General features: G+C 48.3%; 3 protein-coding genes across 10 annotated transcripts; 1 reads left to right on the top strand and 2 right to left on the bottom strand.

Moving 5' to 3' along the window:
* Positions 1-12,382: 12,382 nt before the first annotated feature.
* On the bottom strand, positions 12,383-28,995 carry CBX3 (chromobox 3). 4 transcript variants are annotated; one of them, XM_062178117.1, is made up of 6 exons: positions 28,196-28,292; positions 27,174-27,225; positions 23,387-23,529; positions 19,965-20,127; positions 17,692-17,786; positions 12,383-12,659 (listed from the first exon to the last, which is right to left on the bottom strand). In XM_062178117.1, exons 2-6 carry the CDS (start codon positions 27,195-27,197, stop codon positions 12,632-12,634), a joined length of 453 nt encoding a protein of 150 aa, XP_062034101.1. In that variant the 5' UTR covers positions 27,198-27,225; positions 28,196-28,292; the 3' UTR covers positions 12,383-12,631. The 4 variants fall into 4 exon arrangements, with proteins under 4 accessions (XP_062034101.1, XP_062034099.1, XP_062034100.1 ...); XM_062178115.1 differs by lacking the exons at positions 12,383-12,659; positions 28,196-28,292 and adding exons at positions 15,643-16,845; positions 28,893-28,995; XM_062178116.1 differs by lacking the exons at positions 12,383-12,659; positions 28,196-28,292 and adding exons at positions 15,643-16,845; positions 28,415-28,520.
* A 177-nt stretch (positions 28,996-29,172) lies between these two features.
* Positions 29,173-39,351, top strand: HNRNPA2B1 (heterogeneous nuclear ribonucleoprotein A2/B1). Of its 5 annotated transcripts, XR_009864565.1 has the most exons (13): positions 29,173-29,367; positions 31,970-32,005; positions 32,104-32,214; positions 32,381-32,527; positions 33,249-33,459; positions 33,598-33,699; positions 33,774-33,851; positions 34,293-34,355; positions 35,622-35,741; positions 35,986-36,108; positions 36,666-36,747; positions 38,123-38,258; positions 38,808-39,351. XR_009864565.1 is itself a non-coding variant. In XM_062178111.1 (12 exons), the coding sequence occupies exons 1-11, from the start codon at positions 29,362-29,364 to the stop codon at positions 36,725-36,727; spliced, it is 1,059 nt and encodes a 352-aa protein (XP_062034095.1). In that variant the 5' UTR covers positions 29,173-29,361; the 3' UTR covers positions 36,728-36,747; positions 38,808-39,351. The 5 variants fall into 5 exon arrangements, 4 of the variants coding, with proteins under 4 accessions (XP_062034095.1, XP_062034094.1, XP_062034097.1 ...); XM_062178111.1 differs by lacking the exon at positions 38,123-38,258; XM_062178110.1 differs by lacking the exons at positions 38,123-38,258; positions 38,808-39,351 and adding an exon at positions 36,904-38,116.
* A 2,681-nt stretch (positions 39,352-42,032) lies between these two features.
* On the bottom strand, positions 42,033-67,531 carry NFE2L3 (NFE2 like bZIP transcription factor 3). Its single transcript, XM_062178108.1, has 5 exons — positions 66,950-67,531; positions 49,672-49,848; positions 43,824-43,907; positions 42,758-43,262; positions 42,033-42,724 (listed from the first exon to the last, which is right to left on the bottom strand). Exons 1-5 carry the CDS (start codon positions 67,529-67,531, stop codon positions 42,042-42,044), a joined length of 2,031 nt encoding a protein of 676 aa, XP_062034092.1. The 3' UTR covers positions 42,033-42,041.
* Between the last annotated feature and the right edge of the window lie 1,934 nt (positions 67,532-69,465).

The raw sequence follows: 69,465 nt of genomic DNA, 5'->3' as shown, positions 1-69,465 counted from the left end.
TGTGCCTGGTTAGCCGTGTAGGCATCAAGTATGGAGGTCTCCCGGGTAGCAAGCCATTGTCATTATAGAAACAAGGCCTCAAGGCCCCTCTGAGCCTGGTGGGCCATGTCCTGCATGGAGACACCGAACAGCCTGAGCAGAAAGGACCCCCTGGCTGCCGGGCCTCAGCAGTCTGGTTTGGGACCTGCTGAGACCAGGAGAGGCCTGGGGATGCCAGGATGCCAGGGGACCCCACCCAGGACCACAGCCTGGGACTTGGGAGGTGCAGGAGTGAGTCCTGGGGGCCCAGGCAGCTGGGCTGGCTGCTGCCCTGGTTCCCAAAAAATGGAATCCCTGGCCCCTTTGGGTTCCTTTTCATTCTCTCTTAGTCCCTGCCCCACAGACCTCAGGGAGCCCAGAGAAGCCCACTCAAGGGAGCCCAGGCACAGGCAGTGTCTCGAGGGAGTGCTTAAGCTCTCTATGTAGAGCAGGGAGAAGGGGGCAGAGAGCGAGATGCTGGGCCCCAGGAGGGGCTCCTTCCATGGCAGGGAGGACAGAGGGTGCAGGTGGGGCCAACTGGTGCTGCCGTGAGTCCCTGGTGTGTCCTGCCCCCGGAAGGTGGGGAGGGTGGGAGGCATTTGCTTGAGGGTGGGGGCACTAGTCAGTGTGTCAGGGTGGCCAATGTGGGATCAGAGCAGTGGAGAGAGGTGGCACACAGCCCTGAGCCCTGCGGTCCTCCTGGGGATGCATGAGCCAGGGGTTGAACCAGCCCCGTCACCGTGACCCCACACTGTATCCAGGAAGGGCACTGTCCAGGAAGATCCTAGCACTGAGAAAGAGATGTCCCTGCGGTGTCACTGCAGAGATGACCTCCGACTGAGCTCCAAGGGTGGTATGGTAGGGGTCTTTCCAGGAGCCTCTGCCTTCGGGAACTGCAGTGACCCCAGCTCCTGTCCGTGAAGCTGTGAACTTGGCTGTCCTGAGTGTTGACCTCTCCACTCTGGCGTCCTCCCACCTGTCACTTGCAGCCCGAGTTGGTGCTGGGGTGCAGAGTCACCTGGGGCTCCTCCCTCCCAAGGCAGCCAAACTGCACTACACCTGGGTTCCCCTGGTCAGGTGCACCCACCCCACCCACTCCCTCCAGGTGGACTGCACCCGGGGCTCCAACTGACAAGTGCCCAGGGTGGGTCTGGTGGTGTCTGGGGCATTTTCCAGATGGGGGCTCTCCTGTGGATGGTGACATCTCTGGGTCTGATCCAGGCCATTCCCAGGAACATACCTGACAGCTTCCCAGCACCCTGGCTTCCTCCTCACAGCCCAGCCCCAGCCCAGTGGAAGAGCTGAGTAGCCTATTAAGAAAATCCCTGGGGCCGGCGCCGTGGCTCACTAGGCTAATTCTCGCCTGCGGCGCCGGCATCCCAGGTTCTAGTCCCGGTTGGGGCGCCGGATTCTGTGCCAGTTGCTCCTCTTCCAGGCCAGCTCTCTGCTGTGGCCCGGGAAGGCAGTGGAGGATGGCCCAAGTCCTTGGGCCCTGCACCCGCATGGGATACCAGGAGAAGCACCTGGCTCCTGGCTTCGGATCCGTGCTGCACGCCGGCAGCAGCATGCCTGCCATAGCAGCCATTTGTGGGGTGAACCAACGGAAGGAAGATCTTTCTCTCTCTCTCTCTCTCTCACTGTCTAACTCTGCCTGTGAAAAAAACAAAAGGAAGAAAATCCCTGAGGCTGTAGCCTCTCAGAGAAGCTCACACCCTTCCTGCCCCCTCTCACCCTGCTGCAGTGCACTCTGGCCTCCGTGTTTGCTCTCAGGTTCATGGCTCCCCTGCCCACCACAGTTGAGGCTCAGCATGGGAGGGGAGGCCGCACCTTGGCGCCACCACAGTCAAGACCTAGGCAGGGGCTTCCCTCTCAGAGCTGTTCCCCATCTACAAACCCAGGGTGACAGCAGTGGCTTTCCCATGGGTAACACGTGGTGCCCAGGGCCTGGCCTGGGCCCTGCACATCCCAGGAGGTCAGAGATGGGACTGGTCACTGTCGTTGGGGTTGTCCAGGATCGCCCTGCACAGCGGGCTCTCTGGGATCACATGGGGTCATGGACCCAGCCCACTTCCGGTCCTGTGCTGTGGCCATCAGGGCTCCCACGGTTGGGTGAATCCCTGCTGTGCTTCTGCCAGCCTCCCCCTGTTGAGCACAGGAACAGGGACTGTGCTGGCTCTTGTGTGCACATGGCCCCCGACCCGAGGCTCTGCCCTCAGGGGGAGAAAGCCCCCACCCCTGCTTCCTTGTTCCCACTGCGCACTCCTCATGCCGGGAGCTGGGGGCTCCCAGTGTGTGCAGGGAGGGGCAGGCCGTCCCAGTCCCTGTCCCTGTGATGTCTGGGGGCGGGGCTCCATCCCATTTCACAGATGAGGACACTGAGGCTGCCATGGGCAGTCCCACCGCAGGTCAGTTCCATCTGACCTCAGTGCCCACGTCCCTGACCATGAGGAGGCGCTGCCCCAGCCATGACAGTGTCTCCCTGCTGGTTGTCTGGCTCGGCCTTCCCAGCAGTCACTGCTCCCAGTCCATCTTGGACAGCAGTGTCTGAGCCCCGTGGATGTGTCAGTATCCCTTCCAGAGGATCCCAGTCCTTGGCGTTGGCCCCGTTCTGCAGAGAGCTGGGTGGGGAGGGCCCGGCCCGGGAGATCACAGGTACGGAGTTGTCCCCGGTCCCCTGCCTTTCTCAGCCGTCCCAGCAGTGGTTCCCTGTCTGACAGTGCCGCTCTCACTGTGCCCCCGGTGTTACCAGTGTCCCCCCGTGTGCCCACCTCCCGGCTGGGGCCCATTCTGCAGAGAGCTGGGAGGGGAGGCCCGGCCCGGGAGCTGGCGCTGCACTGACCGCACACTCGGCACTCGGCAGCAGGCTACTTTTTATTGAGGAGCGCAGTAAACATGGAGCAGAACATCAGGAAAACGGGAATGAGTACGGAATAGTAAAGGATCATGGGGGAGGGGAGGGACAGGTCTTGCACTGGGGGTGGAGCAGGGGGGACTTCAGGAGCTGGGGCTGGGGGCGGGGCCAGAGCTGCCCCTGCTGCCCCTGCAGCGTCCCTGGCGGCAGCTGGGGACACGCTGGGCTCCGGCTCAGCTGCCCCACACACCCATGGCTCCAGGGCCTCCTTTGCAGCATCCTCTCCGGCCAGGGCCACCACTGGAAGCCTCTCGGTGACCGGGGGTGTGGCTGTGCCCAGGGCCTGCTCGACCACCTCCAGCGGGGCTTCTGCGGGCAGGTCAGGGCTCTGCAGTGCCCCAGCTCCGAGGTCTGGGGCCAGGGCTGGCTCTGGTCTTGTCTCAGCTCTGGCACAGGCAGAGCCATCGGGCCCCACCGCCCCCACTGGGAGGTGGGCCTCTGGGGGCCCCCCAGCCTCCACCTGTGCCGTCACCAGCACTGAGGGACTGAGCGCCACCTCAGGAGGTTTGTGTGCGCTGGGGAACGCCCCTGACGGGGGCTCCTGGGCTGTGGACAAGGTTGTCCACTGCTCCACCACACACAGGTAATCCGGCGTGGGCGGCCGGTGCATGTGCAGGATGCTGGCAATCCCCAGCCCGCTGTGCTGTGCCAGGGCTGGGGCTAACTTGTCCTGGCCCTAGGAGACAAGAACAGGGACCCTTTACACGTGGCAGGAAAGACACCGTCCCGGAGACCCCTCCACACCCTCCCGGCCTGGGCCTCAGGCTCCCCCCACCGCCTCCCCAGCTCTCGACCTCATGTTCCCCCATCTTCCAAACCCCACCTCCTCCCCATCAGGGTGAAGTGGCCCCCTGATTCTCCCCCAACTCCTAGGGGGCTGTGGGCTCGCCAGGTGGGGTCCGAGGGTGGCCTGGCCCACAGAGCCCTGCCCTGGCTGCCAGGCTCACCCTGGCCTTGCTCTGGTGAGAGCAGGTACGTCGGGGGTGAGGGCTGGCCCCGCGTCCCCTCCACTGGGCAAGGCGCCCACAGCAGGGGTTCCTGGGGCCTGGGCCTCGGCGTCGCGGGATACAGCAGAGGAACATCTTCCTGAGCAAGTCTCCACCAAGTGTACTGGCTCAGACCCAGCTCTGGAATGTGGGGGCTGGTTGCCAGGGGCTCCCAGTACTGTGAGGTCATCAGAGACGTGATGTCACTTCCTGAAGCCCCTGTACCGAGCCCCCTCCTCACACAATACCTCCCCCAAAGGCTTTGTGCTTCTCTGTACCCCCAGGCCTTGTGCCCCACTGTCCACAGTTGCACCAGCATAACGCACACCTGCCCCAGTGCAGGGCTGGGGGCAGCCAGTGCCATAGCTGGGAGGAGACAGAGCTGGGCTCACACCTGCACCCTCCTCCTTGGCACAAGTGTGACCATGCACAGGCCACTGTCCCTCTCAGGACATCCCAGCCTCCCCTCTGGTCCCTGGACCATTGGCCAGTAAGGCTGGTGCCCTCCCCTGTCCTGAGGTGGAAGCTGAGGAGTGGGAGCCCCCATCACACCCTGGAACAGGGAGCCCCTGCTCTCTACATGTGCACAAGGGTGAGCCCACCGCCCACCCCGAGGGCCAGCTGCACCCACCCGTACCTGGAGAGTGGTTCCACTTAGAGCCCAAAGCTGAGATGAGCTGCCAGGCTCAGGGGCCCGTGTGCACCTGGGGCTGTCTGCTCTGTGTGGCTGATGGTGGCTGACACCCGAGTGCCCGTGTCACAGCTCTGATGTGCACTCCGGAGGAAGCCCTGGGGTGGCCCTGGTGGTCCTGCAGGATCCAGTGCTTGACCAGTGCGGATCGGCCACTGAGCCACACCGGGCTCCCTTGGGAGCTGGGGACAGGGCCGTGCTCTCTGAGGTCAGTGAGCAGCCTGGAGTCTCCCCATTGGGCACTGACTTGTCTGCTCCTTGCTGTTGTTGACTGTTCCTCAGCCTCCTGGTGCCCCAGGTACACCACTGAGCTGAGCCCCTCATGCCGCAGGCCTCGTCATTCAGCCCTTGGTAGTATTGGGGTGACACGCAGAGGAGACAGGGACGGGATTCACTGACGAGTCCTTGGGGCACTCTGGCGCCTCCTTGTCTGCTTGTCCTGCTCAGTGTCCCAGGTCACCCTTTATGAAGTTCTCCTGGCTTCACCAGGTTGTAATAGGAGCAGGAGTTAGCTGGGTATTCGTTTGGGGTTAACCCATGGTGAAGAGGTAGCTCAGGATGTAGGGCCCAGAGATGGCAATGCTCTCAGGACACCGGTGCGCTAAGAAGGGAGAGCAGTGGCAGTAGCAGTGGGGTTGCAGGGGCCGCACTGTAGGGGTTGGGGTGGCATCTGTTTTGCTCAGCAGGGAAAGCCAAGTTCCCAGGGTGTTTTCTCAGCCTGACCTGAGGGAAGGGCAGAGGTGTGCGTCCCTTGTTAACTGAGGTAGACCTGGCCATCCTGCACCTGTGGGTTTACATCCTTGACTCTGCCCCAGAGTGCACGGTGGGGTGAGCCTTAGCAGGACAGCCTGAAATCTAACCAACAGGCAGCTCCAGGGCCCGTGGCGGCAGGCCAAGCAGCTTTACCAGTGTCACCCCCGCCAGGAACCCAGCAGGGTGGCCTACTGGTTAAGGGTCAGCGGTCTTTAGAAAAAGCTGCCAGGTTCCCACCTCTGGGCTAGAGCCCACCCTCTTGTCCTCACACCAACTCCCCATGGCTCCCCCTATCCGGAGCCTGGACTTCCCTGGGGGAAGACCCTGGGAAAGTAGCCAGGGTCACTCTGTTGCCCGCTGGCCTGTGGCACCGCCCACGGAGAACCAGGAGGAGGCCGGGGTTCCCTGCCCTGCAGACCCCCAGGGAGTCCACCCAAGGCAGCTCAGGGGCCGGCAGAGTCCTTTGTGTCCGGTCAGTGAGGAGAGGGCCAGAGAGGGAGGCACTGGACCCACGAGGGGCTCCTTCCACCCCAGGCAGGACAGAGGGTGCATGTGGGGCCACTTTAGGGTTGTGGATCCCAAGCACCCCTGCCCTAAGTAGGGGGAGACTCACTGAGGCCAGGAAGCAGCTGCTTCAGCGTGGGGGCACCCATCAGTGTGGGGGTGCTCAGGGTGATGTCAGAGCAGTGCGGGGTGGTGACTCTTCCCACAGGCTGCCACATCACTCCTTGCCCATGTGTGACAGGTGACAGGGTGACTCCAGGTTAAGCTGCCACCTGCAGTGCTGGCCTACAGTATGGGCACCAGTTGAAGATGTGGCTGCTCCACTTCTGATCCAGCTCTCTGCTATGGCCTGGGAAAGCAGCAGAAGACGGCCAAGTCTTTAGGCTCCTGCACCCATGTGAGAGACCCAGATGAAACTTCAGGCTCTTGGCTCTGGCACAGCCTTGGCCGTTGCAGCCATTTGGGAAATGAACCAGCAGATGGAAGATCTGTGTGTGTGTGTGTGTCTATCTGTGTGTCTTCCTCTGTGTAACTCTTTCAAATAAATAAAAATAAATCTTTAGTAAAAAAAAAAAAAAAAAAAAAAAGGAAAGAAAGAAAAACAAAAATTATAAAAATTGGCTTCTTGTGGAGCCCTTCCGGGAATTGCAAAATTATTCATGGTTTGCAAGCCCTGTGTGGTTTGTGGAGGTACGTGTTTTGGGGAGTGGTGATTTCTTTGCTGTCTTGGTGCTATTTAACTGGAATTTTGCTATGTTTTCTGTCCTAATGTGCTCCTAGTATTAGTTACTTCATTACAGGTTTTTATTTCCCCTTTGAGCAACTCATTTAAAATAAAGTTATATCACATCTCTATTTACAAGATTACTGGTGGTTTTTAATATCAAATGCTTTTTTTCCCAAGAGTCTCCAACTTAGATTAATAATTATGAGCGGAGGTGCTGTGGCATAGTGGGCAAAGCCACCACCTGCAGTGTCAGCATCCCATATGGGTGCCAGTTTATATCCCTGCTGCTCCACTTCTGATCCAGCTCTCTGCTATGGCCTGGGAAAGCAGTGGAGGATTGCCCAAGTCCTTGGGCCCCTGCACCCACATGGGAGACCTGGAAGAAGCTCCTAGTTCCCAGCTTCAGATCGGCTCAGCTTCAGCCATTGTGGCCAACTGGGGAGTGAACCAGAGGATGGAAGATCTCTCTCTCTCTCTCTTCCTCTCCTTCTCTCTCTATGTAACTCTGACTTTCAAATTAATAAATAAACCTTTTTTTTTAAAGATTTATTTTATTTATTTGAAAGAGAGTTACAGAGAGATGTAGAGACAGAGATGTCTTCCATCTGCTGGTTCACTCCCCAGATGGCCACAATGACCAGAGCTGCGCGTATCTGAAGCCAGGAGCCAGGAGCTTCTTCTGGATCTCCCACACAGGTGCAGGGGCCCAAGGACTTGGGCCATCCTCTACTGCTTTCCCAGGCCATAGCAGAGTGCTGGATCGGAAGGGGAGCAGCTGGCATACAAACCAGCACCCATATGGGATGCCGGCGCTTTAGGCCAGGGCTTTAACCCACTGTGCCACAGTGCCAACCCCAATAAACCTTTAAGAAAATAATAATAATTATGTGAGACTGGCGCTGCTGCATAGCGGGTAAAGCCTAACCCGCAGTGCCGGCATCCCAAGTGGGCACTGGTTTGAGTACCTGCTGCTGCACTTCCGATCCAGCTCTCTGCTATGGCCTGGGAAAGCAGTAGAGGATGGCCCAAGTCCTTGGGCCCCTGAACCCACATGGGAGACCCAGAAGAAGCTCTTGGCTCCTGGTTTCAGGTCAGTGCTGCTTTGGCCATTGCAGCCATCTGGGGAGTGAACCAGCAGATGGAAGACCTCTCTCTCTCTCTCTGCCTTTGCCCCTCTGTAACTCAGAGTTACAGAGTCAGAGTTAGGCACAGAGAGAGTTCTGGTTCACTCCCCAGATGGCTGCAGCGGCCAGGCCTGCAATACAGGATGCTGGTGTAGGTTCCCCACGCTGCACTCCAAAGCCTGCCCGCCCTCAGCGTTTCCTCTGTGGTCCCCTTTCCACTCTCTCCATTCGTATGGACAGCGCCATCGCCCTGCACTGCCCAGTGTCCAGGAGGGCACGCCCACTGGGCCTCCCATCTGTCCCCTCAGCTCCCCACATCCAGTCCTCAGCCAGCCCACGCAGCTGTACCCTCTTTGTCTCCAACGGAGTCTAAACCGCCTCTTCCTCTCCTCTCCCCACAGATGCCCCTGGGATTCAGTGACCTGCAATCCATGCTGTTAGGACGTCATGGCTGCCGCAGGTCCCGCCAGTCTTCGTGCCACCGCGGGGCGCATGCCCTCACTTAAGACGGCCCCTGTTACTGCATGTCCTCTGTCAGGGACCAAACTGAAGTCTCTTCACATTGAGAAACGTCAGAGGAATGGCAGTGGCTGGGGAGCGCTGCAAACAGTTTATGTGCACTATGATGTTTAACGAGGGGAGCCCACCAGGGGAGATCTGGCTAGGTCTGGAGGTGGGGAGGCCAGGGGTGCTGCTACACACCCTGCAACACACAGGACAGCTCCTACAGCCAAGAATTACCAGGTTCAAAGTGTCAGCAGGGCCACTGTGGAGGAAGGCTGGTCTCACCACGGTGGACCTCCTTTCTCAGGTTCGAAGGCAGCTAGTCCTCCTCTGTTTCCAGGAAACTGAGACTGGGAAAAGTAACTCACCCTTTTGGAACTAGAATTTGCACTCAAAGCTCTATGCCTAGCATTTGGGCTCTTCCCACCCCCCTGCCACGTGCAGAGGCCTCTAAGAGCTGACAGGCGGAAATGTGCAGCACTGGGGTTGCTGCAGGCTCTGTTTGGGAATCAGTGGTGGGCTGGGACCAGCAAAAGCCCAACAGCAGCAGCAACAATCATCAAAGACTAAAAGTCTAGAAAATGCGTCAGGGTATTGTTTAGTGAACCTTTAGTTACAGCTATGTTTGGGGGGGTGATGGTGTATGCTGTTTCCTAATGTGGAATTTATTTCTTATTAAGACCTGCCATCTCACTGTGGCATAGCAGGTAAAGCCGCCGCCTGCAGAACTGCCATCCCATATGGGCGCCAGTTCAAGTCCCAGCTGCTGTACTTCTAATCCAGCTCTCTGCTATGGCCTGGGAAAACAGTACAAGATGGTCCAAGTCCTTGGGCCCCTGTACCCGCGTGGGAGATCTGGAAGAAGCTCCTGGCTCCTGGCTTCAGATCGGTGCAGCTCCGGCTATTGCAGCCAACTGGGGAGTGAACCAACAGGTGGAAGATATATCTCTCTTTCTACCTCTCCTTCTCTCTGTGTAACTCTGACTTTCAAATAAATAAATAAATCTTTTTTTTTTTAAAAAAAAAGATCTTAAAAAAAAAAGATCTGCCATCAAAATATTTGAGACTTGCTCTGCACAGTTGCTGAGTTGAGGGTATAATCCATTACGGAAGCCTTGGCCATCATCCCTGGGGAGAGATGATTTTGTGCACTGTGAAGCCACTTTGATTCAACCCATGGGAGACAGGAAGAAGAGGTGAAATGGGGTTAATTATGGACTGCAGACACTATCTCCCCAGTAATCTTCTGCTCATCAAATATTTACCAGGCATCTGCTCTACCTGGGTCTATTCTAGGCACTAAACCACACAGGAGACCAACTCAGTGCAGCTCTAATGGACCCCCAGCCTGGCAGGGACAGGCACGCAAGTAGGCCAGCAGATGCAGAGCAGGAATTATCAGCCTAATGGAGACCCTGTTCAGGGCTACGGCCTGCGGGGGCAACCCCCCCAGCCCCCCCCCCCCCCCGCCAGCATCTCAGTCTGTCCTCCCACACACATTCCTATTCCAACGCAAACCTCCCTCCAGAATCAACACAAAGATCAACCTCAGCCCCTGCAGAATTTAAACAAAGGAAAAAAAAAAAAAAGAGTGATTGGAACTCTACTATTTATCAGTTTTAAAATACCATTAAGGGGGCCGGCGCTGTGGTTTAATGGGCACCCCATATGGGTGCCGGATTAAGTCCCAGCTGCTCCCTTTCTGATCCAGCTCCCTGCTAGTGCACCTGGGAAAGCGGTGGAAGACGGCCCAAGTGCTTGGGCCCCTGCACCGACGTGGGAGACCCAGATGAAGCTCCTGGCTTCGGTCTGGTACAGCCCTGTTGTGGCCACTTGGGAGGTGAACCAGCAAATGGAAGATCGATCTCTCTCTCTCTCACCCTACCTTTCAAATAAATAAATCTTTTAATCAAACAAATAAATAAATCTTTTAAACAAACACTGCTAAGATGCTCCAGAACTGTTGTGGAAAATAACGGTTCATGGAGATCTCACCCCTCTGGTTGAAGAGTGTAGATTCAGTTTATCTATCCTCTCAATTTGTTTTATCAAAGAATGGATTTGTTTTTCTTGTCTTTTGGGAGTCCCTCCCATGTTTATAGATGATGAGTCTTCCTTAACAATAGATTCTGTATGTAGGAGCAAAGGGCTATGAATTATTGATAAGGAATCAATAAATAATCAGACTAGTGCCTCTTCTGTTGCTATGATACAGCAGCACAGTATGATACGGATGAAGTACCATAATAGGAATATTTAGAATTTCACAAGATGTCAATACATACATGAACTGCAATCTAACAGGGGCTGGCAGCGTCTAGCTTGGGGAAGTGAGAATTCTTGGCCAGTGGCAGGTCAAGACATTACAAAGAATGAAGCTGTGAATTGAGGTGGAAATAGCCTGTAGGCTCAAGGAGCTCCTGGAGGTGTGTGGTGCTTGGCAGAGACTGGCTAACTTTTCATTCATAGTTTCATCAAATGGTTACTCTGAATCAGCTGTGGTAAAGCAGTGAAAAACAGTCCCAGCTACCCAGGATCTTGTCAGGGGAAGATGGGCAAATTAGCTAGCAATTGTAATACCATGAGGTAAGAGGCAAGATGGAGTAGACAAGCTCATGGGAGAGGCTGGCATTGTGGCATAACAGGTTAAGCCACTGCCTGCAATGCTGGCATCCCACATAAGCATCAGTTCAAACCCTAGCTGCTCCACTTCCAATCCAGCTCCCTGCTAATGTGCTGGGGAAAGCAGCAGCAGATGGCCCAAGTGCTTGGGCTCCTACACCCACATGGGGTAGGGAGACCCGGAAGAAATGTCTGGCTTTTGGCTTCAGCCTGGCCCAGCTCCAGCCTTTGTGGCCATTTGGGGAGTGAGCCAGCGGATAGATCTCTCGCTCTCTGTGTGTCTCTATCTCCCTAATTCTGTCTTTTAAATAAATAAACATAAATCTTAAAAAAAAAAAAAGCAGCTCATGGGAAGCCTAATCCATAAGTTTATTTGGGGGGGAGGCGGACTGTAAATAGTGGGTAGCAGGTGCATGAAAGCAGAGGGAAGTGGGCAAGAAACGAAGGAGGCAAGTAGAGGAGAGTAGAGAAGGCAAGGCACGAGCATTGAGGGCCAGCGTGAGAACTCCAGCCAGTAGGGTGAAGGTGAAACTGTGTTTTAGTCTCATTGTTAGGGTTCTGTTAGAGTGCACACATATTAAAAGGATGGGAAAGGAGACCAAAGTGGTTCCTTAGCTTACCGACTTCTTCACCTCGCAAAGCAGAATCCATGGTTCTTGCCAGTGAAAAAGAGGACAGCAGTTTCCAACCAGCTTTTGTTCATGAATTAACACTTTGAGATTATGTTGCAAATATGGACCAGCTCCCCAGAAACACACCCTCCCCACCATCCAAAGTCTCACAATAAATCATGGAGCCTCTGGCATCAAAGGCCTCCTTGTTTGCAGCCAAGGGGTTGAGCTGCCCTTGGCAGCTATGGTGAAGTCAGGGGGGAAGGAAATTTCTGGAAGAGAGGAGGAATTAAAAAAAAAAAAAAATCTATTTCCCAAACCTTGGGTGTGGAAGGTAATGGATAATGCAAAGCTGACAATGTAAGCTAAAGATTCCTAACCATTCTTGCAGAAGAAAGGCTTACTAACACACCTTAGCCCTGTAGGCTAGGGACTGACAAACTAGTCTTCCCACCAAATCCAGCCCTCTGGCTGTTTTTATACAACCAGCTACCTGCTTATGTGTGACCTGAAAGCTAAGGCTAGTTTTCAGAGTTTTAAATGGTTGAAAAAATATATCAAAAACAAAATATTTCACGATGTGAAATTTACATGGAATTCCAATTTCAGTATTAATAAAGTTTTATTGGAACACAGCTATGCTCATTCACCTGACCACTTTCATAAACTACGCCAGTTAATCAGTGCAACAGAAACTATATATACGACCCACAAAAGCCTAAAATATGTGCCATGTGCCCCTTACAGAAGAATTTTGACAGCCTCTGCTTTAGAATAAAGGCAGTAGGCACTAACACCTAAGCGAAAATGTGTTATTTGGGCCTAATATAAATACAATAATTACATTCATAAAAACAGAACGCTGAATCTCTAACTACACATCAGCTGGATGAGAATTTTTTTTTTTTTAAGATTTATTTGTTTATTTGAAAGTTACACAGAGAGAGGAGAGGCAGAGAGAGAGGTCTTCCATCCGTTGATTCACTCCCCAACTGGCCGCAACAGGTGGAGCTGCGCTGATCTGAAGCCAAGAGCCAGGAGCTTCTTCCAGGTCTCCCACATGGGTGCACGAGCCCAAAGACTTGGGCCATCTTCTACTGTTTTCCCAGGTCACAGTAGAGAGCTGGATCGGAAGAGCAGCTGGGACTAGAACCGGATGCCAGCGCTTCAGGCCAGGGCTTTAACCCTCTGTGCCACGGCGCTGGCCCCTGGATGAGAATTTTTAAAACAACTTACTTATTCTAAACGTATTAATATTTAGGAAAGTATCATCAAACGTGAGACAATTTAAAATATGTAGTGGGGGTCGGCACTGTGGCACAATGGGTTAAAGCCTTGGCCTGAAGCGCTGGCATCCCATATGGGCCGTAGTTCTAGTCCCAGCTGCTCTACTTCTGATCCAGCTCTCAGCTATGGCCTGGGAAAACAGTACAAGATGGCCCAAGTGCTTGGGCCCTGCACCTGCGTGGGAGACCTAGAAGGAGCTCCTGGCTCTTGGCTGTGGATTGGCGCAGTTCTGGCCATCTGGAGAGCCAACCAGCAGATGGAAGACCTTTCTGTCTCTACCTTTCTCTGTAACTCTTTCAAATAAATAAAAATAAATCTTAAAAAAATATGTAGTAAGTCCACATATAAACGATTAATCTAGGGTGGTATTTATTTACTTAAGATTTATTTGCAAGGCAGAGTGACAGGAAAACAGAGACCTTCCATACATGGGTTCACTCCTCAAATGCCTGCAATAGCCATGGTTGGCTATGCTGAAGCCAGGAACCAAGAACCCTAGCCAGGTCTTTCACATGGGTGTCAGGAACCCAAGTACTTGGGCCACTGTCTGCTGCTTTCCCAGGATGCATTAACAGGGAGCTGGATCAGAAGCAGGAAAGCAGGGACTTGAACCAGGCACTCTAATATGGGATGTGGGCTTCCCAAGCAGAGGCTTAACCTGCTGCACCACAATGCCAACCTCATGATGTGTTATTTAATGTATACGGAGAAAGTAAGGGGTACAGAAATTAAGGTATCATTGTACCTTAACCCACCTTTCCTTAACCCTCCTTCCTAACTAGAATTATCTGTTCACTTGCTGGATGTAGCAGAGTACTTCAGAAAGTTTTTGGAAAAAAAAAAGTGGAATAAAAAGATTATATCTGTGTAAAAAATTTTTGAAACCTCTGCACTTATTCATAATAGGTACTTTTGTAACTTCTTTAAGATCCCTGTAGGCATTTCAAATTTTCCTGCACCATCATAAACCTACCTTGTAATTCCATTTTCCATTAACTTTTTTTTTTGAAGTACCCTCACATAGTCACTCTGCTAAATTTGCAGATGCAACTTGCGGTTGTATTTATTTTAGTATCGTCTATCCTACAAATCAGAGACTGTGACAACTACACTTTTTTTTTTTTCCATTTAAGATTTAGTTTGCTACTATAGTACAATATAGTCTGTTCTCTGAGCATGTGAGGCCTCTTGAGAAAATTTCTGGAGTCTGCAATGTGGTCACTTGTTTCCAATTAGCTCCCTGCTAATGCACCTGGGGAAGTGACGAAGATGGCCCCAAGCACTTGGGTCCCTGCTACCCAAGTGGGAGACTAGGATGGAGTGCCTAGCTCCTGGCTTCAGCCTGGCCCAGCCCTGGCTGTTGTGGCCATTTGGGGTGTCAATCAGTGGATGGAAGACCGCTCTAACTCTTTCAAATAAATAAATCTTTAAAAAAAAAAAAAACCACAAACACTGCGAGAAAATGTACAACACCAAAGACTCGTACAGTATCTTTGGTACAAAAGAATCTTTCCTATGAAACATTCAGGGTCACTAACCATGGAAAGAAATGTTCTACAGAAATGTTCTATCAGAGTGGCTAACAATTAGTAAGATCAATGTTGAATCATTATTCTAGTGAGGATAAAGGGTAATGGCTATCAGAGTAAACTGGTACAAGGTGAATCCATCTGCATCACTCAGTACCACTATAAACAGTAGCGCTGCCATCAACAACAAAAGCTACTAACAGCCCAGTATTCAGCAACTGAGTAGTCTCCAGAGAATCTGTGATGGCCCTATCACAGGCACTGTTCTAAATGTCTCAAAACTTGCTGTAACGTTTCATCATTACAGCGGCCCACGAAGAATGTTTTATAGATGAGGAAATTGAGGCACAGGGGAAAACTGTTCAACACTGAAGAGCACTCTGACCCAGGCAATGTCTGCAGTGGTTAGAGGCAGAGCTGAAATAGGTAGATTTTAATGTGTTCACCAGGTGAGATGGCCTAAGACGGACAAGACTTCAGTGAAAAATCCAACATCACTACTTGTTTCTGTTAAACAGTATTTAAATGTTTAAAGTATAAAAACGGATAAAGAACTGTACTTTGGGATGGAGGTGGGAGGGACAGATGAATGAGGTAGGTTTTACAAGTTTATTTTTGTTATACAATTATAGACCAGGATAGTAAAGATATAAATAGGTTTCATGGATGATTTGGGAATTGGAGAATTTTTAAGAACAGTTTAACTTCATCTTTCCACCACACATCCAAGGTAGACATGAGATGGAAGATGCTACAGTGACTGCCAGTTCTGAAGATGGAGGGGGCCAGGAGCCAAAGGATGCAGTTGGACCCTATAAATGGAAAGAAGACAAGAAACCAAATCTGCCATGGGAGCCTCCATAAGACATGCTGAACTGTAAAGTCACCGATGAGTCTGAAGCCATTATAGTCGTTTGTTTACAGTACCAATAGAAATTAATCAGAGTATCTGAGACAATATACAAGGACAACACTTTCCAGAAAAGCCCTTCAGAAAATTCCACATAGGGCTACCAACTGCTATGAACAGAAGCTCTGTATTCTCTCCTGTGACTCCGCTGCTGAAAGCAGAGCTGGATCTGTCAGGAGACACAACATGCAGGGATGGGACTGCACTTCTGAACTAGTCCCTTCACAGAGCAAGATTCTAAGTACCCAATTTTCACTTCAATGAGGAATTACTTTTAGGGACCACATGAACCTGATTTTATCTTCCCGCTTTTAGTTTCTGTGGAAAGTCTAAACTTCACAAGCTCAAAGATCTGGGTTATGTACTCTAATGCTCTAGTGGTTTCATCCAATTCATAAAAATGAAATAATAAGTGTATGTAGCTGTTTCTATGCCCACTTGAAAGTACTCAGATAAAGAGAAAAATCACATAAAGGAATATAAAACTATTTATTGACCACTGTTCACCAGTATTTACAATAAAGTAAACAATATACAGTTGGATAACATTCTGATTACTACAAAGTTATTTTTCCTGGCATCTGCTGAACCAGTAACCCAAATACCGCGAAGATTGAGCCTACATGTAAGGAATGAGACGGGACAAAGACAAAACATGCAGGTCAATAATTTAGATTACAACCACTTGTTGACCCACTTATGCCAGCAGGTCCTAATAACAATCTGATCAGGTTTTCAGGAGCCAAGTCTTAGTCATTCCATGAATCATGGCCTTTTAGTCGATACAGCACAGCGATTTTGGTGTTTGTAAAGTAATGGCTCGCTAGAACAAATATTCAAATGTCCATTTACCTTGCTTAGTTTATTACAGCACACCAGGAGGTCTATTTTCTGATCTTGGGAGGGATGACTACTAGTACCAATACAATTTTTATAAGCCATTGCATTTATGACTATAGATTTAGATACAGGTTCTGATATGGCTTCTTTTAAATTATCTAATTTAACTTGTCCAAATGACTTACAAACTAATTAATTTAAAAGGTTATGGCTTCATGAAAATCTTCAGTTTAACTTGAAGGGACTTATTTCTTAGGTTGCTCAGAATGATGGAACCTCAGAAACATGGGTCTTCCCATGGTTTTTCTTTTGGTAAAATTTAAAAGCAAAAACAAAAAAAGAAAACCATTTATAAAAGTATACACATACAACAACCCAGAATGGTCCTTTAGTATTAGTTAAAATCAAGTCCTGATTGAAGAACTGACTATGACAACTTTCCTCAATATTCAGAAAAGCAAATGTTCTTTTCTGATAAAGGAAGCAACTACAGAAAGCTTTTATCTGTTAGAAGTAACCAGTGCTATCGATGCAAAAAAAATAAAAAAATTCACAACTCCCCCAATACTACTTTCAAAACCAATGTATCAAACTTGATTTTCATTAGAATGTAGTTATTTCTTCACACTAGTAAATCAAAAACCAAGACCCAGATTTTATATATATATATATAAATATATATAAAAAAACAATGCAAACAATTACTGAGCTTCGTCTTCTGGACAAGAATGCCAAGTTAATCTCTCTTCATAAAAAGCAATCACAATCTGAGGACATTTCATATTTGCCTCTTTTGCCAGCACCAAGTCAGCCTCATCTGAATCTTTCCTGTTGTAAGGAAAAAAATTCAGTTAAAAGCTCATATTTTAACTATTCATTTAAGAAATAGTTCAATAGTTATTCAAAAGGTATTTAAGAGCTTCAGAAGGATACTTGGAATAGTTCATGGAAAATGGAATCAGAAGATAAATTTAGGGGGCGGGCATTCCCAATCCACTTATCTAGTGCCCGGATTCAAGTCTCAGCTCAGCTCCTGATTCCAGCTTCCTGTTACTGTGCACCTTGGCCCAACCCAAGCTCTTTTGGGCATTAAAGGAGTGAATCAGCAGATGGGTGATGCCACTCTGCCTTTCAATAAACATAAACATTTTTTAAAAAGATTTTATTTATTTGAAAGGTGGAGTTACAGAGAGACAGAGACAGAGTCCTCTATCCGCTGGTTCACTCCCCGGATGGCCGTAATGGCCGGAGCTGCGCTGATACAAAGCCAGGAACCAGGTGCTTCTTCCAGGTCTCCCATGTGGATGCAGGGGTCCAAGGACTTGGGCCATCTTCCACTGCTTTCCCAGGCCATAGCAGAGAGCTGGATCGGAAGAGGAGCAGCTGGGACTTGAACCGGCGCCCATATGGGATGCTGGCACTTCAGGCCTGGGCTTTAATCCGCTGCACCACAGTGCCAGCCCCGACATAAACATTTTTAAAAGAAGTTTTTTTGTCACAAAAGAAATTTTTGCCAAAATAATTTTTGTTAGCAAAAACAACTAGAATCACCCTTTCAAAAAAATGATCAATGAGAGAAACTATAAAACCTTCCTCAGATATAGTTTCACAAACTTTTAAAAAACATGCTCACTTACCCCGACTTTAAAATTTAGCAATCACCTGTACACTTACCATTTCATGAGAAACATCAATTCTCCACTGCTGTCTGTGGCACCAATTATTCGTTCAGGATCAAGACCTCTGGCAAAGCCTCTTGGTTTGTCAGCCTGTTTGGAAGAGGTTAAATGATTACTCACATAAATGTTTCCTCAGAGCAAACTAAGAATATCAACTTCTAACTTGTCTTCCTGATAATGTAACTGTTAAATAATCACCTTCCAGTATGGGCATTTGGCACAGCAGTTAAGACTCCACTTGGTCTGCCCACATTCCCTATGAGAGTGCCTATCACACTCCTTATTGAGTCCAGCCCTTGTTTTCTGCGAATGAGCACCCTGGAAGCAGCAGTTGATGGCTGACATACTTGGGTCTCTATAACCCACCTGGGATACTCTGAGTTCCAGGCTCCAGCTGTGACCTAGCCCAGCCCTGGCAGTTGCAGCCATTTGGAGAGCAAACAAGTACATGAAAGATCTCTCTCTCCTTGCTTTTCAAATATATATATAGAAAATTTAAATTTCTAAAAACCATTCTGAATCAAGTCAAGAAAACACTTTTCTTCATGCAAAGACATCAGGGAGGAGTGCACATTATGGTGCAAAGAGTTAAACTGCCACTTGGGGTACCCCCCACCCTACGCTGGGGTACAGTGGCTACTCTGTTTTCAATTCAGCTCTCTGCTAACCTGCCTAGAAAGTCCAAATAGGTACCTAAGTTCCTGCCACCCACATGGGAGGTCTGGAGGAGTTCCTGATTCCTGCCTTCAGTCTGGCCCAGCCCTATCTATTGCGGGCATATGGGGAGTGCACCAGCAGACGGAAGATATCTCTCTGCCATCATTAAAAAAAAAGAAAGACATCCAGGGCAGACTGTGTAGAAGTAAAGCGAAAAACTAATTCTTTTATTTGTGGTAATAATAAGAATTATATACACATGTAAGTCAACATTTTAAATCACTTCCAGGAATCCTCAGAAATACCACTCTAGTCAATTTTGCTGTGGAAGTTATTTTTCATATTAAGTTTAAAATGCAACTGGCATTTATTATTCTTAAAAAATATTTTAAGATTTGTTTTAATTTCTAATAAATACTTGAGCTATATATAAATTATTTGGGATCCCCTGTAATTTTCTATAGTGTAAAGGGCTCCTCACTGCCCAAAGTTTGAGAACTGATGACACTAATAAATCTTTTATTCCTACCACTTTTCATAACAAAGTCCCAGACTCTGGGGTTAGGCTGCTTACATTAGAATGATGGCTCTACCCCCATATACTATGTGACCTTGGGCAAACTAACTAGCCTTTTTGTGATACAGATATTTTAGACACTTTCACTATATAAAATGCAAACTGAACTATTTAGAACACTGCTTGGCACATGTTAAGAGCTCAATACAGGCTAAGTATTATTAAACTATGCTTCTCTTGAGCATGACATTTTCAGAACCCAATTTGTACCCAACCTCTTGCTTCTGATCTGTAAAACAGGCTAATACCTATAACCTTACTAGGTCTGCCATTTAATTTGTCTGATGTTCTTGCCATCTAATATCTGCACGATCTAATTCCAAATCCAAAGTCCCTTTACCAATTTAATCTGTACTATACACTTAGTACCTGAGCCTAGAAATTAACTAGGTGCTCAGATCTTTCCTCCAAGTGCCATGCTAGGCCACTAGGCAGGGCAAGAATAATGTTTTCGAGTCAAGTGTAGAAGTGGTTTCTTGATGTGGCCAAAGTCAGAGACATCAGTGAAAGAAGACTGGATCAAATCACATGTATAGTTATTCAAGTCAATGTCTAAATCCACACCAGTAAAACATGAAGCAATGTTTATTATCAAAGACTATGTATTTCTAAATAAAAGGACTGCTTTGCAACACAAAGACCATATCCAAAATATGTTCTGGTGGTTGATGCCACCAATGGACTACAGCTACTAGATATGCTATCTGGACTGTTGCCACTGCAGTGGGAAGACTTCCAGTGATCCAACTTACTACTCTTATAATTTAATATTGCCGGCCTTAGATCAGGGATCAGATCCTTGAGTCCACCAAAAACAGTACTAGCATAACATCTTAAGTGGCATAAGCACTGACTGCAAATTTGTACAACGTAGGTTCAACAATGCCTATCCTTTTTTTGTTCTAAGTATTAAGCATTTATGTCTTCTTAATGGCATTTCAAAAGTATCTTGAGCTTTAAAGAAAGAGTATTTAAAAGTCAAGCCATCAACCTTCTAAAAAAAGCCAATCTGGTGGGCCACGTTTTATACTTACAGCATCTCTCTTCTTCTTTGATTTGCTATCATCAGATTCACTGTCAGATAAAGATTTTCTTTTTGTACCATCTTTTTCTTTACCAGCTTTTTGAGAATTAAGAAATGCTTCAATTAACTCTGGACAATCTAAATTTTCTTCAGGTTCCCAAGTATTGTCAGCACTGTGTTCAGTAAAAAAATGTTGATTCAATTAAACATGGTTCATCACCATCATCTGGATCCACTTAATAGATATCTGCAAAAAAAAGTCCTCTGTACTGCAGATACTAATCATTCCTGCCCTACTGCCTACATTCTTGAGAGTATCTGCCTAGATCTCCTTGTATCTGCTTTCACAGCCCTAAGTGAGCCATCTATTTCACCTCTGCTTAAGTGAACCTGATTCCAGTACCATAAGGGAGCATAACACATAGGGTCTTCAAAAGTTCATGGAAAATGAATATTACAAAAAAAAAAAAAAAAAAAAAAAAAACAAACTATGCATGGACTTAAAAAAAAACCTTTCAATTCTGTTTTTTAACAAACTTTTTTTCTATTAAATTTTTATTTGCGAGGCAGAGAATGAGAGAGACGGAGAGCTGCCATCTGTTGGTTCACTCTCAAATATCCACAAGAGCCTAGGCGTTTGTTACTGGAGCCAAAGACAAGAGCTGGGAACTCAACCTCGGTCTCCCACTTGGGTAATAGGAACGCAATTACTTGAGCCATTATTGGTTTTCAGGGTCTGCATTAGTAGGAGGTAGGAAAGAACCCAGGTACTGTAATGTGGGATGCCAATATCCTAACTGCTAGGCTAAACGCCTGCTCCCATGAATAAACTTTGCAAAGAAATCCCTATATTTCTCTAAGTTTCACAGACAAGCTACATCAGAATTTTTCTATAAGGGCTTTCAAAAACTGTATATTCCAGAGTGGATGTTTGGCTAAGTGGGTAAGATACCCATGTCCCACACTTGAGTGTCTGGGTTCAATTCCTGCCTCTGGCTTCTAACTCCAACTTCCTGCCAACGCAAATCCTAGAAAGCAGCAGTGATGGCTCATGTAGTTGGGTTCCTGCTGCCCCCTTGGGAGAACTAGTGAGTACCCCCAGATATTGGCTTTACCCCACTCTCCCACCCATTGCCAGCATCTGGTGAGTGAAATCAGCAATGGGAGCTCTTCTCTCTGCCGCTCAAATGGGTAATGAAATGAAATGGCAGACTTCCAACTCCTGTAAGTAGCGAAACAAAATGGCAGACTCTCAATTCCCACCCCAATTATGTCTGGGATTGGAATCTCCAGTACTCCAATACAAGAGTGTTTCTAAAGTTCATGGGAAAGCGGCCAGCATTGTGGCGCAGCAGGTTAAGCCACCACCTGGCATCCCAGATGGGCGCTGGTTTGAGTCTCTGCTAATGTGTGTTGGAAAACAGTGGAAGATGGCCCAAGTCTTTGGGCCCCCAAACCCATGTGGGAGACCCAGAAGAAGCTCCTGGTTCCTGGCTTCAGTCTGGCTCAGCCCTGGCTTTTGGGGCCATTTGGGGAGTGAACCAGCAGACTGAAGACCTCTCTAACTCTACCTTTCAAATAAATAAAATAAATATTTTTAAAAAAAAGTTCACAGGAAAATACAATTGAAAAGTTTATTTTGGGGTAAAAGAAAAATTGAAATCCATGCACAATATCCATTTCCCATTAACTTTTTGAAGATCCCTACTGTATTTTAAAATTCTGAGGCATTCTCAAATGTGAGACTATTCTTTGAATTTCTGCTGGGACTCAAACTGGGAAATATAAAGCAGGAAATGACAAACCAAGTCAATTCCAGCCTTTTGTATGGAATGTCTTTTAGTTTTTCAAATGGTTGGGGGAAAATTTACATAACATTTGAATTTCAGGATCCATAAACAAAGTGTTTTTGGAATTCAGTCATGCTCATTTGCTTAATATATTATCTTTTGCTGCTTCTGTACTACCTCCCAGAGATGTTAGAGAGACCTGCAGTGCTCACTTTATGACGCTTTAGGGTTAAAGAATCCCAATTCATAATTTAACATAAAGCTGAGATGACCATTTCTATATAATTTTCACAATGGCTGTGAAGAAAGAGTATCAATTAACAAAGGTAAAAGTCAGATCATCCTACACTAGCGATAGGCTTGCTAGCTTTTTGTGCTCTGGTTCACAAAGCCCCACAGGAACTAGAGGGAATGAAATTAATCTTACAATTGATAAGAAAGATGCTATTGGCCTCTGGCACTTAGTAACTTGCTCTGTTGATATCCTGATGCTCCAAAATTAGCACACAGGTTGACTAAGAAGTCTCCATTTTGTAGTGTTATTTTCACCATAAACTTCTACATTACCTATATACTGCACATGCAGGTTTTCAATCATACTGTGACCTCAGGTTTGGGAAGAAAAAGAGGGAGGGATCCATTCATTTTCTAATGTTTTGATGGGTAAAACATGGGAGAATCACATTAATGTCTAATGTGATTCCAAGAAAAACTGTCCATCTTGTGAAAGTAATCAACTCTAGCAAACTGGCTAAATCCAATTTTAAGTTCACAGACTTGTTTTGTTTGGTTCTGGTTTCTGATGTGCAGGAAATATTTTTAGTGAAAATCTGGATTTGTGATATATACTTAGGCTCACCTAAGCATACTGAATAGCCAAACAGGGAAGCCTAAATCTTCCATTCAACTCCTAATTCCCAACTGCTATGGAGGCAGCTTTACACGTGGGCAGTGGAAGAAAGTGTAGTGAGAATTACTGAGGCCTAACCATCTGACTATCATGTCCCCATCTCCACCATGCTCAGGAAATTATTGCTTTCCACCTATCTACCTTTTTTACCTGTCACTGCCCATGGAGCTTTAGCTTGTTTCTGTCGTCTAAGGCAGAAGAATCCATGTAGGTTAGTACAATAAACATGTGTGAAGAGTGTCATTTCTGCATGTTTACGTTATTCAGAAAGCAGCTCACAAAGTGATTATGAGAGCAATTCCTAACAAGGAACACAGGCTCTAGCTCTTAGAGATTAGGACACAGTAAACTTCAGTCCTGATACAAATCCTGAGAATCAGTCTGTACCAAACAGCTTCAAGAATTTTTAGTACCCTTTGTTTGAAAGGAGTAGATATGCTAGTCAATACAATATCTTACTACAATAAAATGAATTACATAGTAAACTACACTCTGATTTTATAAATTTGACTCTCCAGGGTAATAAACCAGTCTCCACCCGATCTGCCGAGTTTCAACAGTAGGCTAAGGACTCTTTCTAAGCAGACTTCAAATAAGAGACCCTAGAATTAAGGTGTCTTTAAGTTTAAAGAGACCTATGGAAAAATTGGTAACAGACTCAGGCTAAAAATAAAATTTAAAGCCACTTAAGTGCAATTAAATGCACAATAAAGAAGCACTAAGATTTCTTACTCTGTAAATCCCTTCCACTTCAGGAAATACTCCACCTTCCCATTCACTACACGTCGATCCAATACTTTCTCCACCACAAATTCTTCAGGCTCTGCCTCTTCGACCTTTTTACTCTTTCCATTCTGTTTCTTTCCCATTTTTTGCTAAAACAAAGCAAAAGGGAAGTTAAGATTCTCTTGAGTATGCTTTAAAGGCTTAATTGCTTATATTGACCCACCATCCTGCAAATGACACAATCAAAACCCCCAGTTCTATCTCTAGGTAGCCTATAAGACTCGATTTAATTAGAATTTCCACTCATTTTAACCACAAAACAGCAACAATCGACTAGGAAGTATTCAGGATGATAAAGACAACAGACTAAGTAGTAGAGAGAGCTTAACTAACCCAAACAGCAACACTGAAAGTGTCAGTGACACTTAGAATGCTGCCACTTCAAGAGGCCAAAATGTCAGATGGTTTTAATTCTCTAAAATGATAAACCTTTATGGTTTCTTTGAAATCCAAACTGGTGGCCAACCAAATTTAAAGAGGGAGGTTAAAAAAATCCACAATATTTAAAACTGCAATAGTAAATAGTAAGATGCTAAGGGGGAATATCCATAATGTAATGTGCATTTTAAAACCAACCCATCTTGGTCAGGTGCTGTAGTGCAGGTTAAGCCACCACTGAGAATGCCCATGTCTCACATTCTAGCCACTCAGCTTCTCATCCAGCTTCCTGCTAATGCACTTGGGAAGGCTGCATATGACAGCCCAAGTATTCAGATATGCCACCAACATGGAAGGTCTGTACAGAGTTCCTGATTCTGGCCTGACCCAGCCCTGGCTGCTGCACGCATTTTGGGAGTGAATCCAGTGGACTGAAGGTCTGTTTCAGATAAATAAAAAAAGTTACAGCAGGGGCTGTAGTTGTGGCCCAGCAAATGCTGCTGGTTCAAGTCCTGATTGGGCCATTTCTGATCCAGCTCCCTGCTAATGTGCCAGGAAGACAATGTTAAATGGCCCAAGTACCTGGGCCCCTGCCACCCATGTGGGAGACCCAGGAGTTCCTGGTTCCTGGCTTTGGTCCGGCCCAACCCTGGAACAATGAATAAGCAGATGGGAAGATGTCTCTCTCTCTCTCCCTCTTTATCTACTTATGTGTCTTTCAAATAAATAAATAATCTTAAAAACTGCAAGTGGAGAATTAAAGCTATGCAGATACGGGGATGTACAACCCAACTACCCAAGAATTAAAAAAATAAATGCCTCAAAACTGCAAAAGGACAACTAAAGCCCCACAAGCATATGGGGCACACACACAGAAATGAGGGTATTTCAAGAAGGTCACAGAAGATGTGCATTCTGAAAAACTATGTATGGATTCCATGTATTTTTGTATCAAAATAAACTTGTAATTCCACTTTCCCCTACAAACTTCTTGAAGTACCCTCCTATATATAAGAAAGATAAACTGGGGCTGGCAGTGCGGCAGGTAAAGCTCCTGCCTGTGACAACATTCCATATGGGTGCTGGGTCATGTCCGGGCTGCTTCACTTCTGAGCCAGTTCCCTGGTAACGTGCCTGGGAAAATCGGCAGAAGACAGACCAACTGGTTGGGAAACTGGGATGGGGTTCCTGGCTTCGGCCTGGCCCAGCCCCAGTCGTTGCTATATCTGGGGACTGAACCAGAGGATGGAAGACTGGAATATCTCTAAATCTTTCTGCAACTTGATTTAAAACATTTGACTTTGTTGGACGCCTTTTCCAGACAGGCTTCACTATTGTCATTAAACAAGATACATTAAGTGCTGGGCCTACTCAAATAGCTTTCTGCCTCTATACAGTATAAAGGAGGTAAGAATGACGATAGGAGGAAAAGAGAAACTGAAACAGACATGGGTTTATAGGAAACTAACTCTAAATGAAAATCTAAACAGCTACTTCGCATGAAGTGAGCAGGCCAACAAGAGGATCTCAGAAACTCAGAAATGTTAAAGGAACACATTATGATTAAAGACATACCCCCCTCCCCCCCAAAGCATATTTATTACTCTGGCTTTCATAAGAATGAATTCAAGTGCTCCTTTCTTGTTTAAAAGGCTGGTCCAAGTCACCAGTTTTCTATGTATGAGGTAAATTTTCTAGCCCCCAAAAAATTTCTCATTATTTAAAAGAAATCCACCCAGCTTCCCACTTAAACTTCATTATGTGTTATCTTAGAACACTAACTAAATTATTTTAAAATGAAGTTCAGTAACTTCCAAGGTAGTCAATGTGTGATCCTGTACAAGAGGAGGAAATACTTAAATGCCAATAAATTCTAGACACTGCCCCAAAGCAATTTCAGTTATTGAGAACATCAACTTGTCTGCCCTCCGCCTCTATATTCATCCCCAAAGCTTCATAGATAGCTTTTCTCCCCCCAGCCAATAAGCGAAGGACAAGGGTAAGGCTAATTCCTTTATGCTTTGTGTTTACTGGTTACGGAATTTCAGGGTCAGCTGAATCCTGAGAAACAGAAGATGCCGCCTGCTTTTATTACTGATGCCTTGTAACCCGTATATGGGAACTACTTACATTAGAGACAGTCTACATTTTGTATATAAATGTATTGCGAGGTACACGACAATGTACAATCTAATGATGGCACAAGTTATAAGTCAACTCGGCCTTTTTAAGTGTGAAACTCAAGGGCATCAAAATCAAAATACTCAAGTGCTAACACGCAGGGCTGGGGTTGTGGCGTAACAGGTAAAGCAGCAGCCTGCAATGCTGGCATCCCATTAAGGGCACTGGTTCATGTCGGGCCTGCTCCACTTCCTATCCTAGTCCCCTGCTAATGCACCTGGGAAAGCAGCAGGGGATAGCCAAAATGCTTGGCTGCACCTACATGGGAGACTGGGAAGCACCTGGCTTTGGCCTGGCCCAGCCCCAGCCATTGCAGCCATTTGGGGAGTGAACCAGTGGATGGAAGACCTCTTTCTCCGTCTCTCCCTGTAACTCTGCCTTTCAAATAAATAAAAAAATAGATCTTTAAAAAAAGTTCAGCACTCATCTTCATATGCTTATCATTAACAATTAACACACCGTGCTAGAATTAAATTCTATGGGAACCAAAACTTTGAATTTTGTATGATTTTAATGTGAATATTGCAATGTTCTCTTTTCTCAAACTTCATATTTTGTATAGCTCAATATGAATCCCAAGAATGCAAACCTTGCATTTAAGGCTGCTAGAGAGAAAATACTGCTCAGAAGATAGAGAAAATCTACTTCTTGGATGTACTTGATTTTGTTCATTTTGTGTCAAGACAGTTCAAGGAGTTAAGGTTTCGTATTTTACAGTAAGAAGTTCAAAACAAAACAGAGGACGAAAGTAATTCGGAAGATCCAGTGACTTTTGTTCTTCTCTAGGTACACAAAGTACCTGTTCTTCAGGCTGGGCATTCTTAACAGAAATCTAGAATTCAGTAGACGTAAGGAATATGCGGACCAACAATGCCTTTACTGCTTCTCTACACACGTTACATATTTTTTTTCTCATCTTTGCTTCAAGACAAAAACACTCAACAAAATTCACATGGTGCTGTCCTAAGATTGGGTGTCTTTTTAAAGAATTCAGGCACTATTAAGACAAGTCAGCGAACAAACACCTCGATGAGCCAATTTCGTTTTTCTCCCACACTGGGACAGCTGGGAAATGAGGACGTCAATTGCTCAACCACAGAACTGCAAAGTTACAACTCTGGGGGGGGGAAACACGAGTTAGTTCCTTACATACTGTAGGTTTTCGTTAACTTACCAATGTAGTTTTATTGGAGGCCATTGTTTACTGCAGACTTGAAGAGCTATTACTAGAAAAATGCATGACAGTTAAAGTTTGCACGACGAAGGGCACCTAAACACAACTTTGGCTTGGATTTCAACCCCCACGGAGTGGTACCCATTTCGGAGCAGCGGATCCGAGCGCCTGCCTCGCCCATTAGTGACGCATGCTTGAGTCTAGCAGTATTCTACCCGGCGGAGGCCAGGGACACCTCGCCGAGCCACCCCGGCACCCGCTCCCCGCTCCAAGTCCCACTCGTCCCTCCACGTTCGGCTTTTTAAAGGACGAACCGCTCGGCTCACGCCCGGGTACAATGACACAAACACCTAACGCGAAGCGACCACGAATTTCTCCCGTCCACACCTCCGCCCGCAGCCCCGCTCAGGGACCCTCCCCCTTGCCTCAGACGCTCCACGAGCGAGAGGAAAGCCCCCGGCGGCCGCGGCCCCGCGCCGTGACGCTCCGAGGGCGAAACCACGCCGCAGGCCCCCGCCCCCACCCGGGAGCGCGGGCCTCGTGGTCAGCGCATCCGCGGGGAGAAACAAAGGCCGCGGCGCGGGGGGCTCCAGGGCACTGCACCTCAGGCCCACGCCGGGCCCGCGGGCGGCGGCCACGTAACGGGGCGCCCGCAGCAGCCCGCGGGCCGCGCGCGCCGCCAGGCCTCGCGGATGCGGGGGAATGCACCGCCCTCCCCCGAGGCCCCGCTCCCCGAGCCCGCCGCGTGGGGGAGGGGACAAGCACGCTTTGTCTGCAAACCAGGCGCCCGTCGCCCCCACGCGCCACCCTCGCCGGGTCCGGCGCTGCCCCTACTGCCTAAAGGCGCGGGCCCAGGGTCGGGCCCGCCGCGGGGCCTCCGCTCGCCTCGCACTGCTCCCGGCAGCTACGGACGCGGGGTCCGGCGGGCAGGGAGCCGGGGAACTACGGGGTCCCCGGGGTGCAGGGGGGCACCCTAAAGCACCGCCACCCAGTGAGCGTGAAAGAGAAAGAAAGCCACCGACTTCACCGCTCCGAGCTGCTCCGGGTCGCTGGGCTGCAGCGTCTCCGGCCCTGCGCGCCTCAAGCTCCAGCCACATCCGAGGGGGAGGGGGCGGGGGAGCGGCGCGCGGGGCCGCGCGGGGGGGGGGGTGGCCCCGCCCACGCCGGGCGGCCGTGAGGGCGGAGCTGCGAGGCGCGCGCCGGCAGAGGGGCCGCCGGGAGCGCGGGGCAGCGGCGCTCACCGTTCGTGCCGCGGCGCTTCTCGGTCCCTGAGGGGAGGCGCGGGGAGGAGGGGCTAGGACGGGTCACTGGACTGGGCTCGGCGGAAGCGTTTCTGCCTCGCGGCTGCACCGACTGGCGCCAAAACGAGGCTCCGCCCACTTCCGTTCCCCTAGGGGTGCGTGCCTCCGCGCTCGGCGGAGGGGGCGCCGGAGAGCCGAGGACCCCCGTCCGGAAAGCTCGCTGCTGAGGTCCGGGCGCGATGTTGGCCAGGACTGGGCGGGCACAGCGTCCACAGTAATTTGCCGAGTAGCCGTCACGGCAGGTGTTTCCGGAAGAGGCTCAGCCAGTCCTCCGAGCCGGGAAAGGGGCTGGGGGACACGAAGGGCCCAAGGCGGCCGCAGGGGGATGGCAGGGTCGGAAGCGTAGCCGCAGGCAGCGCCGCCGCGGGGTAGGCTCCGCCCGGCAGCCTTCATTTCAAACTGCGCGACCGTTTCTCACCTGCCCTGCGCTAAGGCGAGGGCTGGCCCCGATCCGGAGAGGGCGTAACGCGCAGGCCTCCAGCCTCCCGCCATTCCCGGAGCCCGTCTACGCCGCTGGCGTCGGGCACGGCCGCTGGCGGCAAGGGCGGGGACTGCGCACTTGGCGTGACAGGGGCGGAGAGCCTTCCCGCCATTGGCGCCAGTTAGGGCGTTTACGCAGCGGCCTGACGTAGAGAAAGACGCGTTCGTCGGGGGAAGGTTCTAGAAAAGCGGCGGCAGCGGCTCCAGCGGCAGCAGCAGCAGCGGCAGCAGTAGCAGCGGCGGCAGCAGCGCCGGGCCCGGGCGGAGGTGCTCGCAGGCGGTGTTGTTTCTCGAGCTGCGGCAGTGCTCAGCCCGGCGCCAGGACGAGTCCGGCTCGCGTTCGTCCGCGGAGATCTCTCTCATCTCGCTCGGCTGCGGGAAATCGGGCTGAGGCGACTGAGTCCGCGATGGAGGTAACGGGTTTGAAATCAATGAGTTGTTGGCAAGGGCATGGCCAGGCGATCGGCTCCTTCGGCGGCGGTCGACCCGCTGCGTGCGCGGGAGAGCGGCGGGGCGCGGGGCGGCGGCGTGGGGGTACGGGCGGTCGGGAGCGGGGTGCGCGGCGGCCCGGGTGCGCGAGCGCCTCCTCCGCGCCAGCCTCCCGGCGCCATTTCCCTGGGCCGTGGGTGGGGGATGGGCGCGCCCGCGGGCGGACGCCGCCCCGCTTCGGCGAAGGTGGGCGCCGGGGCGGGCATTGGCGCCCACGTCGGGGGAGCACGCGGATGGGGTGGGGGGCGGCGGCCACGCGTCGTCGCGTTTCGGCGGGCCCTCGTGATCGCGGTTGCGGAGCCTCCCCTCCCCCTCTCCCGGGAACCGGATTTGGCGGCCGCCATTTTCGTGGTTCTCTTTCCTCGCGGCGTTGTTTTTCGTTTAAAACCCCCCCGGTCCGCGCGGCGCGGGTCCCCCCTGGAAAGCGCATCCGGGCTTGAGCCCCTGGGCTCTGCCCTCGCGCCGGGTGGCCGTCGTCTCGAAGCGGGTGGCGAGTGTCTTGTGAGCTTGGCTCTTGCAGGTCCTGCGCACTTGATTACAGGCTCCGTGCCTTGCCCTCGCTGAAATGGCGCCACGGCGTCCCGGAGCCGCGGAGCAGGGGGGTGGCTCTGCGGGGCCGGCGGGCGCCGCTCCGGGGAGGCGCAGGCCCCCAGCCCTGGGCCGGTTTTCACAAGAGCCGGCTCGCCTCTTAAGAAGCTCTGGCGCCTTCCAGCCTCGTTTCTTGGAGTAACGGCCTCCTCGGGGTCTGCGGGGATGGACAAGGCCGTGGAATTGCAGGGAACTAGGAGGAGAGCAGACGGGAGCCGCGTACGAGCGTGGCAGCGCGGACGGTGGCGGCTGCGGGAGGGGCAGAGGAAGGAGTGTCGCGCGGGGCGGTTTGAAAGGCGTTTTCAATGCTTTTCCTGGGAAGTGTATCCTCTCCCGGGCTAGACCACGCTTCGTCCCTTACCAGGGCGAAGGCAGAAGCTGGGAGGCCAGTGAGCTGGAAAGGACTTGATGCGTAGCTGTGCTTTGGTTAAAAACATGACTCAGTCCCCCAGCGCGTGCTCTGCCATATTCACCGCCTGGGCCGCGGGGTATTTGAACTTTGTCACTTGCCTTTCTCATTTATGTTTGCAATCGTGGTTGATGATTACATTGATAAGCGTAAGGGCTCGAGCGAAGGGGTTCTGCCTGGTTTTTTGTTTGGCCCTAAGCACGTTTGTACAATAACTTTGTTTATAATCGATAGTGCACGTCAGGTAAGTTGGAAAAAACTATGAGGTAAGTAATGAGTTTTTGCTTTTCTATAGTGATTGGTAAGGATTGTTGTAGATATATATCTCGTAGAGAAGCCTTTTTTGCTGGATATTTAGAGTAAAATTAGCTGGAAAATGCAACTACCGATCTTGCTAGATACTTATTTGAATGGCTCCTAGGAGTAGTTTGATAATTTCAAGAGTTTTCCCCTCCCAGTTTGGGCAGAATCCAGGGAGCTCTTAACTGTGTAGGGAGAAAAATCTGAGTTGGCTTTCACGTCTGTTCTCTTTGAGTGCGTTGACAGAGCCTCAAAACTGGGATTGAGATCATAATGCAGCTTGCTAAGAACAAGGCTTTTTATGCCGTTCAAAATTACGGTCTAATTTGTGGATATTTTAAAATACAGTTACTTGTAAAAAACCAGGTTTAATGAACCATTCTGATAACTGCTAAGATAAAGGGCTGCTTAATACAACACATTTCTTTGCTAGTTTGCAGATGGTAGGAGTTAAGCTCAGATTTTTTCTTTCTGCCCTGTAAAATTTGTGATTTAATGTGTTTTACTTATCTAATAGGCCACCAAGTTCAATAAGCTGAGCTTTTGCTATTTTCAATGGATTGTTGGGGAATAAAGGGTAGTGTTAGAGTATGTATATAACTAAAATGTGCAACTATTGCAGTTGAATGCTTTTTATGTATAGATGGTTGTTAGCTGAGATTTTCAGATGAAAATATGAAATAGTGCTGCCAACCAAAAATTGTTTTTAAACTTGTAAGGTTTACATGCTGCTCAAAAATGATGTGCCATGTTACAGCATAGATTAGTTTTCGAGTTCCTTTTATGCATATTTTGAATGTGTAAGTTTTTTCTAAATTGAGAATTGTAATGTCTGGAAATTTGAATCATCTTGTAGTGTTTTTGGTGGAGATACTTAGAATCACCATGGTGGGGGTGAGGGGCAGCTTATGGAAATTGGGTCTTAAGTAAAGAACCAGAAGTTTTGTTATATAAACTGAGTAAATAACTTGTAGGTTTAAGTTACGTAACTTGTGGAAATTTGATAAGAAACCTTTAGTAATCCTTCAGGGACCACAGAAAAGATTTGTTCCTTTCTCAATGTTTTTAAAAAGTAATATTGTTTGTTTTTAAGTTAATTTAATATTGTGTGCATTTAGATTAAGTGTTAATGATTTTGAAGCAAATAGGCAGTTTTTTGGTATAACACAACTAATATGCAGTTTAACATATGGTTTAAATTTGATGTAAGTTTTTTTTTTCCCCCCCAGAAAACTTTAGAAACTGTTCCTTTGGAGAGGAAAAAGGTACTCTGCCAGCAGGTCACCTCATATTTAAGAATTTAATTTCCTGCATACAAAGAGGAAAATGTAAATAAAAATTGAAATGATGTTTTCCTTTACAGAGAGAAAAGGAACAGTTCCGTAAACTCTTTATTGGGGGCTTAAGCTTTGAAACCACAGAAGAAAGTTTGAGGAACTACTACGAGCAATGGGGAAAACTTACAGATTGTGTGGTACGTTGGCTGGATGTCTGACTTCAGACGCCCAGTGTTCTGTTCAAAATGTTAAGTGAATCACGCAGACAATAGTTTGTCAGTGTTGTGAAGCTTAAAAATATTACAATATGGTATTTAATAAAAAATGAGATTTAATGCAAATATTTCCCCTTTGGTTTTCAAGGTAATGAGGGATCCTGCAAGCAAAAGATCAAGAGGATTTGGTTTTGTAACTTTCTCATCCATGGCTGAGGTTGATGCTGCCATGGCTGCAAGACCTCACTCAATTGATGGGAGAGTGGTTGAGCCAAAGCGTGCGGTAGCAAGAGAAGTAAGCAAAACACGACCCTTTATTGTGCAATTAAAAAAAAGAAAACCTATCTTGAAGATTAGAAAGTGACTTATGAAAGAATTAAAGTCGAGCTCAAAAAGTTTTTTTGTTGATGGTAGGAGATTTGTTTTTGTTTTTGTTTTGAGATTTATTTATTTGAGAGAGTTATAGAGAGAGTTCTTCCATCCCCTGGTTCATTCCCCAGATGGCTGCAACGACAGAGTTGGACCTATCAGGAGCCAGGAGCTTCCTCTAGGTCTCCCATGCTGGTGCAGGGGCCCAAGGGCTCAGGCTATCTTCCACTGCTTTCCCATGCCATAGCAGAGAGCTGGATCAGAAGAGGAGCAGCCAGGACTAGAACCGGCGCCCATATGGGATGTTGGTGCCCCAGGCTAGGGCTTTAACCCACTGTGCCACAGCACCAGCCCTGTGGTAGGGGTTTTCTGTTAGGGATCAAAAACAGTCTAGATCTCCCAGGTGGGTGGCAAGGAACAAACTACTTGAACAATCATGGAAGCTTCCCAAGGTCTGCCTTAGGAAGCTGGACTTTGGACCCTGGACCCTGTGATGTGTGGGACATGAGAATCACCCTGCTAAGTTGAGGTTGATCTTTGAAAAGATGAAGCTCTTAATTAACCTGGCACTTTATCATGGGATGAACTTAAGCATGTATAGTGTGAAGTCTGCCTTCAGTCTTGTATGTGGTTTCTCCCCATTGTAGGAATCTGGAAAACCTGGGGCTCACGTAACTGTGAAGAAGCTGTTTGTTGGTGGAATTAAAGAGGATACTGAGGAACATCACCTTAGAGATTACTTTGAAGAATATGGAAAAATTGATACCATTGAAATAATTACTGATAGGCAGTCTGGGAAGAAAAGAGGCTTTGGCTTTGTTACTTTTGATGACCATGATCCTGTGGATAAAATTGTATGTAAGTGTCTAAGCAGTAGGTGTGTGGTTCTTGGAGTAAATAATCATTTAAATAGCATTAAAGGCAAATTTCTAATTGATTAATATTGAAGGGTGTTGATTTAATAGTTTGGGTTTTTTTTTTTTTTTTTAATTACAGTGCAAAAGTACCACACCATCAATGGTCATAATGCAGAAGTAAGAAAGGCTTTGTCTAGACAAGAAATGCAAGAAGTCCAGAGTTCTAGGAGTGGAAGAGGAGGTAATCATAATTCCTTTTTCTCATTTCTTTTTATTTATCTAAGTGCTCTGTAATAACAAGGCCATTTATTATAGGTAACTTTGGTTTTGGAGATTCACGTGGTGGCGGTGGGAATTTTGGACCAGGGCCAGGAAGTAATTTTAGAGGATCTGGTAAGTGTTGAAATAAGTTTAATTCTAAAATACTATGACTGGCTTCTTATTGGAAGGAGGGCATAAAACATAAATTAATGTTTTGGAGACTTGTTTGTAGAAATAAAAGAAATATCATTGGCATCCAAATGAATTCTGATGTGGCTGGCAAGCCATATTAGCGGCTTATAGCATAATCTGCTGTAATACAGCATAACCATAGTGTCTTATAAAAAGCAAAATGTCATTGGCGAAGCTTAAAAATAGTGTGTTTCTTAAGTTCAGGCTTGCTGAGCACTATCTCGAAAGTTAAACAATTATCCTGAGAAGCATAAATTATCTCCTTGTTGTAAGGTTTTTGATTGAATCCTGAGGCACTAGTGGGGACTGGGGGGGAAATGGGTCTTAATATTGAATAAGAACTGAGATATAATACCCATGAACTCTTGCGTCCCCTAACAGATGGATATGGAAGTGGACGTGGATTTGGAGATGGCTATAATGGGTATGGAGGAGGACCTGGAGGTGAGATTCTTTCTCATTTATGTTACTAAGTTCAAATGACACCATATATGTTCCTGAGTATATGTATATATTGCAATTTTTTATTTTTTTTGTTTGTTTCTGCTTCCCTTAATAGGTCATAGTGGTACAGTGGGTTTGGCTTTTCCCTTATTACTAATTTTGCATCTCAGCTGTTAGTAGTTTATCAGAAACATATAGGGGTTAATATAGTGTGAGAACATGGATGGATTTTACAAAAGAATCTGAAGATGCTATCAATGTATCTCAAGCAAAAGGGGGAGCCTAAATGTGATAGTTACTGTGTTTTTCTGATGGAGACCATTGAACCTGACTAAATACGAGGGGAGTGTATGAAGGTACTTTAGAAAAGTTCATGGGAAATGTAATTAAAACTAGTTTGTACTTTGGGGTAAAAATTTTGAATTCCATGCAGTTTTCGTATAGTCCACACTGCAGGAATCACCTATGTAAGAGCAGTTGTTTAGTCTTCAAGTAGAAAATAGGACCCCTATGATAATTCCCAAGAGTCACTTAGGGAATTTGTCCGAAGTATACAAGTGTGTTCCTGGGTACAGATAAGGTTGACACCTGTTGAGTGTTAGATTTCACTTGTTTCTTTGAGTACAGAAAGGGGTTGGTATTTCCTGACAATTTCCAATAAGAAAGGAATATTTAAAACTGAGCTCTCGTAGTAGACCTTACTTATTATTCCTGCATTTAAAAGTGCTAAGTTTGTATTTAATGCCAGTAATTGGAGACTTCTTGGACCAGTTTCAAGGAGTTCAGAATAACATGAGTGTTTACTCATTCCTGATCGTCTCCCATTTCTAGTGAAGGTGGTGAGCATATTAAGAATGTGATACAGCATTTCATAATTCAAAGATTGAGTTCTCAGTTCCTGTTTCCTTGAGAACTTCATCTTTTGGGCCAGTAGGAGGATATGGCTCTTTCCATCAGAATATCATGACTAATCTGGCCCCACAACTCTTACCAAAATGCACAACCAGTATTTTACCATACCTTCCAGAGGAAGGACCGATATTAGCTTTAGTTTTTATAAATAGCTTCATTCTGTTGGCTATGGTAAGTACCTTAATGCTTCCTGCGAATTGTTTTCCCCTTGAAGCTGTTCTAGAGGAGATACCACAGAACTAATTTTTTTACTTCTAAGTATGTGTATTGGAAAGCTGGAAATGGGTATGATAAGACCGTTCAAATGGCATTGAAAATACTAAGTTAATGACTTAAAGGCTTATTTTATAATAGGTGGCAATTTTGGAGGTAGCCCTGGTTATGGAGGAGGAAGAGGAGGATATGGTGGTGGAGGACCTGGATATGGCAACCAGGGTGGGGGCTACGGAGGTGGTTATGACAACTATGGAGGAGGTAATAAATTCACCTGCAACCTTTATATGGGAATTTGGATCGAAATGAATGACCTTTAATGTTTGAATGTTGTCAATAGATACCTTTAAAAATTGTAGTTTTAGATAGGTGATTTGCATTTATTCTGATTTGTTTCTGTGAGGACTTTGTCCTAGATATCAAGTGTGTGTTAGCGGTTTAATGTATTGTTCTGCAGCCCACTATGTTAGTATTCCAGTTTGTTAGTATTCAGTTTTGTTAACAGGAAATTATGGAAGTGGAAATTATAATGATTTTGGAAATTACAACCAGCAACCCTCTAACTACGGTCCAATGAAGAGTGGAAACTTTGGTGGTAGCAGAAACATGGGGGGACCATATGGTGGAGGTAATTTATAACTAAAAATTGGCATTGTTTAGATTCTTTAGTGATATAGTCTTTCATAACTTAACAGCAGTGAAGATAACATGTTAATTATGTTAGTTTACATTTGAGTAATGTTCCCATATGCAAGGTTACTGAGATAAATTGTGCAGAAATTGCCACAAAATCACTTCACAGAAAATCATAACATCAGCATTGGTGATTCAGGCAATGGAGGTAGAATTCTAGTTCAATAGTGTAAAGAATGATTTTTGGGTTGGGGTTTCTGTTTTCTTTGATTAATTATTTAAGATAGATACTGAGTACATGGCAAGTGACACAGGTTTGTAAGAGCCCCTTTGAAAATTAAATTCTAAACCTGTATTCGAACCAGTGTTCCTCATTGAGGAAGTTTGTAGTAGGGCTACAGAGATTTCCTATATGTCTCCTGTGAGTAGTAAACAATCTAGATGGTGTCAGAAGACCCTTTAAAAAATAAAGTTAACGAAACACAGCCTTAAGGTAGCTAATCATGGGAAATCAAAGTAAGTTTGCTTTCTCTTGCTGTTTGACAATTCTAGGAAACTATGGTCCAGGAGGCAGTGGAGGAAGTGGGGGTTATGGTGGGAGGAGCCGATATTGAGCTTCTTCTATTTGCCTTGGGTAAGTAGCTTTTGAGTTTTACAATTATTATTATCTTGGGAGACCTAGCTGCAGGAGTAAAAGCTTTTTAGGATCATGTTATCTTTCCTTAAAATCTGGGTAGATGGATAATTTCATAACCTATTTTTTTTTTACTCTTTACTTCTGTTGAAACAGGCTTCACTGTATAAATAGGAGAGGATGAGAGCCCAGAGGTAACAGAACAGCTTCAGGTTATCGAAATAACAAATGTTAAGGAAACTCTTATCTCAGTCATGCATAAATATGCAGTGATATGGCAGAAGACACCAGAGCAGATGCAGAGAGCCATTTTGTGAATGGATTGGATTATTTAATAACATTACCTTACTGTGGAGGAAGGATTGTAAAAAAGAAAAAAATGCCTTTGAGACAGTTTCTTAGCTTTTTAATTGTTGTTTCTTTCTAGTGGTCTTTGTAAGAGTGTAGAAGCATTCCTTCTTTGATAATGTTAAATTTGTAAGTTTCAGGTGACATGTGAAACCTTTTTTAAGATTTTTCTCAAAGTTTTGAAAAGCTATTAGCCAGGATCATGGTGTAATAAGACATAACGTTTTTCCTTTAAAAAAATTTAAGTGCGTGTGTAGAGTTAAGAAGCTGTTGTACATTTATGATTTAATAAAATAAATTCTAAAGGAAATTGTGTAATTATAGACTTTTTATTTTAAATAAGTTAAGGAGGGGGTAGTATAAATAAGGTCCATTGCAAAGCTGTTGTTCTATTTGTGTAAGATAAATGCTGGTCAGATGTAAGTGTGTTGTCTGCGATTCATCAGGATTAAATTATCTAGATAACTTAAGGGATATCTCTGCAAGGAGAAACACCTTTTTAGATCTTTTAGATGCTGCTTCTTCAATGCAAGGAAAGGAAATAACCCCAGCGAGGTACTCTTCAGGGACACAGGTCTAGTACAAGAGAACTCTTGACGGCTACTAAGTTCAGCCAGTCTTAAAAAACTGTGCTGTTTCTACAAAGCTTTAACTACAGTAGTTTATAAGGATGCCAACGAAAGCTGAGGGTGTAGAGCAAAATAGTTCTAAGCTTCAGTTAAACTTCTTTAGGTAAGATCTTATTTACTTTTCCTTTCTTAATTTTCCTCCCTAAAAGATAAACTAATACTCTTCAATGGTCTTTCAGTATAGTGGTTCTTATGTAGTGTAACATAGCTATAAATTGAGTTTAACAATTTATAAACTCAACTTGAGAGAATAATTTTTATGAACCCTGTTTTCCAATCTGTCATTTACTTAAATTATTTTGGTTGTTTTCCCTTTTTTTTCCTTCTTTCCCATCCCCTCTCCCTCCATGAAGATTCAGGTGCTTAACATATCATTTTTTTCCCTGCTGGAATTTTAGCATTGATATGAACCATGGACAAGTATATTCTGCTGCCACAAAGACTGTAAAGTGCTTCATTTCAACAGCTGAGGCAAGCCAAGTGATCATTAATAAAGCTTTTCTTGGTTCCTTCAGTGGTGTTGGTAGTAAAATGGTAGGTAAAAGTTAGGCTGCAAGTTCAATAAATCATGAAATTTCCCATCATACACCCTCTGTATTCACATTTCTTGGATCAAGCATTTAAAAGAACTAGGGTTTTTAAAATTTATTATTATTAAAATAAAGGATTTTTTTTTTCTGTAACTTTATGGTTCTAGCTTTATTACATGCTTGTCAGGATGAGGCTGAAAGAGAAGGTAGGGTAAAATGATTGGATCTGTTTTCAGATAATAGTTTTATACATATGTGTGAAGTGACTGCATAGTGGTAAATTCTGTCCAGTACAAGGTAGTTGGGTTAAAATGTAATTGTTTCCTGATGACCTACCCTACAGAAAGATGTAGGTTGGCTGCTAAAATTTAAGCCTTAAATTATTCATCAGTTTGATTGCCTGGCTTTATTGCCTTTTCAGGATTGTGATATTCACAGCCTATTCTATATGCACCAGTGAGGCTTCTTTTATCTAAGACCACCACTGAAGTTATTTAGGTTCTTTGGACAAACATGATAAACTTCTTCAGATACTTTTTTTTTCCTTTGGCAGGAAGGTGTCTTGCTGCAGGTAACTAATGAAGAAGTGGTCAACCACAGAGTCTTCAAGAAATAAGAAATTCTGTACCATCTGAAAGTAGTTCTTGTTGGTGCCTTCATTTAAGAAGCACTCTTAAGATAAAAGGGAAATGTTTTCTGATAAAAACAAAATCTTCATTTAGTACAGGTTCTTCATTTTAAAAATTAAAAATGAATGTTGTTTGTAAAACTAACATTCTCAAATTAGCCAGACATAAATGTGTCATGTTTTAAATTAGGTTTTGTGAGTAGAGAGATTAAAGTTCTATTTTAAATACAAAGTTTATAAAATAAATACTTTTGTACCCAAACACGTGGTGTAATGTTTACACATAAAATGTGAATCTTGTTATATACACGTTTAGTTGTCTAAAAGATTACCATCCCCTAAATTTTTAAAGCAGTTAAACAAAGGTATGCATATTTCCATTTTATTTTTCAATATTAGTAGACACATTTCAGAAAAGCATTGTGGGCATTATTGGCTGTCCCTAATAAAATGCTGTTTACCCACTGTACTCAGCGTTTGAATATGGCTACAGTTTTCTGGCTTTTAACATTGATGGTGGTGGTTTTGAAACCTTGGGTTTCATCCAGCTAGAGTGGTCATGTGACTGATGGCAAAAACTGAGATGTAAATTGTGTCATACTAGTCTGTCAAATGTCAGTTCTGTTGCATTTTACTTAGTAAGTGACCATGATTATAATTAAAATGTTAAGTTTACAAAAGAGAATAATAGGGATATTTATCCAGCAATGGCCAAGTCTGTATTTTGAATGAGTTTATGTCACAGGTAAGTCGAACTGATGATGGCTAGCGAGTATTATGAGTGGTCTTATACCTGAAATAGTAGCTATACTCACCATGGATTATAAACTTGGCTTCAAATGCATTAGAAAATTGACTTTGGAATTGTAAAAAATGTTGGACTCGACAAAGATGAAGAACTTTGAAGAAGTTAACAAAATCAGAATATGCAAACAAAATATTGAGTAGTCAGGGGAAATAGTCAAACAGGGAAGAAGGTGATGCATGATATGTTGAAGTGAACCAGTTTACAAAGATAGTTTCCTAAAAGGTAATGTTGGATATTTGATCTAGCTGTTTTTCCTTTATGCATATTGTGTATGGAGCTGTTTCATTTGAAGGTTAAATTAAGGTAGTCTTATTGCTACATAACACATTATGTTGACACTTAGAGCAGCTGATCTCAACTGTGATTAGCTGTATGATTTTTGGCTCACAAACCTGACAAGTTGGAAGATTCACATGCAGAATGGCCTACCAACAAGGGCTGAAATCTTGATATGCTACCTGTTAACCGTCCTCCAGACTGGTGGTCCTAGAGAGCAAAGGAAAGAAGCTGCCAAATAATTCACCCTAGAAGTCATACCATCTTAACATGCTGTTGACATGGCAGCAGGGGGTGGTAGTGGTTGTTTGCAATGCCATGGATGTGTAAGAGGTTAAGGGTCCTTGGGAACCATATTTAAAGCTGGCTAACAGAAGTACTTCTACCTGATGCAGTGAAACGTACATAAGGCATTTGGTACATCTACACAAAGCAATTTTATCAGCATGAAAGTATATTTCAAATACTGGGAGCTAATATAGGGGAAGTTTTGAAGGAATCAACTCTAGAGTCACTGCTGATAGTGGTTCTCAAGGAGGGAGAAAATACAACTGGTCAGCTGAGCTTGGCATTTATCAAAAATGCAGGCATGTTCACATGGTTAATATACCCCCTTAAAGATCAATGTCAAGTTCTTGAGGTAAGTGAATTACCAAAACAAGTATAATTTGTTGAAAATGGTGTTTGTGTAAATGTCTTTAAAAACATTTCTTGTGCTTGAGTAGCTACAGTAAGTAGGCTGATAATTTAAATGCTGAACTGACGCCAACCTTGAAGGGATCTCAATAGCAGAATGGCATTAAACATACAGCTTGGATAAAATGTATTCTCACTATTGTTCAACTTGGCCTGGTCAACTCAGAAGGAAATGTGAAAGCTATAACAGGAACAGAGACATGGCCAGCATTGTAAGAGGACTGTACTATGAATTTCTAGCTACAGAAGTGAGAGGTTGAGGCTCTGCTCAGAATTTAGGAGGGGTAAACTTTGTATTAGGAAACTTCAGAGCACAGCACCAAAACGTGTTTGACTTCAGCCACAATGTACCTTCACATTCATAGTAATTGAAGGGGTGGGGCTAGAATGCCACCAACAGGCAGTGCCATTTGAAGAGTTTTTAAATGACAGAATGAAGGCAAATGTTTTTATTCAGTCATTTGGTGGCAAAAATTCAGGACTAAACTGATGCCAACTGATCTGATCTCAAGCACCTTACACTGGGAGGCATCAGATACTTGGTGTGGGAGGTCAGCATGGTTACACTGTAATACTGATGTTCCCTATGGGGTGAGCCATAGCCATGTTTAGGAATTTGCAAGTGTTAGTCTTTCAGTAGCCTTAGCATTTCCAGTTCTTTGGTCATAAAATGGCTGCCGTGCTATTAGTCTGTGTGGTTTACCATGATAAAGCATCTTGGTTGCAGGATGTGACGAGGCACACTACAGGTTCGCTTTGCCAATGCCAGGAACCCCAGACTGGGAGGAGCCTCTGGGTATTTCTCCAAGCTTAAACCAATGCACTTCAAAGCTCTCCTTCCTATGGTAGTCTCTGTGTTGGGTTTGGGTGGATTTATATCAGCATACTGTAATTGCAATTTGAGTTCAAAAAATTTGAAATTGGGTTTTCATGAATGTGGGTATTATGGCTGGAAATACAGAAATAGGGAAACACCTGAAAATTCCAACAAATAAATTTATTTTCACAGAAAAAAGTCATAAAAATCAGCTTTTGAGAAGCTCACTATAATGTTAACACTTAAAAAAAAGTTTAGCCTGCTTTGCATTTTAGAAAGTTCATCTTCCAAAAGCTGCGAAAGTGAGAAGTGTCTTAATGCTTTTTGATTACAGCTGGAATCAGGTATATACAGTAGGAAGACTGTAGCTTCCTCTGAATTCCTGCAAGTCTGATGGGCAGTCCTATCAGGTTCAAGTTGAGTTACCAACTTGCACACTTGAATAAAATCCCAAGTTTACAAGCAAGAACCAAACCTTTTTGGGTTGTGACCAAAGTAATCAGTTTCTGAAAATTACTGTGTGTTCATTCACATAATAAGGGGAGACCATCTTTGATTTCTTTCACTTTTTTCTTTTTCCCTTTTGGTTTTCCTTTTTGTGGCCTGAGGCTGCCAGTTCTTTGGGTACAATCAAAACACTTCCATCATGGCTGCACTGAAGAGCAAACTGGTTTGGATTGACTGGCCTACCTTGATCATCTCTCAGCCTACTAAAAACATCGTGATAAAGGTCATGTAGTTTCTGCCTCATCATGTTAATGGCTTTGCTACACTGGGCTCGCTCTCTCTCAAGGGTTTCCTTCTTGGCTTGTAAGTTATATACATCATCTTCTAAATTCAAAATTATGTCCAATTTGCGTTTACGGCAGTTCTGAGCAGCAACTTTATTTTTTCCTCTTCGTCTGATGTCACGGATGAGTGAGACTTGTAAATCTGTCAGATAGTGCCTACTTAACATGCTGTTGAAGGAATCAACAGGCATTTGGACAATTTCATCGACAGAAAAAGGGATACGCAGAGCTTTAGCACACCGTTCATCACGGCTCAAGTTTCTGTCTGTCTCATCAACGCACTTACTCATCTTCTGTGATGTCCCAGACCATGAAAAAGGCACAGAAGTGGATTCTGGTGCACATGGCTGGAAGTGGTAAGTATGGTTGTGGAGTACATGTTGACATGCAAGATCCCCGTGGTCTGTGTGGTGAAACTTACTAGGTTCTGGGTAGTAGCCTCCTACAGCTCCTTCTAAATCATGACAAGAAAGAGGTTCAAGGTCACTGTTAGAACCTGTAGCACCTTCTTCACACACAGAATGAGAAGAACTAGACTTGCCGACAGAGGTGCTGTTGTGACTTGAATTTAAGGAAAGATCAGAATCAGAATCGGGTTCTTCAAAAAGCTGGGAAATTTCTACTGGATTAAACCCTTCTTCTATGGCCAGCGATGTTAAGTTTATCTCATCAAACATGGTTGTATCAAGGTCACGTAGTAGGTCTTGGCTGGTGAGATTCCTCATCTGATTGTCAACAGGTAGAAGTCTTGTGAGATTAGTTCCAGGAAAGGTTTGCTCAGGATTGGTGGGAGGAGAAAACTGAAGAAACGGTTCTTGTGCCTGGGAAGTCCTTGGTGCGGGATCTCTTCGAAATGTATTGTTAGGGTACAGTAGCATGGCCTCGTGAAGATTCACATCATGACTCAGAGCCTGGCTGAAATCTATATGTGTTGGAGAATTCATGCCATCACTGACATCATCTTGAAGAGAAATATCCTCTAATGAGGTGCCCTGAAAAAGGGGAAAAGGCACCTTGAATATGTGTTCCAAAACCTCCTGTCTTAGTCAGTTCTTAACATTCTAGTGGGCTAATTCCCTACAGCATGAGAAAGGAGCCCAAAATTAAAATATGTTCTACTTGGGGAGGAAATAATTCTTTGAATAACCCAGAAGCAGTAATTCTCATCTTGTAACTTAACCACTACATAGTATGCAACTCCCAGCTACTCGTCCACAGCTTAATAAGCTATCTTGAGGCAAAAGATCTTACCGTTACAATGACTTTAAAAAAACAACACCAGAAAAATGAAGCTATACCTAAGTTGATCAAATATTCTTATTTTGTTTCAGTGTGAAGGATTAGATAGGTTTATCCTTTTGAGATTATTTCACAAAGAACAGCATACATATTTAGGTAATTTCTAGGTACTTCTATAACAAAATCTCAAAAAACAATGCACTTGAAATTAAATGCGAGCGAGTTTTCATCGCTGTGTCATCCAGGTAAGAGAGTTGTTCACAGATGTCAGTGCCATTATGTTCCTGAAAAGGGAAAGCCAAGATTCCAGTTACCTCCAGTGAATATTCTGGCTGTGAGGAAAGCAACTGAAATAAGTCCTCCAGAGAGAGAGAAGTATCAGCTCCATTTAGCTGTATCTGTAGAAAACAAAAAATGTACATCATTGTTCTGGTAAAATACTGATGTAAATTGCCTGGGATTTAAGGCTTAGTCTCTAAGGACAACCAGGTCAATCTCTTGTTCCTCTGTTGAACTTTCTATGTCCTACTACTATATTTTCTGTTTTAAATAGATTATTTGAAAGAAAGGTCTTGCGCATGCAGCCAAGCACTAGGGCCATCTTCTGCTGCCTTTCCAGGTACATCCCTGGGCTCCTAGGAACCCAAGAATAACTAGGACTCATACCAGGCACTGAAATGAAAGGCAAAAGCAGGCATAACCAAGCAGCACCTTCCTGTTCCACAATGCCCACCTCTACTCCAATTAAAGGCAAAAGTTAGTGTCTATGTCTTTGCTAAACAAAGCCATTTCACCATTCCTGCCCATATAATTTCTGTCTGGTATATTTTTGTTCCAGCTTAGTGTGTCCTACCATAGGCAGCCCTCTCAATTGTTTAGAGGATTATGTACTTTTTAACAGTCATACATACCCAAGTGTTTTACTAGCCTATTGCTTCCTCTCTCCTTCCTGCCTTCAGAGTTTAGATTTGTTTTGCTCTTTTTAGAGTGGATAAGTTTCTATACCTAGAACTACTAACTGGTTAAAATATCAGGCTTAATGTTTTCCCTCAGGATTTTCTCTTAGGCATATATTGCTGTCGATAGATTTGCTATCAACTTTAAAAATCTTTTAATTTATTTGAAAGCAAGAGAGAGAGGTCTTCCATCCGCTGGTTCACTCCCCACTTGGCCACAACAGCTGGAGCTGCACTGATCTGAAGCCAGGAGCTTCTTCCGGGTCTCCCACATGGGTGCAGGGGCCCAAGGACTTCGGCCATCTTCCACTGCTTTCCCAGACCATAGCAGAGAGCTGGATCGGAAGTGGAGCAACTGGGACTTGAACCTGCACCCATATGGGATGCCGGCACTGTAGCCAGCAGCTTTACCCGCTACGCCAGAGCACCAACCTTAGTTTGTCTTGAAGTGCTTAGTGCTCCAGATCCTCTTAATGTGAGGACCATTTTAATTCCAGAAATAATTTGCCATAAACATTTAAATATTTCTTAGCCTATGCTTCTGGAACTACCATTAGATAAAAATTTCACTTTATCATTGTCTACTTTTTGTATTTGGCATCCTCCTCTAATACATTAATTCCTTTTACTCCCAATTTACCCCTTTACTGAATTTTTTATTTTTATTTTTATTTTTATTTTTTTTTGACAGGCAGAGTGGATAGTGAGAGAGAGAGAGAAAGGTCTTCGTTTTTGCCGCTGGTTCACCCTCCAATGGCCGCTGCGGTCGGCGCATCTCGCTGATCCGAAGCCAGGAGCCAGGTGCTTCTCCTGGTCTCCCATGCGGGTGCAGGGCCCAAGCACTTGGGCCATCCTCCACTGCCTTCCTGGGCCATAGCAGAGAGCTGGCCTGGAAGAGGGGCAAACGGGATAGAATCCAGCGCCCCAACCGGGACTAGAACCCGGTGTGCCGGCGCCGCAAGGCGGAGGATTAGCCTGTTAAGCCACGGCGCCGGCCCCTTTACTGAATTTTTAAAAAGACTACATTTCTTGTATCTAGAACTTCATCTGGCATCTTCACACTTTTTTTCATGCTAGCCTGTTCTTGCCTTAGAGATTCGATTCCATCTTGAATGATTTAAATGTCTTGGTTTTAGAGTTGTTTTCAGAACATGATCTTGACATTTTTCGTGCATGCTGGCTGTTTGTGTCATCTGTCATTTTTTAAAAGATGAGCTTAGCTTTGTTGGTAGCTGTTTTTATAGGAAGCCCACGCACCAACAGTTATTGAGACGGTTTTACACTAGGATTTCCTGATGGTGGCACCAGTGTGGGTTCAGACCCTGGAACTATTCTTGGTGTCCTGATTTCTAAAGGATGAATAAAACTGTTCCAGTCCCTGTTTCCTGGAAAACCCTTTAAATAGGAACCTCACTGCCCTATTCTCCCCACCTCCACCCCAGGTTTGCCTTGAGGCCTCATTCCTTTCCCAACCACTCAACCCATGTTCCTTCCTGACTTGTTCCGATTCCTCTTAGGAGTCTTGGGCTGCGGTGCCTGATTATCAAATTCGCCCACTCTGTGTCACTTCTGTCCCCTATGTTGGTGCTTGTTTCCTCTTAAGATTCAGACCAGTTGGACTGTGTGTCTGTGTGTGTGCCTGTGTGTGTGTACAGATACTTTGTTTCCATTTTTGCCAAATACTTGGGCTCTGTGAAGCCATGTTTTCAGGGTCCATAATATATTAGGCTTTCTGTGTGAGTTTTCGGTGGATGCTTTATTAACTTTTAGTTAAATTTGTTGGTAAGCTTCTCGTTCTTTAGCTGGAAAATGATCCCTCACTTGTCAGCTTCAGAAGTGTTCTATTACTAAATTATGACCCCACGGATCAAGCCTTGCTGAGAAAGGGCGACAGAAACACAGATCTACAAAAGCCATCCTTAATGATGGGTAAAACCCGTTACTTGCAGAAAGAAAGCCTTAACACTTGGAACATAGAAGCATGGGTTTGGAGATCATTCTGCTTAAAATGAATGTCATTATCTGCTCGTTCCCTTCAGCGCCCAGGAGTTGGAGGGCTGAGGGGCTAAATCCTCCCCCGTCAGGTTGGGTGATGGTCCAAACAGGTGAGATGGGAGGCGGTGAGAGGACAGCTTCCCTTAGAGACAACAGCTCTTGCTGATCTTGAGCTTCCCAGCTCTCACGACTCCCCCACCCCCAAGACTCCTTATCTCAGTGGCAGGGATTGTTGGTAGTTGCTGGGGACCTTCCTATTCCTTGGCCTTTTGCTTAAGCACGCCCTCATCTCTTTTTAAACATCCCTCAAAATTAATCCCAAAGCTTTATTCTCTACTGGGAGTTTAATCCAAATTCCCAGGAAATTAAGCCAGATTTTTATAATTCTTCCTAACAGGCCCACATCCTACATCAGAGTGCCTGGGTTTGCGTCCCAGCTGTGGCTCCTGACTCAGGCTTCCTGCTAATGCAAGCCTTGGGAGGCAGCAAGTGATAGCTCAAGCAATTGGGTTTCTGCCACTCAGATGGGAAACCTACACTGAGTTCGGGCTTAGGCCCCAGCCCTAGCCACAGGCATTAGGAGAGCGAAGCAGCACGGGGGAACTCTGTGTCTCCATGCAGTTGGTTAAACCACATCCCATGCTGGAGTGCCCAGTCAAGTCCCAGCTACTCTGCTCTCCAATCCAGCTTGCTGCTAATGTACCTGAGAAGCCGCAGTTGATGTTTCACCCATGTGGGAGACCCCAGGTGGTGTTCTTGGCTCCTGACTTCAGCCTGGAACATTCATACGGTTGAGGCCATTTGGGGAGTGACCAGAAGATGGGAGATCTGTCACTGCCTCTCAAATTTAAAAAATTAATTAAATACACATGACACAGTTTTATTTTAGTCCAAGAATTCCTTGCATTTCGGAAAACTAGGATATTCAGAGAACATAGTGGATACGTGTAAGAGGTTTTCTTTTTCTAAGATTTATTTATTTGAAAGGCAGACGCTCCCTCTGTCTCTCCTCTTTTAATTCTATCTGCTGGTTCACTCCTCAAATGGCCACAATGACCAGACTGGACCAGGTCAAAGCCAAGGGCCTCACCTGGGTTTCCCACGTGGGTGGCTGTGGCCCAAACACTTGAGCCATCTACTGCTTTCACAGACACATTTCATTAGCAAAGAGCTGACTCAGAAGTGGAGCAACCACAACATGAACCAGCACCCAGAGGGGATGCCAGCATCGTGGGAGGCAGCTTAACCTGCTGTACCACAACGCCGGCTCCAAGAGTTCTCTTTTAAAACATGAAATTCAACTTCTCTTTAGAGAAAGGAGGGCTTCTCTCCATTAACAGCCTGTGGGTCCAGGAGAGGGGCTGGAAAGAAGTCGCCGTCAGTAAGTTAAGCACGTACGCCGAATGTCCTAAGTATTCTTCCAGGGTGGTCACCTGGGATGCAAACGCCCTCACCAACGCCCTTGTTTTCTTCAACAGCCAGGGAAAGCAGGGAAGTAACATCTCAGGAAAGGAGCAAATACACTGCCAGAGCTGCTCTAATGACTACTGTCTGCCAAGCAGAGATGGGATACAATGTTAGGAACATGGGGGCACACAGGCACCAAGCCTGCTAAGAACTAAGGCACACATGCCTTGCTTTGAATGACTTATGTGCTTCTGTAAAGTTTTGTCCAAATTGATGCGTGTCCTATGTCAAAGTGCATGTAAATTCCCAAGGGCGCTCCCTCCTGCATCTTGGTTAGCAGCTTCTGAGTGCCCCACACATCCGGGAGGGAACTGGTTGCTGCAGAGAGAACACACTGCTTTTCTGGAAGGCCAAGTGAGGGCAAAGGTAAAGACACGCACAGGAGAAAAAGCACCCAGTGGTGTAAGGGGACGGGCAATGGGGTGCTCAACAGGTGGCAGAGGCACTGGGAGACATCCTGTCCCTCAAAGATGACTGGGAGGGAAGCAGACGTGGTTCTTCCAGTGTCCTGACCGTGCTAAGGGTTAATAGAGTGCAGCTGGGGGCATGGCCTGCTGGGAAAAGTGAAACACCTGTGCATTTCAGAGAGCCTGCTAGGCTGTGACCGAAGGCTGTCATGGGGTGGAGGCTGGCTCAGGAGGTGGAGATGGGAGGGCTCTTGTGGGGAGCCCTGTGGCCCCTGGCTCTCACCTCCTGCACAGTGGCAGGAAGAACCCCTCGCGGGGTGCTCCCCGCAACTTGGTCTCCGTGTGCCCTGCGGCTGGAGGCATCGAGGAACAGGAGGCAGCGGGCCAAGCTAGGGCTGCACCCCGGGGATGAGAAGCGTGCTTCCCAGGCCAGGTGACCTGGGAGTGATGCTGGGTCCTATGGAAAGAATCCTGCAGGGTGGGCCGGAGATGGAGCTGCAGCTGCCCTTACCCAGGGAAGGGCTCCAGGCTGTGGGGCAGGAGGCCCCCAAAGAACCTAGGAAGCAACAGTGCCCACCCAACAGCAAAGTTGGAGATGTGTCCCAGAGTTGAGGGGACCATTACTGACCTGGCATTGTCTCCCCCAAAGTGATCCTTCTCTAGGCTCTCCCCGCCCGAGAAGAGCGGCCTCCATGGCAGTGGGGGGCAAAGTAGGGCCCTGGAGCAGCCGCACACCCCCTTTTCCATCCCAGCTGGACCTGGTGGCTGCGGCAGCTGAGACAGGAAGAGGGCAGAAGCTGACCTTAGTTCAGCGTTTTAATTGCATGGCAGTAATATTAGCGGTTGCTGCACCTGCATGACCAGAAGGCCTGCCCTGAGCAGCCTGCAGCAGCCTGCAGCAGCCAGGGGAGCAGTGGGCCAGGCAGAGGACAAAACTGGTTTCTGATTTCACTCCAAGTCAAGTGATGTTTGATGTGACATTAGGTGGCCCAGGCCACCTCGTGGGAGAGGGGGCATGCCTAGGAGGACAAAGTTAGCCATCCATCTTGCCTTTCCTTGTCCTGGCAAACACAACCAGCAAACTCTGTGGGCAAGTCCCCGAGGTGTGGGTGGACACAGACAAAATCGAGTTTAATCCAAGGAAATAATTCCATGGGCTGATATCATCTGTAAATCAAAAGGCTACTGCACTTAAAAAAAAAAAAAATCCTGCGTTTCACCTATCAGACCTGCCGATAGAATACTCTTAGATGTCAACTCCATTCTCAAGACGATCGTCGACACCACAAAGTGCACCTGACCCTAGACGGCAAGGCTGGGAGATGCTCCGAGCTTACCTCACTTCCACAGCCACTGCCTGCCTCTGCCTCCCAGGCAGCTTTAGCTGCTGCTCTGTTGCCATCTGCAGTCTTTTGCTGGCGTGGCCTCTCCTGGGCTGACGCCTTTGCTTCATCTTCCTGGTGCTGGGAGCCGCAATCCACAGCTTCACCCTTCTCTCTTAGTACGTCGTCCTCCTGTCAAAGTAACCAAAAATGGGCTTAGGAGAAACCCCAGTTTCACAGAGAAGCCCAGTGGCTTTATAAACACCATTCTGTGGTCATGAAAACCTCCAAGTCTAATAGCCCCAGGCTGGCATTTCATTATCAAACACACTTAATTCTGAAACAAAGGTCAGCTTTCTGTCCTACCCTTCAGTACTCACTCTGAGACAGGCTGTTCTAATCTGCAAACTTAAACTACTGCATATGCATTTCCCAAGCTCTAGAATTCAAAAGGTTTGCAAATTGGAATTAGAAATCAAGACACCAGTAGGCAGGTTTTATTTATGCTGTCTCTGTTGAAAACAGGTCAAACAGCTAAAGTGAAGGCTAACATAGGGGCCAGAACTGTGGCACAGAAGGTTAAGCTGCCAGCATCCCATATTGAGTCCTGGATGTCCCACTTCCGATCCAGCTCCCTCCGAGTGCTCCTGGGAAAGTGGTGGAAGATGGCCCAAGTGCTCTGGCCCCTGCGCCCACTTGGGAGACCCGGATGAAGCTCCAGACTTCAGCCTGGCCCAGCCCCGGCTGTTGCAGCCATTTGGAGAGTAAACCAGCAGATGGAATATCTCTCTCCCCATCTCTGCCTTTCCAAAAATTAATCTTTAAAAAATTTAATGTTAAATAAAATTCCTCCAAATGCCTGCAGGGGCTGGGGCCTGGCTGAGGCCTGAGCCAGTAGGCCAGAACTCAATCCAAATCTTCCCCGTGAGTGGTAGAAACTGAACTACTTGAGCCATCACTGCTGCCGCCTAGGATCTGTATTAGAAGGAAGCTGGAGAGGCCAGTACTGTGGTGCAGTGGGTTAACGCCTTGGCCTTAAGCGCCAGCATCCCATATGGGCGCCGGTTCTAGTCCTGGCTGCTCCTCTTCTGATCTAGCTCTCTGCTATGGCCTGGGATAGCAGTAGAAGATGGCTATTCAATATAGTACTGGAAGTTTTAGCCAGAGCCATTAGGCAAGAAAAATTAAAGGGATACAAATTGGGAAGGAAAAAGTCCCTCTTTGCAGATGATATAATTCATTATTTAGGGGATCCAAAGAACTCTACTAAGAGACTACTGGAACTCATAGAAGAGTTTGGCAGAGTAGGATATAAAATCAATGCACAAAAATCAACAGCCTTTGTATACACAGGCAATGCCACGGCTGCGAAAGAACTGCTAAGATATCCCATTCGCAATAGCTACAAAAACAATCAAATACCTTGGAATAAACTTAACCAAGGACATCAAAGATCTCTATGATAGTTACAAAATCTTAAGTAGAAGAGGATACCAAAAAAATGGAAAAATCTTACATGCTTATGGGTTGGAAGAATCAATATCATCAAAATGTCCATTTTCCCAAAAGCAATTTATAGATTCAATGTGATATCAATCAAAATACCAAAGACATTCTTCTCAGATCTGGAAAATCCACGTGGAAGACCCGGAAGAAGTTCCCAGCTCTTGGCTTTGGATCAGCGCAGCTCCGGCCAATGTGGCCATCTGGGGAGTGAACCAGTGGATGGAAGACCTCTCTCAACCTACCTCTCTCTGTAACACTGTCTTTCAAATAAATCTTAAAAAAAGAAAAAAGGAAGCTGGAATCAGAACAGGAGCCAGATGCCTGGAATATGGGTATCTTAATGAGTGTCTGAACTGGTAGCCTAAAGGCTTGCCTCTCCGTAGACATCTTTAACTCTGCTTGTGTACCCAGCTGAGTCCTTCCACTTTTTTTCTTTTTTTTATAGATTTATTTATTTATTTGAAAGTCAGAGTTACAGAGAGAGAGAGAGAGGTCTTCCATCCAATGGTTCACTCCCCAGATGGCCGCAACAGCCGCAGCTGCGCCGATCCGAAGCCAGGAGCCAGGAGCTTTGTCTGGGTCTCCCACATGGGTGCAGGGGCCCAAGGACTTGGACCATCTTCTACTGCCTTCCCAGACCATAGCAGAGAGCTGGACAGGAGGTGGAGCTGCTGGGTCTTGAACCCATATGGGATGCTGGCGCTTCAGGCCAGGGAGTTAACCCACTGTGCCACAGCGCCCACCCCCCACTTTTTTCAATTAAATAGACTTAATTAAAACACGCAAATCATGACCATTCAGCACATGCTGTTTCAGGACCGGGAACCATTTTTCTGCCGAGGGTCATCTGGGTACTTATAACACCACTCGCAGGCTATACAGAATGATCAGCTTTGAAAGGAGCCTGTTATAGAATTTTTTGAATTTGAAGCCCCACCTGAGGTCGCCTTGGAAGGGCCCAACCCCAGGATTTTGTGGACCTCATCCTGCCCTGAGCCTGGGCAATCCCCCACCCGATTACAATTCTGGCTTTAAAAGCTTTGTGTGTGCTACTCTTCCCCGCTAACTTCACGACATTGCAAACTCTTCTGAAGGGTCCACTTTTCATTTCTGACTTCCAGAAACATGGCACCGTGGACTCACTCAAGGACAGCACCCTGTCCCCACCCAAGCCACAGACGTGTTCATCTTAAAAAAAATTGGAAGTCAAAGAAACAGAAATTAAAAGTTGTCAGAAGCAAGGAGCGGGACAAGCAGCCTAGGAGGCTCCGCCTTGCCTGTGGCTCTGGGTGGCTCTGTGCCACCTGCTTCCTGTCTGCCACACAGTCCCCAACAACCTACCCACACAGACCACCGCCTGCTTCCCCACTCCACATGCTCATTAGATCCCCCTGCATTTTCCCACTCGCTCTCTGAGCAAAACCCTCCCAGGAGTTGCCAGGACTCAGGGTGTCCCCTCTAGACCTTGCTCCAATGTGGACTTTATTCCCACCACTCCACAGCCCACGGCCCGGAAGTCTCTCTCGGATCCATGGGTTCTCCAGCTTCAGCCCATGGGGTCCAGCAGCCTCCTGGCTGCAGCTTTTCCAGCTGGGGTCGGAGTGGACTTCCCCTTGCCGATTCCTCACCTCCCCCATCTCTGAACACAGCCATGCCCCAGGGCTTGCTCCCCAGCCCCACCTGAGCTCCCCACTTGTGGCTGGACTGGTTGCTCCTGCCCCTGCGGCTTCCTCCAGAATCCTCTTCAAATATCACCACCCTGCTTTTCTCTCCTAATCGCTCCCGTGGAGCAGAGCCTCTCTCCCTACCTATCTGCTTTGGCTTTGTTTTTTTTCCATAGAGTGTCAGCAGATCTCTTAGCATATTTGTTTGCTGTCGCACTAGAGTGCAACTCTTTTGAAGGCAGGGACTCTGCCTGGTTCCTGCTGTGTACCCAGAGCCTGGCAAATAACAGATCCTGAGCAGCTACTTGGTGAATGGCTCAACTCTTGCACTGCACCTCCTAACACTTCGATTCCCATCCATGTGTGGGGAAGGAGGGACAAGGTGACCTCTCTCAGCTCACCACTCATGACTGCTCATCTCTTGCCTAGGCGAGAAAGATAATCAAATTCAAAGCTGGATTCCTGCGGGCGGTTAATTCGCTGTTGGTAGACAGAGGAACTTTTAAAATTTAAATCTCATGATTTTAGAACCATGAAGCAAGGCCCTCTTAGTTCATCTGTAATGTGTGGGTAAATAGAACACACAGGACACACATATAAGACCACTCCAAAAAGTCTGGTTCATGTCAAATTTTCTGATTTTGGTAACTGGTCAAATAAAAGAAAACCATTGCTCTTAGCAAACAAGACGCTAACATCTTGTACGTTCTGAGGCAGTGACTTCACCATTAAATGTTTCAGAGCAAAAAGATTATCTGTATGTATATATAGAGACAAATAGGTATAATTTTCAAGTTTATGGCAGAGAGCGCGAACACGACAGGAAGCTCTCATCTACTGGTTCACTCCCCAAATGCCCACTACGGCCGAGGTTGCCGGGGCTGGCGACAGGAATGCGACCCAGGGCTTCCATGTGGATGGCAGGGGCTCAATTACTCGAGTCGTCAACTGCTGCCTCCCAGGGTCTACACTGGCAGAAGCCAGAGTTGGGAATTGAACCCAGGCACTCCAACATGGGAGTCAGGCTTTTTTAATGTTTTATTTTTAGAGAGAGAGGGAGAGACAGAGAGAGGGAGAGACAGAGAGAGGTTTTCCATCTGCTGGTTCACCCCCAAAATGGCTGCAACAGCCAGGGCTGAGCCAGGCAGAAGCTAAGTGCTCCATCCAGGTCTCACACGTGGGTGAAGGGGCCCAAGCTGCTTTCCCAGGCGCATCAGCAGGGAGCTGGATTGGAAGTAGAGCAGCTGGGACATGAACCGGTGCCCAGAGAGGATGCAGGCACTGCAGGCGGCAACTTAACTTGTTATACACAATAGCAGCTCCAAGGTTCAGGCATCTTAATCACTAAGCTAAATGCCAGCTTCTAGATAAGTGTAATTATTTTAATTGCAACATTAATATAAAATGGGGAAAATGTAAATAACAGGTAAATTTTACTAAAGCATATATGCTGTTCTTATAACTTGTTTTAAGTTTCAAATTAATTTTTAACTAAAAGGTTACCCTAAAAATCCTTACATAGCAAAGTCACTGTGGCCAAGGCAACAGCAAAGAGTTAACCTAGAAATTCCTGCCATTAAATTGCCCATTAATCATATTCTTTCTCCCAAAATGTATGGACATATCAATCTAAGAATTATTTTCATCTCTTTCTTTTCAACATTTAAGTTTCCTATTTCTTTTTCTTTTCTGATTGCTTTGGTTATACTTAGAAAATACCATTAAATAATAAGGACGATTATTTCTGCCCATGAATTTTTAAAAAATTAATTAACTTGAAAGGCAGAGTTACAGAGAGAGAGTTAGTTTCATTTACTGGTTTAGTCCCCAAATGGCTAAAATAGCTGGAGCTGGGCCAGGCCAAAGACAAGAGCCCGGAACTCTATCTGGGTCTCCCATGTGGGTGCAAGGGCTCAAGTATTTGGACAATCTTCTGTTGCTTTCCCACCTGCGTTAGCAGAGAGCTGGATTTCAACAGGTGCTCAGATGGGATGCCAGTGTTGGTGCTGCAGGTGGCAGCTTAACCCACTGTGCCACAATGCTGGCCTGTCTGCTCATGAATTCTATGGGAATGCTTTTAATGTCTCAACAATAAGGATGCCATGGGCTATTTTAGGTTTAAGATGAGAAAAGTCAGGTGGACATACCAATTACACTGCTGAGGTCAGATTCCAGAATTTCAGGCAAGGTCTGAACCAGAGGTGTTTACTAGGAATATTTAAAAAAAAAAAAAAATTTTTTTTAAAGGGATCACATGTGACAGAGCAGGTAAGGCCCCCACCTGTGATGCTGGGATCCCATATGGGTACCAGTTCAAGTCCCAGCTGCTCTACTTCCTATCAAGCTCCCTGCTAATATCCTGGGAAAGCAGTGGAAGATGGCCCAAGCGCTTGGACCCCTGCCACCCATGTGGGAGTCCCGGATGAAGCTCCTGCCTTCTGCCTGGCCCAGCCCTGGACATTGCAGCCATCTGGGGAGTGAACCAGAGGATGGAAGCTCGCGCTCGCTCTCTCTCTCTCTCTCTCTCTCTCCGTAACTCTTTCAAATTAATCTTTACAAACAAAAGATTTACAAAAATCAAGGTCACGGGAACTGATGGGATTCCCAGCCAGGGGAGACTGCAGCAATCAGGCAGAGTAGCCAGCAAAGCCGCCGAGGTGAGCAGGCGGTGAGGTCTGGGACCCCGGGGACAGTGGTGTCTTGGACTCCAGCAGAAGGTAGCATGGTGTGGAAACGCTGCTCCGAAGCTGCACCGGATGAGGGCACCAAGTGTTCCCCGGATGCGGCGGCAAGGGCAGCCATTGCTGGACTTGGGAAAGTCCGCGCAGGGGAGAAGCCAATGAGACCGTGTTTAAGACGGCAGTGGGAGCTGACAAACTGGAGAGTGTGACAATGCCTCCAAGAGGCTCGGCTGTGAGAGCGAGCAGAGCCATGGATGGCGCATCCCAATAAAGGCTGACACCAGGGCATCTGTAAGGCCACGACTGAGGAGGAGAGCTGGCTGCAGAGCAGGGTCTGTCCCGGGCACTGAGCACGGCGTGGCAAGGGTCAGCGGCAGGCAGACTTTGAAAGGGGGCGACTGAGGCTTCAATTCCATGTCCCCACGGACTTTCAAGCTAAAGAGCAGAAGAGCAAAGACACTTTGCAGAAAATAAGAACAGATGGATCTTCCTGGTAGCAAATCCTCAAATACATTCTTCTGAAGACTAGTCAGAAGCTCCACTGCTCCCTACTTTGAAGGCTGTCTTTCGGAAGCAGGAATGGGGACCAAGTCATCCCAGCAGGTGAAGCTGCTTGCGACACCAGCTGCTCTGCTGGGAATCCAGCTCCCCGCTAATGCACCTGGGAAGGCAGTGGAGGACGGCCCAAGTGCGTGGGCCCCTGCCAGCCTTGTTGGAGACTGGATGGCAGCATGGGATGGAGCCCCAGGCTCCTGGTTTCGGCCTGGCCCAGAGGCTGCTGTGGCCATCTGGGGAAGTAAACCAGTTGGTGGGAGCTCTCTCCTCTGAAAATAAAAAGTGGAAGCAGTCCTTGGCACCCAGGCATCCCAGAGTCTTAATGCTAGGCCAAGCGCCCACTCTCCTTCCTTCCTTAGTATTGACTACCCAAAGGCTAAAGGCTCAGTTTGTCGGCAGCTACCATCCTGCAGATGGCAACTTGTGCAGGAAGATGAGGATGGAAGCAGCCGCTCTGACTGCCCGCTCATCTTAAAGATGAGGACGTGCGGGAGCCAGGGAGAGCGCAAAGTGGCAGCTGTAGGAGGGATTTATGCTTCGCTTCCTCTTTGGCCAGGTGGAGAGAGGCAGGGGGCAAGATGTCAAGGGGGTCACTTCAGTGCTGGAAACCTGGTCTCCTGGGAGGGCCCTTTGTGGCTCTGACACTCCAAGCAGCCACACTTCACTGCCAAGCCAGCGCACTTGGGGGAGGGTTATTAACAACGATGCGGGAGAGGAGCAGACGTCTAGCTTAGTGTTCAAGATGCCCACATCCCACGTGGGAGTGGCCAACTCCAGCTCCTGCTGACGCGCACCCCAGGACCCAGCAGGTGATGGCTGAAGTCACAGGGTCTCTGCCAGCCACGTGAGACACCTGGATTGAGTTTCCAGCTCCCAGCTTTGGCCTGGTCAGGCCCAGGTCCAGTCATGGCAGGCATGTCGGGGAGTGGATGAGCAGATGGGAGCACGCTGTCTCTGGCTCTCAAATAATAAAAATTAAGCTGGGTAATGAGCACAAACCAGGACTGTCTGAGCCACAGGGAAGAGAGCAGCCACATGCCATCCTGCATCCTGACAGCCAGCTGACGTGTGCTAACCAGTTCCAGACTTGGATAGAAAAATACTTTAACCTGCACAGCCTTAGGTAGTTACCAAGCGTCTTCTCAGGTAAGCCTTCACGTGTTCACTCTCCTCTCATGTATAGCCTGTTAGGAAGCTCACAGAAGCCCACACAATAAGCAGCAAGGCTTGGGCAGAATGCCCCCCCCCCCCCGGGGGGGGTGCGTGATGGTGCAAACAGCCACGGGAGCCACCGTCCCAGGCACCCACATCCCACGAATGATCTGGTGAGGATGATGGGGGAGGGTGCCCTGGTCATCCTGGCTCAGTGCCAGAGCACCTGGCCTCATTAGCTTGAGTCACGGCATGCCTTCTGTCTCCTGCCTCATCCCCCTCCCAGCTCTCCTGGATCAAGCTGTGCACTGACCCACTCTGCGCCTGTTCCCTGGAGCACCCACGTGTGACAGTCATGGGGCCTGAGCGGGGCTGGGGAGGCAGGAGATACTGGAACCAAGGCACGGAGGGATAGAGATCTCGCAATGATATTTGTATCTTCAGAGCAGAAAGGGTCCCCAAAAGCCCAGTAGGCAGAGGGCCAGGTTCCAAAGGCTGATGCCGAAGGCCTGTCCTATCCCAGTGGCTCTGTAACCCAGGCCAGTTGTAAACCTCTCTGATCTGTGGTTTCCCCACCTGTGAAAGGAGAGGACAACTTTGGCTCATTCACTGGAAAAAGCCCCTTCATACACTGTAAGATGCTCCAGAAGCACTCATTACCACTCCTTTTTCATTCTGAAGTTCAATTAATGACTAACTTTGAAGAGAAGGCGACCCAGCCCTGGTAGCCAGTAATTACCACCTGTTGTCTCCTCTTCCTGTTTTTCCCAACTCAGTGGCATGGAGCTAAGATAAAGTCCATGTGTTTTACAAGCACTGCTGTAAAACTGTACTGGAGACTTATGGTCCATGCCCTGAATTTAAAGAATGGATACGCTAAACCCATCATTAAGTCATTTTTGATTTGTGTGTAGGTGATTTTTACCCTCACAGGGCTGAGGCCAATTTAAGAAGTGTCCACAGGAAGCCATCAGAGCTGGACACCTGATCACAACTGAAACCCCAGCCACTCAGCCCCAGCACTTGCTGGACAGCTCCTCCCCCAGCGCCTCCTCCTGGGAAGTGCGCTCTCCCCACCCCCATCCTCTGCAGCTGGGGTCCTCCTGTCTCACAGAACCCAGGGCCTGGGTTTGCTCTATGGGACTTCCCCATTCTACCTAATGGAACCGTTGCTGGAGTTTTCTCTTTCCTACTGGTTGTCATCTTACAGCACCCGCTCTCCGCCACAACCCCCACCCCAGTCCAGGAGGGAGCAGGGCAGGACAGGGGCTTGCAGGAAGATTTCCAGAGTCAGTCTCGGCAGTGGGAAGGGCAAAGGTGGCACAAAGCCTGGCTCTCCTCCTTGTGAAGTCTGAGGCCCCATCGCTGGCTACACGCCGGGACCTGGCCAGTGTGGAGAGCGAGCCAGCCGGGGAAGACTGCTCCAGCTCGGCTCTGAGACCGGCAGCCAGCAGCTCAGCTGGTCCTTTGATGTCTTCACCTCAGGAGGAGACCTGCTCTGACCTTTAGGGCTGGAGACGCTTCAAAGACAACAGCTGGGGTCTGTGGGCGGGGTCATGGGGAGGGGTGTCCCCGCCCAGGGCCGGTGAGGCGGCCTTGGAGCAGGAGACAAGCTGCAGTCATCAAGCTAGAGAGACGGGGAGCCCTGGGGAGCCATACTAGCAGTTTCTGATAATGACAGCTGGTGCTGATGGGGCGCTCGTGGTCGGGCCAGCCACCGTGTACCTTGTGTAAGTGGCTCAGCATCCCTGCAAGGCACGCACTGCTGTTGTCTCCTCTTACAGACCACAAAGAGGTTAAGCAACTTGCCTTCAGTCACACAGCTAGCGAGAGCGAGTGATAGAAGCGGGATTTGGCCACTTCACAGCCACCTGTGAGCCACTGTCCATGTGCGAGCCCCTAGACGCAGCTGAGCACTGCAGATGCTGGCTGGGATCTGAGGGTGGGCAAAGGAGGGGTTGTGCACTTCTCGCCCCAGAATCACAATGACAGTCCCCTCTGTGCAGAATTCCCTGCCTAGTGTGGAGGAGTCTCCAGACAACACCCCTGTCTGCTCCTGTCCACATGGCTGTGAGAAGTCTTTCAGGTCCATCTGCCCATTTGGGCTATCTGGGTTGAATTCTGCTTCCTGCTGCCACACTGCTCACGCGGGCACCCCTATCTTCCCCCAGGCCACATGCCTGCCAGCAGGAGTCGGCGCCTGTCCAGATCGCATGTGGCAAGGCTCGGATCTCATTTGGCTTCTGATCCAAACCAATGCTTAAACTCCATACACAAGACATCTGGACCCAACAACCTGCAGCCGTGCACTGATGGCATTGTGGTTATGTGCAGGGGGGGTCCTTAGGATTTAGGGGTCTATGCAGAAATCATGACATGTTTTCCAAGTCACCAAAGGAGAGGGAAGAGGCAGACAGGAACCAAGCTGGGCTCTTTCCTTCTGGCTAAGTCCCTGCAAAGAGCTGGCATGAGAATCACAAGCAATGATGTCTGCGTTGTTTCAAAATAATAGAGGGAAGCATCAGGAGCTACAGAAGAACCAAGACCAGCCAGGAGCTGGTAACTGCTGGAGCTGGAAGGACAGGGACAGGGATTCATTACCCAGTGTCCGTTCTCCCCACTTGCCATACCAGCTTGACATTTCTCTAGAAAAACACGATAGAGGCAAAACTTGCCAGAGGACCCCCAGAAGAGGCTAAAAAAAACTCCACAGGGGTTGGCGCTGTGGTGTAGCGGGTAATGCTGCCGGCATCTCATATGGATGCCGGTTTGAGTCCCGGCTGCTCCACTTCCGATCCAGCTCTCTGCTATGGCCTGGGAAAGCAGTAGAAGATGGCTCAGGTTCTTGGGTCCCTGCACCCACTTGGGAGACCCGGAAGAGGCTCCTGGCTTTGGATCGGCCCAGCTCCGGCTGTTGCAGCCATCTGGGGAGTGAACCAGCGGATGGAAGACCTCTCTCTACCTCTCTGTAACTCTGCCTTTAAAATAAATAAATAAAACTTAAAAAAAAAAAAAAAAAAGGCAGATGTCCTCCAGGGGCTGAAGCCCCAACTGAATTCAAAATAACCAATGTGGTTCCAAATGGAAGCCTCAGCCACCCTGATAGAAGGCCATGGACATTGACCTGCAGGTTCGACCATTCAATGGAGTGGCTCTACCTGCTACCAAGTAACCTTCCCGGGAGGCAGAGGGGGTGGGGGAAATTCTTTTATAATTCATTTATTTCATGTTAGAGTGGCCCAGCAGGCAGGACAGATGCATGATGTTTTTCTATTTTTCTTATTATGGAAAATTTCAAATTCAACCCATGCATAGAGGACCACAGTGACTCCCAGTTTCAAAAGCTCTCAGCATTCTTCCATCACCAGGACCTTGGAACCCTCCCTTAATTATCCCGTCACAGATTTTGGGTCAGCTACACGCAAAAATGCAGAAACCACAGCAGCACTAGTTCACAAATGGAGGCCTCCAAGTCACTCAGGCTCCAACCGTGACATGGACACTGCAGGAAGTTCTCTCCCGTGGGCGGTTCCACCATAGCTTTGCCTGCCCCAGGACGGCAGCAGGAGTTTGAAACTGCATTTAACTGCAAGCCAGTTGGGTTGGAAGCAGAACAGCCAGATCTCAAACCAGTGCTCCGATACGGGATGCTGGTGCTGCAAGCAGTGGCTTAAGCTACTACACCACAACGCCAGCCCCCCAACCCCCATCCTGGGGGTTCAGTTCAAAGCACTTGGGCCCAAGCAGGTCACTTTGTCCCAGGCCTTTAGCTATTCGGGCCCTAAATGCAGAGAAGGGCTTTGGGCCAGGTGCTCCCTGCATCCAGGGGTTGCGGGACCCTGGGAAGCCCTGAGCAAGGAGCTATGACAAGAGTGTCATGCCTGGACCACCGCAAGAACCCCTTGAGGCACGTCGAGGCCGGGGGGGGGGGTGTCCTGAGGTGGTTCTTCAGCAAATCTGGGGTGGGCCTGGCCATCTGCATTTTATAAAGCCCCCCCCCCACCCCAATCCAAGGTGGCTTGGATGCAGTCACTGGCCCGCCTTTGAGGAAACTAGAGAAAGGTTGAGCAGTTCTCCCAGAAGGTTGCCAATGGGGAAACCACGGTTTACGGAGGCTGCCAGGGAGCGCCAAGGTTGGGATGGTGCGATGGTTCCTTACATAGGTCAACAGGCTAGGCTGAGGTCCCCAGTTGTCCAGTGAAACCCTAACCCTGGGGTTGCTGCGCTGGCATTTTGCTGCAGTGGGCAGCATCCACCATCAGCCAGGAGCTTGTCTTCAAGAACGGGCTGTGCCCATGCAATCCGCCGCGGGGCTGCGAGAGCCATCTACAATGTAACCGGAAACAATCCCAGGCACAGGCCTCAGCAAGTGCTAGCGGCCCCGACACGTACGCGAAGATGAACACAGATCCCCAAGTACCGTATTTTGAGGATAAACTATTGCTACCACCAGGCTGCCATCCATGGCAAGGCTTTGTGTTTATGGCTGAAGGCTTGCAATGGGCAGGAGGGGTGGTTTATTTAGTGCTTAAGAACCTGTGCTAATCCAAAACCAGGGAAAGATTTTTCCAGGTCTCCCACACGGGTGCAGGGGTCCAAGCACTTGGGCCATCTTCCAGTGCTTCCCCAGGCCATCAGCAGGGAGCTGGATTAGAAGAGGAGCAGCCAGGACATGAATAGGTGGCACTAAGGGACGCCAGTGCTGTAGGTGGAGGTTCAGGCCACTGTGCCGCAACGCTGGCCCCACCGCCTCGTTTTACAGACCAGGAACCCAAGCTTACCCAAGAAGTTAAGAATTGTGCCGCAGATCACACAGCCAGCCAGCGGCGGAGCCGAGACTGACCCAGCAAGCCTTCTCCGCGCCGGCCTCCGGGGTAGGCCTGGGTCTCAGGAGCCCACCGCCTGAGCTCAGAAGCAGGCAGGCACCATGGCGCAGCAGAGTGAGCCTTCAGCGTCTGGCTGGAGTCCTGGCTGCTCCACTTCCAATCTAGCCCCCTGCTGATAGGCCCGGGAAGGCAGCAGAGGATGGCCCAGGTGCTTTGATCCCTACCACCCGTGGGAGAGACCCTGGTGGAGCTCCTGCTTCAGCATGGCCCAGCCCTTGTTTGTTGCAGCCATCTGGAGAGTGAACCAGCAGGTGGAAGCTCTCTCTCTGACACTGCCTTTCTCTGACACTGTCTGCCTTTAATTAATAAATAATTAAAAAAAAAAAAAAAAAGAAAAGCAGGGAGAATGAAAGAAAGAAATCAGGATGGGGGCAGGGAGCAGGAGGAGGAAGGAAATACTGCAGAGATAATTTCCCTGCCAGCTGCCAATCAAAGTGAAGCACTAACTGGAAAAAGATGGGTTGAACTAAGGTCCCCCAGGGTTGCACAGCAAGTCAGCAAAACCCCAGATATTCTCATGAGTGTACCCCAAGCCCTGGCGTACATGATCATACTCACAGGCCAGCCACTTCCCGAAATAGCTGACCACTTTCAATGGCTGGAAGCCACTTGCTCAGCACCCCAGAACTGACAGAGGAAGACAGACTATTGCAGATTTCATGTGGGCCCGCCCGCCCACCCTCCAAGTCACATACGAAGTCCTAGCCCCCAGGAACACAGAGTGTAATCTATTAGGAAATTGTCACCGCAGATGTGGGTTAAGGTGGAAGCCCATGCACCCATATAGGACTTGGCTGATGTGAGAAGGGGAAATGGGCAGGGGCAATGACATGGGAAGATGCAGCAGAGATGGGGGCAACACAGCAGAGGCCAAGGAGGACGGAAGACGGCCAGCAAAGCAAAAGGCAGGCCAGAGTGGTGGGACAGACTCTCCCGCAGTCCTCAGAAGCAAACAACCAGGGCCAGCACTGTGGCATAGCAGGTAAAGCTGCCACCTGCAGTGCCAGCATCCCATATGGACACCGGTTCGAGACCCGGCTGCTCCACTTCCTATCCAGCTCTCTGCTATGGCCTGGGAAAGCAGTAGAAGATGGCCCAAGTCCTTGGGTCCCTGCACCCTTGTGGGAGACCTGGAGGAAGCTCCTGGCTCCGGATTGGCACAGCTCTGGCCATTGTGGCCAACTGGGGAGTAAACCAGAGGATGGAAGACTCTTTCTCTGCCTCTCCTATGTAACTCTGACTTTCAAATAAATAAATAAATCTTAAAAAAAGAAAAAAAAAATGAAAGCCTGCTGGCAGCTTGGGTCATACTGTGATGCATGTAATTACAAGACTATAGCTGTGAATTAAAAACAGGCAGGTGTCTGAAATTTCATCTCTGTCCAATTGCCCAGGCATTAAGGGACTTGGATTTAAAAAAAAAAAAAAATCCCTTTACCAAGTCAACAAGGACCTCTTTCCCCTTTCCTTTAGATTCAGAATTCTACATTAATGGCACTGGGGTTTTTTTCTGGGACCTGACAAAACCAGCCCAATGGGCACTAAGTCAGGAGGTCCACAGGATCCCTCAGCCAGCAGAGGCCACAGTCGCAGGGCGTGAACCACATCAGACGCCCACAGGTCCTGCAGATTTCAAAGTGCAACACCAGAGCTCTGAAATCCTGAGGCTGGCAGTAGGCAGCCACCCAGGTGCGCTCACACACCGGGTTCTTGGTGTGATTGCGTGTGACTTTGGGAACACCCTGAATGACTGTGGTCTGCTGAGGTAGTCACCTGGGAACCCGAGTCCATTCAGACAGGGGTCAGTGCCACTCAGAAGCGAAACCACAGTGGCACTTCTTCGGCCACCTGGAAAATCCCCTACTCCAAAGTATTTCTGCTCATGTATAAAAGGCATGAAAAGTAAACCGTAAAATGAGAATATCCCATGACACAAACACAAGCCACAGGAATGATCTATTAAAAGCCAGCAACAGGGGTGGGTGCTGTCACACAGCAGGTTACACGTCCACCTGTGACGCCGGCATCCCATAAGGGCATTGGTTGGAGTCCTGGCTCCTCCACTTCTGATCCAGCTCCCTGCAATGTGCCTGGGAAAGCAGCAGAAGATGGTCCAAGTGCTTGGGCCCCTGCCATCCTTGTGGGAGACTGGGATGGAATTCCTGGCTCCTGGATTCTGTGAACCAAATGAAAGCTCTCTGTCACTGTCTCTCCCTCTCTCCCCTGTCAGACTGCCTTTCAAATAAATACTAAATCTTTAAAAGAAAAAAAAAAGCAACAATGACAATGTTCCTATAGGACATTATGCTCCCTCTTTGAAGTCAACATTGAGACTTCATACACACAGTCCTAGGCCCTTTATATGGAAGTAACTTAAATTATTTGAAAGGCAGAGTTAGAGAGAAAAGGGAGGAGGGAAAAGCAGATAGAGAAGGATCTTCCATCCCCTGGTTCACTCCCCAGATGGCTGCAACGGCCACAGCTAGGCCAATCCAGAAGCTTCTTCTGGGTCTCTCACATGGGTGCCAGGGGCCCAAGCTCTCTGCTGCTTTTCCAGGGGAATTAGCAGGGAGCTGGATCAGAAGTGGAGCAGCAGGGACTCGAGCCATTGCCCACATGGGATGCCGGCAAGGCAGGCAATGGCTTTACCCACTATGCCACAGCACCGGCCCCAGGAAGCAACTTTTTAATCTCCACAGGAACCCTATGAGAATAGCTCCTGAGTCCCATTGTGCAGGTCAGCAGAGTAAAACACAGAAAAGCGAAGAAAGCTGTGCAAGGTCACAAAGCTGCAGCTGGCAGAGCCAGCACTCCAAACCAGGCAGGCTGGCTCCCACATATCCCACACTCAACAATCAACCAAGCCAGCCAGCCACATAAGCAAGCCCACAGAAGCAGAGTGAGGACAGGTGCCCGAGGGTAGGCTGAGGAAGGAGGGCAAAGGAGAGCGCCCCCTCCAGGCCCCTGCCAGCCTTGCACAAAGGCTTTCCCCATGGAATCAGCAGGAGACTCTCTGGGGCAAACGCCGCTCTCCCACAGTTTGGGTGGCAGGAAAGCTTGCAAGGCATTTAAGAAACCTGTGGGAGGGCACAACACAGGTGGAAGCGAAGTTCCCAGATTCAGGGCCAGCTGATTGCAGACACCACTGCTGCTTGCCTGACCCATTTTCTCCCAAAGGCAGAGCTCCAAATTGTAACCTCCGCTTGCTTTTAAAAGTCAAGCCAGCATCACAGAGCAGTCGTCCTGGGGACTAGGAGATGGCTGAGTCACCCCAGCCCACATGCAAGCTTGTCCAGAGAGCCCGGGCACAGAGCAGGTGTTTCATTAACATGCCACCTGGGAGTCGACTCAGGTTCTAGTCCCATTTCTGCCCTTAATCAATGTGTGGCTTTCACCAGGCCCCTGACCTATCTGGGCTTCTGTGCTCTTTAAAACATAAACCGGGACATGGAAGTGTGCACCTGTGCACCTGCCAGCCCAGCCAGCCAGGGCACTGGCCCCAAATGAACTTCACCCTCTCCTTTAGGGGAGCTGGGCCAAGGCCCTCTTGAGCTGCCTCCAAGGATGACCTGAAACCTAAGTATCACCCAGCTGATGCGGGGAGAGAGGCCGTTGAAAAGCAAACAGCCAGGCTCCCTCCAGAACCCTGCACACTTTGCAGGGGGACTGGCATTCATCTGTGAGAGGGGGCTTTGGGTTGGAATCCACAGGTCACAGGCTCAGGAAAGGGAGCAGAGTGGCAGGTGCCACTCAGCAGCAGGCAGAGGACCCACAGGTCAGGATAAGACGACTCAGCTGTGGACGAGAGCCTTCCACGGCTCGTTCTAAATAACAGGAGCCCACCAAACGTCTCACGTAGCCTACCCCAGGAGTGGCGACCCCCAGGAAGAGGAAGGCATCAGATGGGCATCACAGTGAATCACCCAGCTCTGTGACACAATGACCCCTCCGGCGGAGGGCGGAGCAGCTCGTCTGGCAACTGCCTACACACCCAAAGCAGCAAACCAACCAGCTTGGCCCCAGCGGCTGTTCTGCACAGGACGGCACTCCACAAACACAGCACCCACGGAGCACTTGGGGATCGACACCAGGTGTCAACACCAAGGTGTGGGCCGGGATCCATTTCAAAGGTCCCTGGCAAGGAGCCTTGGATAAGCTGGGTTTTTGAGGAGCTAGAAATACCCTTGAACTCGAAGCGGCCGGGGGAGCGCAAGGCACTTAAATCACCAATCTCTGGCGCTTCCTTTCCAAAAGAAATCACAGTGTGGAAAGCTCTGCACCCAAAACCAGAGGGGACTTACTTGTCACCACTGGAGGGTCACACACCTGTTTCCTTCATACTAAGGAAGGGTTCACACCAGGTCCAGGGAGGGAAGATTGCAGGATGGGTGGGGGGAGGTTCACAGACCGGCTTCCAGCTGGCAGCCAAGGGGCCACTGATCATCGCTCCTTACGGCAGGGCAAAACGAACTGCAGCTGGGTTAAAACCAGGCCGAGCATGGCTCTTCAGCCGCCCAGGCACGGGGCCCACGGAAGGACACCTCAGCGTCCACGAGACCCTGGCCAAAGTCAGTGGGCAAGAAAACGAACATGATCCCTTCTCTCGCACCCTCTACAACCATCAAACACAAGCACAGGTGCTTTCTCTCCCCGCTAAAACCTAAAATCCACAGTGACCCCACTAACAAGCCTTACTTCGGATCTACAAACACGCGGCGAACCTACAACCGCCCAGAGTCTTAGGGCGCAAGGAGCGCGCGGGTGTGACCCTGCCTAGGTCTGTCGCCCTCCTCCCTGGCCCACCGCGGCGTGGACGCCGCACCGCGCCCGCGTCCCGTTCTCGGGTTACCTGGCTCGCGCCTCCGCCAGCGTCCGGCACCTGGGCCGTCGGTTCCGCGGGCGCCTTCTCCTCCTCCCCGGCCACCACTGGGCTACTCCGGGCCAGTCGCAGGTCCCCGCCGCCCCCGGGCGCGGCGTGGCTGCCGCCGTCCACACTGGCGCCGACCCCTCCCGCCGAGGCGGCGCCGAGCAGCCCCGGGGCCCCGTCCGCGTCCCCGTCCGCCACGCTGTGCACCAGCCAGGCATCCACCCGGGTGCGGCGGATGAAGGGCGCCCAGAGCGCGCGCACCTCCCGGAGCAGGTGGCCCTCGGGCGGCACCGCAGGGTCGTGCTCCCGGCTCTTGGGGTGCAGCTGCCGGGCGCGCCCCCAGCTACCCCAGGCGGGGAAGGGGCTGAGCGCGTAGGCTGAGCGGCCGGAGCCGCCCAGCAGCAGCAGCAGTAGCAGCTCATCCCGGAGCGCGGCGGGCGGCGGCAGGAGCAAATCCAGGTCCAGACCCAGGTCCAGGTCCAGGCGGAGCCCCGCCAAGCTCAACAGCACCGTGAGGTGCAGGAGGCCGCCGCCAGCCTTTCCCCACGGCTTCAGGAGCTTCATCTCCCGCCTGCGCCGGGGCCCTCAGCGCTCCCGCCGCCGCGCACGCCCGCACCTGCAGCGAGCGCACCGAGGGCCGAAACAACGGAGCCGAGGACACAGCGGTCGTCGCGGGTTTCCTGAGCTCGGCACAAAGGCAATCCCTCGGCAACCGGCACCGTGCCTGGCGCGGCCCGGGCTGGGGAGAGGCGGAGGAGGAGCCACCTGCGCGGCGCAGCCAGGCTCCGCCCTGGGCCGCGGGCGCCGCCGCCCGGAACACGCCCGTGGGAGGGGAGCGAAGGGCGGGTCTTCCCGAGCTCGGAGGCTCTTTATATGGGGAGGGGGGCGCAAAGTTTTCTGGGAGCAGAATTGCTCTGGACACCGGGTGTTCTCCGGCGTTCCCGTGACGTGAACTGGGCCAACCTAGCTCAGAGCTCCAGGTGAAGGCTGGAGGTAGAACCGCACGGAGGCTAGGTGGGTGGGAAGGGACAGGGATGCGTTGTCTTGGAAGGTAACTGGGGACACTGGGCGAGGCTCTGAAGTCTGACCCCCTGGACTGAGATCTTAGCTCCACCGCCTGCCGGTTGGGTGATCTTGTATGAGTTACTTACACACCTGTGGAACAGGTGAGGTGTGGTGCGGTTGGATGAACAGTTGTTAAGACCCAGAATCTAGCCGGCGCTGCGGCTCACTAGGCTAATCCTCCGCCTTGCGGCGCCGGCACACCGGGTTCTAGTCCCGGTCGGGGCACCGATCCTGTCCTGGTTGCCCCTCTTCCAGGACAGCTCTCTGCTGTGGCCAGGGAGTGCAGTGGAGGATGGCCCAAGTCCTTGGGCCCTGCACCCCACGGGAGACCAGGATAAGTACCTGGCTCCTGCCATCGGATCAGCGCCTACCGCGGCGGCCATTGGAGGGTGAACCAACGGCAAAAGGAAGACCTTTCTCTCTGTCTCTCTCTCTCTCTCACTGTCCACTCTGCCTGTCAAAAATTAAAAAAATAAAAAATAAAAAAAAGACCCAGAATCTGATATATACACCCTGCAGCTGCCTTAGGGGTCCCAGCGTCACAGCCCCTCACTAGCCCCTGGGCTTGCCTGCGTGTTGCACAGTGCACCTGCAGTGAGGGCGTAGCAGCAGCTGTACCGGTACAGATCCCCCCCCCCCCACCGCTGCTTCCTGGGCTAGACCTTGGACAAGTCGCTGGCTCATTGTGCCCCCATCTCCCCAGTATAAAGTGAGACAATAATAGCACCTCCCCAACAGACCGCGTGTGAGCCCCAAAGAGCTCCTGTGAACGCCGACCCCCGCGCTGGCTAGAGCACCTGCTCATCCTTCCTTTGTGTTTCCCATCTGCAAGATGTTAGCCCTAAAGCTCCATCCCTGGAATTTTTGTCCAGTGGGAAGTAATCTCTCCCCGATGTGTACACCTACGAGGCTTCTCTGTGCACCAACCCTGAAGTACCGGGTCCATTCCACTCGTGGTGTTGCACAGTAGTTAAGGCTTGGTCTGCTTTTCCCGGTGCAGGTTCTGGAGGGCTGGGAACCTGTTTGATTCACCTTTATGCCCACACAGCCCCTACCCCAGGACCAGACCTTGCAAGTGCAAGTTCACAAACCTGGACTCCTTTCCATGGGGAAAAGAGGGACACCTGGCTGGCAGTTGGGTGAGCTAGAGTAAGACTTGTTGTAAAAGGTGTCTTCCACCTCCACCTCGTTTTTTCTTCTCTCCCCTGGGACTTGTGTGATACGAGATTTCAGATTGCCTGGTGGGGGGCAGAGAAGCAAAGACTTTTTTTTCTTTTTTTTTGAAGGCAGAGAGAGACAGGGAAAGATAGTCCATCCAATGGTTCACTCCTATCTGCCTGCAACAGCCAGGACAGCTGGGAGCCCAGGACTCAATCCAGTCTCCCACGTGGGTGGCAGGGACTTGGCTCCTGGAGCTGCCTCCCAGGGCGCAC

This window comes from Lepus europaeus, chromosome 20 (assembly GCF_033115175.1).
Source record: "Lepus europaeus isolate LE1 chromosome 20, mLepTim1.pri, whole genome shotgun sequence".
NCBI lineage: Eukaryota > Metazoa > Chordata > Mammalia > Lagomorpha > Leporidae > Lepus > Lepus europaeus.
This window is presented reverse-complemented; position numbering and strand designations above follow the sequence as displayed.

Excerpts from the sequence above, each read along its gene's own strand:
- CBX3 (XM_062178115.1), bottom strand. The coding sequence starts at position 27,197 with ATGGCCTCCAATAAAACTACATTG. Across the intron at positions 20,128-23,386 it reads AAGTGGAAGGGATTTACAGA|TGCTGACAATACTTGGGAAC; the intron begins GTAAGAAATCTT and ends TACTGAACACAG. Across the intron at positions 17,787-19,964 it reads CAAAGAAGAAGAGAGATGCT|GCTGACAAACCAAGAGGCTT; the intron begins GTAAGTATAAAA and ends TCTTCCAAACAG.
- HNRNPA2B1 (XM_062178111.1), top strand. Across the intron at positions 33,700-33,773 it reads TTCTAGGAGTGGAAGAGGAG|GTAACTTTGGTTTTGGAGAT; the intron begins GTAATCATAATT and ends CATTTATTATAG. Across the intron at positions 33,852-34,292 it reads AAGTAATTTTAGAGGATCTG|ATGGATATGGAAGTGGACGT; the intron begins GTAAGTGTTGAA and ends GTCCCCTAACAG.
- NFE2L3 (XM_062178108.1), bottom strand. The coding sequence starts at position 67,531 with ATGAAGCTCCTGAAGCCGTGGGGAAAGGCTGGCGGCGGCCTCCTGCAC. Across the intron at positions 49,849-66,949 it reads CTGGCGGAGGCGCGAGCCAG|GAGGACGACGTACTAAGAGA; the intron begins GTAACCCGAGAA and ends TTACTTTGACAG. Across the intron at positions 43,263-43,823 it reads AGCCAGAATATTCACTGGAG|GGCACCTCATTAGAGGATAT; the intron begins GTAACTGGAATC and ends CCCCTTTTTCAG.